Here is a 67,286-nt window from a genome sequence, read left to right on the forward strand (position 1 = left end):
TGTGGATAGATTGTGCCAGTGACTTTGAGCTGAGAGAGAAGTAGTTCAGTCATCCTCTCAGAGTGAAAACCCAGCCTATAACTGCTGACGTGTGTGTGTGTGTGTGTGTGTGTGTGTGTGTGTGTGTGTGTGTGTGTGTGTGTGTGTGTGTGTGTGTGTGTGTGTGTGTGTGTGTGTGTGTGTGTGTGTGTGTGTGTGTGTCTGCGTGTGGTGGGGAGGGGGGACTTGAGGATGGAGTAGGACTGTGGCTGCAGGCTGTACATCAATGTTGATGAGATGCTGCCTTTGTGCAATTTTCTGTTATGTGTAGCGTTACATGCCACGTATCAGCAGTCATCAGAATCACTTATCTTTCCTAGAATGTTCCAGCGCTGTTCTGTACCTCAGGAGACATGAATTATTTATCTCAGGGAGAGGGGGGAGAGAAAAAAATTGGATGAAAGGATAATCAGAATGGAGAGATGGGATAAAAAAAGGAAATCCACTAAAATCCCACTGCCTATCCAAATTGTTCAATCCCTCTCTATGTTTCAATCCATCCTATTCTCTCCTGTGATTTACCTCCCTCTGTGAAGCTCTGATGATGTGTGGCCAAGAGCAGGGCTCATTTTGTGAGTGATCAACAAACAACTGACGAACACACAAGTATACAGACCTGCAAAATAAAGCACATTTATCTTTGCTCAATATTCAATAACAACTCAGACATGTTCAGTCTAAGTAAGATTCCTATTGTTAGGTGTCTCATCCATTAAATATTTAATTAAAGCATTCTAACAGTCTATATTTAGACATGCTTCAGCTAAACCAATCAATTTATGGGAAGTCTAAGTTTGGCTGACAGTCATTTACATTTAGGGGTAGCGGGCAATGTGCCAGCAAATGTATTCCCATCAGTATGATAAAATAAAAATGTGAGTGGTGCTCAACCATGAAATGTTGCCACCACAATGCTTCTGTTGTGAGTGGTTGCCAGGGTATTCCATGTAGGTTGCTAAGGCGCTCTGTGTGGTTTTAGCTTATTGCTGTGTGGGTGATCTCATTAATGTTTCTAGAAATGTTTACATAATGTTTACACATATTTTTGTATGTTTGGATAGACACTGAAATGTACAATCTCAACATATTAATTGCTTCACTTTTAAATTAAGGTCTATTTCGTTTATCTGCTGAGTGACTTGAAAATAATGTCTCTTTGTCATCTGGGTATATTGTCGCACATACTGTATGTCGCACATTATACACTCAACATCAGAGGCGTTTCCAGCATTGAAGGACATCCGGGGCTTAGCCCAGACCATTTTATTTTCACACTAGCAACCACTTCCCTGTAGTCCAAAGCTGGTGAGAGGGTATTCTTTGAGTTTTGCTCTGGCTGGGCCTGTTTCTACGGTTCCTAAATCTTCCACTCTAGTACTATCCTCAACATCCTCTCTCCTCCCTGAATCATCTGTGATGCAAAAGAACAGATACAGCACATAACTTACTGCAAATCAGCTTCAAACAACTAATTCATCAAGTGCTACATATGTCAAATTGTGGACCAATACCATTGAAGAAAATGTATTGGGAAGAGCAGATCAGTGGGATTGCCCTAAGATCTATCATGATTCTTAAATTTTCATGTACATTAACATAAAGTAATCACAAAAGAGTTATATTATGGTGAGTAAAGTGAAGTAAAATTTTTTATATTTTTTGACATAAATAGTCAAAATGATGTATAAGATCCTAAGTTAAAGCAATACATGAATGACTTTAGTCTAAGTTCATTGACACACCATGGCATCGAACTGTATATAATTCTCCATCTTCATCTGTCAAAATCCTTTCATTAGGATCATGAGGATAAACAATGTTTCACTTTTAACTTTCTCTAAAGTAAAGTGACTGATTAATTGTTACCAGTTGCCATGCCTGATTCTGGCACATCTTTGCTACCCTCTGCAAAACCATTTAATCAAATCAAAGTGTATATTTTTTACAAACTAATATCACAAAACAAGTCACACATACATTATGTGCTAATGCTTATTGGTTATCCTTAGAGAAAACAACACCTGATAAACAAGAAAAGTATGCTTCAAACGGGATTCGAACAGCAGTCTCCAGTGTGAGAGGTGGATGCACCAACCACGAGGCTAGAGGCTACAACGTGTAATATTTGTCGGTAGTGGACGTCTTGAGGTTTAGCCTACTGTGGGTGAAAGTCAGGCAGATGATGATCTTTAGACTTTAAGGACAAAAACAAATGTGAATTCTTACCCACTGACTTCTTTTGGAAAAATCCCCAAAGCCTCATTTGCTTCATTTTTGCTGTCTTTCCTGCTAACTCGCCACTAAGTAACGTAAGTTGATGTCAGCTCCTCCCCTACCTGCTGCATATTCAACAGAGAGGAAGAAACGGAGTCGCCTATAGGCTAGATTATGCCTATGTCTATTTTTACAGGCTGTATGCAGTATGTGCAAAGCCAAAACACAATGAAATAAGGCAACTTATGATTTCGGGGGTTTACATAGGCTTTTGTCCGGTTTCATATTTGTCAGTCAACTTTTCAAAATTCATTCGGGGCTACACTCAAAACATTCGGGGCTGAAGCCCCGGCAAAATCGGCTGCCGCCACCTCTGCTCAACATCAAATGTTTCTCTCTTACAATGACTCATCAGGGGGTACACACCCTTCAGCTGTCACTGAAATGTATTTAGATATATTTATATAATTAATGTTTTAATGTATTCTTCAGAAATAAAGTACTTTTAAGTAATTAAAGTAATACTTCTCTCAAAAAAGATAATCATCTTATGTACTCAAACTTTTGCCTTCTCAAACCCGTATGACTTTCTTTCTTCACATGCGAAGATATTTTGATATGGATTAGGTGTGAAAAACGCACATCTGGCAGGTACCTCGCACGCAGAACTGAACACACGCACAAGACTTTCACACGCGTGAGTTTAGCTTTCACGCTCACATGCAACTTGTGTTCTACATGCTCACGATTCATTTGAGTTTTGACTGTTGGGGCAGGGATCAAAACTTTGTGTGAACAAATTATATGTTGGCCTTCTCTGGATCTCCTGTTTTGATTGGCTGCTGCCCATCTCTGGAACTCCTGTTTTGACTGGCTGCTGGCCTTCTCTGGAACTCCTGTTTTAATTGGCTGCTGGTCTTCTCTGGAACTCCTGTTTTAATTGGCTGCTGGTCTTCTCTGGATCTCCTGTTTTAATTGACTGCTGGCCTTCTCTGGAACTCCTGTTTTAATTGGCTGCTGGTCTTCTCTGGAACTCCTGTTTTAATTGGCTGCTGGTCTTCTCTGGAACTCCTGTTTTAATTGGCTGCTGGTCTTCTCTGGATCTCCTGTTTTAATTGGCTGCTGGTCTTCTCTGGAACTCCTGTTTTAATTGGCTGCTGGTCTTCTCTGGAACTCCTGTTTTAATTGGCTGCTGGCCATCTCTGGGAAGGAGACACCTCAGAGTTGAAGAGAAAGCAGGATGATGCAGAAACTGAAGAGGTAACTTTTGCGTAACTTTTTTTTTTATATATATATATATAATATAACCGAATTCCATCATATTTGGAATTTGTACAACTGCTGTAAGTTTCTTTATTCAATGGAGCACTACCTGTCAATTAATTCATGGCTTGTAACACAAACACTCACTTTAAATATCTAGATGTGCTAGCTATGTAGTAAGCACATTGGTGGCTTTTGTGTCCCTCATTAACATGTATAAAAATGACTTTATCGATGAATAGCTGATATCAGCTTTTACAACGTTTTCTTAAAGGCAGTTTTTCTTACAAATGAAAAAAAATTCAGTAACCTTATGAGTAAAGTTTTTTAATCGTCTTTATGAGGATGTCTTTCATTTTGATTGAAAAAACAAAAACATGGGAATAAAGGCTAGTATTTGTTTTCTTGATGCATGTTTAATATTTTAATGGAATAATATATGAGGATTAAACTAAATTAAACTGCGGCGTCATATGTATGAACGGAAGCGGGAATACAGTTTGGTGCTCTTCAAAAACGACTCATCCACCTTATCATGCATGTGAATCAAACATGTTAAATTACATAATATCTTTATTTACAACTGGCTTATGATGTACAGCTGTGGCCAAAAGTGTTGGCAGTTACATACATTTTGTGTTTTGTGAAGATTGCTGCTTCAGTATTTCTAGATTCTTTTTTCACATGTTTCCAAGGTATACTGGAAAACAATGATAAGCATTTCATAAATTTTAAAGGATTTTATTGGCAAAAACATTCAATATATGCAAAGAGTCAATATTTACAGTGTTGACCCTTGTTCTTCATAACCTCTGCAATTCACTCTGGCATGCTGGATATCAGCTTCTGGGCCAAATCCTGACTGATGACGATCCATTCTTGACATATTAGTGCTCGGAGTTGATCACAATTTGTGGGCTTCTGCTTGTCCACTCACCTTTTGAGGATTGACCACAGGTTCTCTATGGGATTAAGATCCGGGGAGTTGCCTGGCCACGGATCCAAAATTTCAATGTAATGATCTCTGAGCCACTTCGTTATCACTCTTCACTGTAAATACTAATAGTAGTCTCAAATGATAAAAAAAAGGTTTACTCAACTTAATCTTAAGTTTTTACTATTCTTACTAGTTTTAATTAAGTTACTGTTACTCTCTAAATCCTAAAGGTGTCATTAATAAAAACATTTAAGTAGTCCTAATTAAACATTACTTGAAATGTCACATTTTGGAATCATATCTCAAATACATAAGTTCTTTAAACTTTGGCTTTGAGTACTACTAACTCAAAATTGCAATACCCATAAACCCTTGCTCTTGAATAAATGATGTTTATTTGGTCAATACAAGGACACTTACTTAGTAAAATAATAGTTTTGTATTAAAAAATGTATTTATCTTTAATTCTATGACTATTGTTTTTGTTTTGTTGTAGCTGGTTGATAATTGAGATATCTGTGAAGTCACCATGAGGGTGATTAGTGTTACCTCTGGTGAACTTGGAGCCTGTTAAGTTTAAGCCATTTTTTTTATAATTTGTCCTTTACACTTGTGCAGATTTATGTACTGAGTAGAGTCCAGTGTGCCATATGGCTAACCTAGTGTCTCGTCATAATTTCTCTTATACGGTATAAGACATGTTATAACCCAATTTAAATAATTAAATCAAAACAATGATACTCGAACTCATCATAGATGAGTTAAGCTTACTTGTAACTAGTAAATGTTACTTAAAAAATTACATTCTGTTTACTTGAGCCAAATAAGTATGCTTACTTAGAAAAAGCATGCAAACTGATTGCCTTGAAAAATGTAAGTAAGGTCAACTAATTAGATTTTACAGTGTTGCCTTGTGACATGGTGCTCCATCATGCTGGAAAATGCATGGATCATCACCAAATTGCTCCTGGATCATTGGGAGAAGATGCTCTTGCAGGACGTTTTGATACCATTCTTTGTTTATAGCAGTGTTTTGGGCAGAATTGTGAGAGAGCCCACTCCCTTGGATGAAAAGCAACCCTACACATGGATGGTCTCAGGATGCTTCACTGTTGGCATGACACAGGACTCATGGTAGGGTTCACCGGACTATCAATTTTACAGATGTCCCAAACAGTCGGAAGGGGGCTTCATCAGAGAAAATAACTTTGCACCAGTCTTCTGCTGTCCAATCCTTGTAATTCCTGCAGAATTTCAGTCTGTCCTTGATGTTTTCTTTGGAGAGAAGTGGCTTCTTTGCTGCCCTTCTTGACACCAGGCCATTGTCCAAAAGTCTTCGCCTCACTGTGCAAGCAGATGCACTCACACCAACCTACTGCCAATATTGAGCAAGCTCTGCACTGGTGGTGACATGATTCCGTGGCTCAGGGGGTGACGGTCCTGGCACTTGCTGGACACTCTATGATGTCCTGAAGCCTTCTTCACTGTAGTTGAACCTCTCTCCTTGAACTTCTTGATGATCCGGTAAATGGTTCTTTCAGGTGCAATATTCTTTGCAGCTATTTCCTTGCATGTGAGGCCATTTTGATGCAAATTGATTATAGCTGCACGTCTTTCTTTAGAGGTAACCATTGCTATCAAGAACACAACGATTAGAAGCACTTTTTCCCTCCTTTTATAACAATCAGTCTGCTCTTATAATAATCCAATCAGAATAATAGAGTGATTTCACCTGACCAGTACCCGTTCACACTTTCCCAGGTGCTGCTGATATGATTAGTGAAATGAGTTAGCTGGTAATTTTGTGCAAGGGCCAAAAAACAGTAGAGTGAGTGACAGATAGGGAACGTCCTGGTTACTTTCATATCCTCTTTTCCCTCATGGAGGGAATGAGACATTGTGTCCCACCTGCCACAATGCTGAACTACCTGCTGAAATGGTCGGAAACGTATTCTCGGCTCCTCAGCACAAATAATAGTTCATCATTAAAACTATATTTTTATTGCAAAGCCGGTTCTCGCCTCCTCCTTTCCATTGAGCTATGTTACACATACAAATTGGCAGAGATATGGAAACATACTGTAACATAGATAGCACGGCCTTTTTCTTTTACATAGGTAGAATTTCTCATCTATTGGCTATGTCCTAGTAAATAGATGGTTGTGAAACAGATTCAGTAAAGCAATCAGCTGTTGAAAGTTTTTACTTTTTTTTACATCTTTGAACATTCTTCAGTACAGAATAACGGTACAAATGAAGCTCATTGCTGTGTAATTCGGCTTAGTTTATTGTTATGTTTTTTGCACTTGAATTTAACAGTTTTGAAAACTGTATATTAATGTGTGCAAAAATAGCTATAGATTCACAGAGATTTGCTAATGGTTGCATTAGAGTAACACTAGATTTCATGAATTTTTGATAGATCTTGACTGCATATTTTATCAAAGCAAAGACAAGATACACCATTTAGTCCACAGACACTGCTTTTGTGTTGACTAAACTACTTTAGTTTGGTCTGCAGGAACACTTCTCATATTCTATAATTCTACTTTAAAAATACGTGAATGGCATCTACACTAATATCATTCCATTGACTTCCTTGTCTCATCAGGTTAACAGAGCCTTATCCGATTCAGCTTTAGTCCCGTCTAATGCTCCACTCTCACTGCTACGTGTTACTGAGCGATGAATACTAACCACAGCTTGTGCTGACCAGACAATAAGGGGCACTTTTCTGGTCACTGAGTGCATCACTTCGGTCTACTACAATGTAAAAATTAACAACATAAAATGAACTGCTACTAACTACCAGCCAGATTACGAGGCACACCTCACTCACCATGGGCTGCTTCCATGGGCATCACTTTGTTTTAAAAAGTTTTGGGGATGCTGATTGTGACCTCACTAAACTAATGAATATTAATTAGGTTATGCACAGATAAATTTAAATAATCTTTTATTTTTTAATATATGGTCATTCTTGATGACCAAATAAAGTGCTCCAATAAATATTTTACACTATAAATTTGACAACTTTTATCCCTATATTTACCACTCTTGGTCCTGAGAATTTGTTATTCAGTCAATAGATTAATACATAGTCCAGCAGTCTGTCATTTGTGGAGGCTTTTTCACCACTGATACAAGGAGTTTGCGGTTCTAATCTGTCCCAATATATCTTTTTATTTTATTAAACCAAGATTGCATCTGTATGTCAGTGGACATACAATATATCATGCTTTAGGACACATTTATTTGTATTTTGCTTTGCGATGGAACTGGACAACAACACGACCTGCAGTGCACGTGCATGCACGATATAGATCAACTGTCAATGTCACTGATAACAGCCACGACAAGCACTCATCATAACATTCAAAATAACTAATTCCAGCGCCTGACGCCACTCATATTAAAACACAAACAAAATACAAATGCCTGCTCAAGAACTGGCAAAGTTTCTTCTGCATAAGACACTTACCTGACGATAGCTATTTCAAAATGTGGTAGGGACTAAACTTAATTGGCCTGGACAAAAGTTGTAGGTAGGCCTACATGTCCCACCTATAAATTAGGCCTATGACTGCATAATTTCGGCCTTAGTGTAGTAGTAGGGGATTTTCTTTTCCTTTTTTTGCATTTGTTACCCTTATATGGGAATGGGTGGATGAGGTAATTAGGGCCGGTGTATTTAAGTGTGTAAACAGGAAGCCCTAGAATGTAGGCTTTGTCATACCCGCCCCTCTTCTGGTTACCGGTGTCACTATAGTCGAGGTAAGTGACAGAGTTTATGCACGGCTTTGTGTGGTTTTAAAGTGTTTAGAGTATCTATTTTTATCTTTGAAGTGATTGCTGTAGCTGTCTAGGTAGCGTGCCCTGGGAGTTGCGTTAAGCGCTCGCGCTCATTGAAAGCTTTAAGGTATGTCGGCTATCGTGATGTGTTGTGGTGTGGTTTCTATGGTTTAAGTAGAGTTTAATGGGGGTTATTGTGTGTTTTAACAGAACATTCGCGAGTGCATCCTGACATCGTGACATGTGATTCTCGTGTGGTATGTATGATATAGTGAAGGTTTTATATCTCTCGACTGGAGTAAATCCTTGTCTGATTGTTATGTTTTGTTTTGCAGTCTCACGTACCACGTGATGGTTAACTCAGGTCGAGCTACTTTTTTTCGTGATTAGGTTATTTTCTTTGTCTTCTGTGCATATATATATATATTTTTTATATTTATATTTGTTCCCAGTTTTCCATAACTTTATTAGTTTCTGTGTTGTTGTTTTTTATTTGATGGTTTGGGTTATTTTGGTATTCTTGTTTGGAGTTGGTTTGACCAGGGTTATTTGGGCCATAGTGGTCGTGTGGTGTAATGATCTCGTAGTGAGTCTATCTAACCGTCACACTTTTTTGGTACGTTGGTGTCCTCAATGGCGACGAGGTAGGACGGGTCATCTGTGCACCACTGATTTGGGTCAATCATCATAATTGTCTGTGACTGTTGTGGCTATTTTGTATTTGTATCGCACCCACTAATTTCTCTTTGTTTCTTTTTGTTCGAGTCAAGGCTTAGTGCGCCGAGGGGGAGGCTAGTCACTTGGGTGAAACACATTTGCTGTGAGTTTGGAACACCAGGGTTTGAGCACCTCTTCCTATTTTGTTTGCCGTGCACACATAAGTGGTTGAGAGCACACTCTTGTACAGCTAGTTTGCCACCCCTAAGGTAAGCTTAGTCTTATAGTTTCTATTCTTTTAGTTATTATTTTTTTTGTTTTGTTTGGTGGGAACGGTATAGTATTTCTTTTTTGTGATATTTTGTTTGATGTGATTTCGTGTTTGCATCAGGTGTGTCTGGAGGAATGTTCTTTTAATATTGTGATATTCTTATTATTGTTATAATAAACGTGGCAGTGATTTATGCCATGATTAATTGATGCCAGAGAAATGTTTTCCAATTAAATAAAAGTATTAATTTGTTTATCGTATGAAGCGACTCTGTCTTTTCACTGCACCACTGAACCTGTGTTCCTTTCATATTTCCTTGGGTGTAATTCCCAATGTGGAGTAGTCAGTGCTATCGGACTTAAATGATATAAGAAGTACCAGGCCACGGTCACATTAGGATCATTTGGATGGACTAAACTGCTTTTGCTGGTGCAAAACAGCAAGTAACACTTTACTGACCACTGCTTCCTTCATTTCATTCACTTCAATTTCTTAAATTGGAAAACATACAGAATAAACTACTGCTAAGAAAAGCCTTAACCAGTTAAACAGCAAAAGACACTGCATCTATGTGCACTTCCACATTCAATTTGGGATGGACTTCAAAGACACTTAATCATTAATCTTACAGTTCAATCATTATCCTTTAGTTTTAAACACTGCCAAAAATCTACTCAGTTTACTCAATTGTATTACACATTGTTAACTGATATTGGCATTAGATTCATGCTGTATTGCCACAGGGGAACTGGTTCCTACAGCTGAGCCTGGTTTCTTCCAAGTTGTTTTCCTCCATTACCTAACATACGCAGTTTTTATTTCCTCCCACAGTTGATGTTTGGTTTTCTTACTGGCAGCCTAAAGACAAAAACATTAAGGCATGATGTTCAATTAAATTTTCAATGAAACTGTTCAATGAGGACTAAGATATTAATATGTATTAGTTAAGTAGTTGTAGTATAATTTTCTGTAAAGCTGCTTTGAAACTATGTGTATTTTGAAAAGCTCTGTACAAGTACAATTTTCATTTAACCTTGACTGACTGTATGAAGACATTTGAAAATGTTTCATTAGTATTAGGAAATGGAAAAATCTAAATCACAGAATATTTCACAATATAATGTATGTGCTATAACATTACCCTCAATGTTTGAGGGAATATATATTAATATAGTCTTGCACAAATGCCACTGTGTCCCCTATTTTCAGTTTATACACAAATGCTGTATAACTTGAGGTAAAATAATATATATATAAGAGAATTTTAATGGAACCATACACACAACAAATATGTTGCCTGATCAATATGCACAACATACTAACTACTGAAGCATGCCGTCTATGTCAACAAGCCGGGGGGCGGGTGGTTCGTGGGAATCTACCTGGCGAAACAGAGTCTGCTGAGCAGTGCTGTCGAAGCGCCCATGGGCAAAGCTGCACTGCCGTGCAGAGAAGGAGAAAGTCGCTGATATGCGCCGTAGATCCAACAGCAGACGCACTGCAGAGGTGAGTGGAAGAGTAAGTGATCTCAGCTCGCTGATAACACAACCGCTCAGCTCCGAAGAAGAAATCTGAATGAACAGAGGCATGATTCCCTTCCTTTATACCTGTATGTCCAGGGGAGGGGCATGCAAATTCTGTCTGCCAAATTCTCATTTGGCTTTTCTCAAGTTCAGAGGTAACCGAGGCCTTCAAGAAAGTCCACTAGTGTCGCTTTACTCGACACAACGTCAAAGTGAGCGACAGACGGGGAACTGAACAGACAATAAAGTCAACAAAGGTGTTTCTGTCTGTAGAACTGCCGCTCACTGGATGTTTTTTGTTTTTTGCACCATTCTGACTAGTGACTGTGGTGAGTGAAAATCCCAGGAGATCAGAAATTACAGAAAAACTCAAACCTGCCCATCTGGCACCAAAAATCATGCCACTATTGAAATCACTGAGATCAAAATTTTTTTCTCCATTGTGATGGTTGATGTGAACATTAACTGAAGCTCCTGACCTGTATCGGCAAGATTGTATGCGCTGCATTGATGCCACATGATTGTCTGATTAGATAATCACATGAATAGGTATACAGATTTTCCTAATAATGTGCTCAGTGAGTGTACATGACATAAAAATGGGATTAAAACAATCTGTATGGCTGAATTTAATTATCATCAAACCTGATCAAGAAGGAAATATTAGTGAAACACAGTTAATATTACAGTATTTAATTCATTTCCGTGTGTGTGTGTGTGTGTGTGCGTGTGTGCGCGTGTGCGCGCGTGTGCGCGTGTGCGTGTGTGTATTTATCACTTTGTGGGTACCAAATGTCTCCATAAGGATAGTAAAACCCGAAATTGTTGACCTTGTGGGGACATTTTGTCGATCCCCATGAGGAAAACAGCTTATAAATCATACTAAATTATGTTTTTTGAAAATGTAAAAATGCAGAATGTTTTCTGTGAGGGTTAGGTTTAGGGGTAGGGTTAGGTTTAGGGGATAGAATATAAAGTGTGTACAGTATAAAAACCATTATGTCTATGGAAAGTCCCCATAAAACATGGAAACATAACGTGTGTGTGTGTGTGTGTGTGTGTGTGTGTGTGTGTGTGTGTGTGTGTGTGTGTGTGTGTGTGTGGTCGAAATTGTTCTTTGAACCTCAAAGGATTCGTAAACATTTGTGTGTCTCGAAAGCTGTTCTTTTGAGACGAGTTCAGGGGGAGGGGTGTAATAATAGAGAGAGTGAAATATCCTATTTAAATGGAAGGGACTGGAGGATTGGAGATAGAAAATGTCAGTCGATGCTTTTACTTTGAATCCTAATGACTTAAAGAGGGCAGATGAGAATTCATGGCCCTAATAAATGAAGGGTCAAACAGAAGGATAGAAACAATGTAGTCAGGAGAAAGGGCATTATTAAAGTAAAATAGCAAGAGCAGCCTCTGGGGGCTGAGTCGTGAGTGCTTTTAGCCATCTCAAGAGCTATAACCCAAATTAAAGTGAGGCGGCTAATGATTATTTATTTAAATACTGTCTCTCTCAGTTTGCGGTTCACCTCACTTTCTCCCACAAACAAATCTAATATCACTGTATACATCACTGTAATCAGGCTTGGGGAGAAATGGAATACTTTTAACAGTATTACGTAATCAGGATACCAAAAAATGTGTTACTGTAATCTGTTACAGTAACATAAAAACCCAATGTATTCAGATTACAGTTACATTTGTTAAACATTGGGATTTATAAATAAAAAAATAGATCCTCCTGACATAAAATGATAAAGACCGCTGCTTGCTTTATAGTGGTACAGATATGATCAGATGCATGCTGGAGATCTCTTCTGGTTCTCTCTTGTGACTGACGTAGAGGTCTTCACAGGTCCAAGAACCCGACACATAATTTTAAAGAAGCATTTAAAGGTAAAACCCACACGAAAATCACGTTAGCTAGGATAGCTAAAATTAGTAATAAGTGTTCCCTAATTTCATCGTACGACCATCTGTCGATCGTTTTCACGTGCGATAAAGATGGCTTGACGTTGGACGTTCGATATTTACAAAATACCATCTTTATTTCAGTGAGCACGTATAGTGGAGAAACAACCACTGCCCCTGGTGAACGGCCCATATTACAGGACACAGGACCACCTACTGTCGAATCTAGTGTGACTTCTCATTTCCAACTTAACATTAATTGAATCTCATTGTTCTCTGAAATGCATTCATGTTGAAGTGACAACAGTAATTGGGACAGCATTTCTTTATTTCTTTGTTGAAAAAAATCCAGATTGAACACATGAATACCAAATGAATTGAAAATATTAAGTTCTTAGGGGAAAGTGCAATGGATATTTTATCTGATTTGGCCTACATATTATAAATGTATTGTTAAGAATAGCTCAAATGTATGGGTGAGGGAGAAATACTGGCAAATTAAACGTGACATTTTTAAACTCAGAAAGTAGGAATAAGTAAATCAAGACAAATTAAAAAGGTTTAAATATATTCCTTAAAATAAGATTAATATTTATATATATGTGTGTGTGTGTGTGTGTGTGTGTGTGTGTCGTTAAAATCCACCTTAAACATAGAATCACCCATAGACATTAGCTGGTGATGTTTGACTATGGATCATAAGCAAACAGAGGACAGACACTGGAGGCACTCCATTAATAATAATAATGGTGATGAAGAAGATAGCCTGTGATCTAAATGGTCAGTGCCAATTAGTCTACGTGCTACCTGTAATATAGTATGGTGGAATTCATCTTTGTAGTGTTTTTGAATCAGAGATATATCCTGTCCGATTTCTTTTAAAATTAACAAAGATATACAGTGTAATTCAGTGCATCTGATCTAACTGTATTTGCTTGATGAGAAAAAATATGATTTTCTGTAACAGATCGGCTGGTTTGGTTAAAAATGTGGAGTTGTTCTACGTTTGAACATATTCTGTTTTCCTCAAAACACGGTGCAATTTCTGACACTTGGGAGGTTGTGAGCACCTGCACACGTTACGAGTCAGTTTATCTGAAAATCATACAGGTGCAATCGTACACGACACGACTTAATGACCTTCTGTATTCCGGAGCAATCGCATTATATCTTATAATGATAAATATCATGAAAAATAAAGCCAGAGGAGTTACTTTAATTCCTTGTAGTTTGCAATTTAGAAATAAAAAAAGAAGACTGGCATGGCCAGGGGCTGCATTATCTGAAAACTCATCTGCAGATTTAATAAATAAATAATAAAATCACACCATGTACGCCCACCTTAATAAGGGGTTACTGTCCCGGTGTTTTTTTCTTATAAATAATAATAGCTACATCACTCATAACATAATTGAAACACGGTTTGTTTGCATTCAGAAGGCATGACTAAATGTCATTGAGAACATTTTGCTTTTCGCTTGATCAAATTTCGATCTTGAGGTAATCAAAAAGTAACTAAAAGTAATCTAATTTCATTACTTTCTTATCGAGGTAACTTAAGTTACAGATTACATTTTACTATGTAATTTGTATTTGTAACTGATTACATTTTAAAAGTAACCCTCCCAACCCTGACAAACTGACAGTGAATTGAATAAACCCACCAAGGCTAACTTTTTATTTTAAACTGTCAATAGAAAACATTTTCTATGTTAGAATAAGTATTTACAATAGTAATATAATGTATTAGTATACACATTAAATACACAGTAACTTAAACACTGCAAAATAAAACATGACCCCACCAAAATAAGATGCAATGAATGCTGTTTATAGATGCTGACATGATCGCAATACAACAGATGAGATTTTAATAAACATTGCTGATATACAGTAACATGCTTCAGGAGACAAAGCTGCTATTAGGTCAGCACTGCCAGTAATGATATTACTTGCTGTAGCTCTTTTGTTCTCTGTTCTCTCTCTCTGTGAGGGACATATTTTCACTTAGGACAGCAGTTTTTCTGACTTACCTTTTTTTTGATTACCCTCAGAGTGAACTAAAACATCACCTCATTGAGACCAAGGAGAGAAATAAAGCTTTAGAATGACTTACCACATAAGAACATACTGTAAATGATGTGACACCAGGACTCTCTTCCCATTGTTCATTTAGAGTCATGAAACACTAAACAACATTATCTGCCATGTTAACAGATATGTTTGTGCTGCATATGATAGAATACAATGTTAGCATCCATTTATTTTAATTTTGTAAGAGAAAAGTGGTTAATTTAGGTTTTTCTTCTTTTTTTTTGCAGTTTGCAGGTTTAAAGGCTTCAATGAGTCAATGTCACAGGATGTGGACATTTTCACACACAACAGTGCATCATCGTGTCATCAGTAGCTGTGTCCCAAATTATGCACTATATGCACTTACAAAATATACTATGCATTCAGCCATGTAGTGTATACATTTTAAAAGTGTAGTATTGTCCCAAATAGAACATTAAACTTTTTTTTTACTATACGGAAGCATTCACCATTTAACAGCTGACGCAAGAAACATTTAATACACATGCAAAGTTTTTCTGCTAGCTTTAGCGTGTTAGCCATCCTAAGATTAACCTTTGTATCTCAAACATCGTACATATTCACACAGCGTAGGGTGATGGTAAAGCATTCAAATTACATTTGTAAGGTGCAGTCTTGACTGAGGTTTTGCCAGCGGCTACATTCTCCATTATTTACAACTGTTTTGTCAGACCAGCAACGTAGCCAGATAACTCTGCGAAGTGTATGAAGTGTCCAATATTTCAGACTCTGTTTTCATGGTTGAAAAAGTGCATCATCCAGATACTTAAAGTACACTTGTTATTATTGCATTTTCAGTGTTAATTAGTGATGTCCAGTTCGTTCGTTCGTTTAAACCAGCTCGTTTTTGTGAACGATTTGAACCAGTTCACCAAATCAGACCGTTTGAAAACAGTTTGTGTCTCGAGTCACCACTGATCCACAAGTTACTCTATCTTAACCTGTCTCTCGGATGTGCCTGGCACTACGAATCGAAATTAGCCGATAGCAGAGAGTAATATGATCATAGAACTGGTGATATCTGCTTTTTCCAACTCTTCTTTGCAATGAACCACTCCAACTATTTCACAAATCAGACTGAACACTCCTGATCCAAGGACAGCAGCTCTCAAGTCAAAACTGTATATTGAGTCGCTCTCTGCAGTTCACATGTCAACAGTACATTGAGTTGATCACAGCATAGTACACTGAACTGAGAATCACCTCTTTCAGACATAATACTGATAACTGCTGATCAGTGAGCAGCTGATGAGCATGTGTGAATGGAGGACTTGAATGAGGGGGCGAAACATTTCAGTCAGGAGGTGTAAATGAATTTTACTATTGAGTATTGTGCATGCAGATTATATCTGAAATTGTGAAGAGCTGGATCATGGTTTCTGTAAAACAAGGGTGAGTAGATCACTTTATATTGTAACAGTGGCGGCCCCTATACTAAATTTAAATTAATCATTTTAAATCAAATTCGGGTGCCAGACAGGTTTGAGCTCATCAAAATTAATACCTTAATCCCAGACAGCTCTAAAAGCCACCAATTACCTGCATTAGGCCTATATGTATTTTAAGTAAATTCACAAAAGAGTGTTTCACTTTCCAAAGTACAAGTATATTATTAAAACAGCAAAAGATTCAAAGCAAGTAAGAAGCAAGGAGTCTAAGACTCACACATAAAGAACAGCATATCATCATTAGCACATAAATTACAACAGAATGAAACACACAACATAAATTACTAAAGTGTGGGTGTATGTAAATGTGTAAGAGAGTTCAGGCCATAGGAGAGTTTTGAAATGGTGCACGCTGGGTCCCGGAGAGTTTGCATGTATCTGTATGACGACTGTGGGCAAGGCTGCAGGACACAGAGTGAGAGTCCAACAAAAGGGAATAAAAGGTAGGTCAGACAAATCAAGGAATCACCTGGTGCTTCCACTTTAGAACTTTCATTTACCGTCACACCTTGACCATGGAGCTCTTCGGCACTTGAAGATCAAATTAACTCATGCCACTTCCCTTTCAAGAAGTGCAATCAATGGCTATGTAAAATCCAGGCCTCACTCTCTAGTGATAAGCACTGTCAAATGTGTCCCTTTGGTGTTCCTTCCTCTCTCCTCTGATCTTGTTCCTAATCCACATCACAGTACACAAAAACAAACTTTCTTTCTCCTTACACAGCTTGGCACATCTCAATTTCACCACACCCTAGTCTAATCTCTCTTCCTTCTGAGAATGACCTCTCACCTTCTTCTAATGATGTTTAATGGCTGTTAGCAAACCAACTTCTCCACCAACTGGACTGGAGTGTGGAGCACTAAAAGACATGATACATGACACGATAACAGTTCACAGGATTTTCGAATTGTGAAAAAACAAATGGCTGCGGTCCAATAAACGAGGTGCAGACGCTCCACTCGTTAGCGTTGAACGAAGCGAAAATGTCTATCTAGAATTGTATCAACTATTGGCCGCACACGGCTACCACCGGACCTACCAACAGTGTAGGGAAAAGTAAAAAAAAACTTGTGACTACAGTGACTACAGAACCATCAAGGAAAAGTGGAAGTGGTTCGACCAAATGGACGCTGTCTAGATCGGCGAGTAATAGGAAGGAGAGTACCTGGCTGGAGTCCACAATGGAGGATGGTACATTAACTCTATATTCTGCTTGAAATCTTCACTTTATTTAGTTGACCAGCTACTGGGAAGCTTGCTTCTAAAACAACCAGGCCAATTTAACTGGTACACTTGTGTAAAATCACCATGCAACAACTGCTTTATGAAGCACAATGAGCAAGTAGCTAACAGCTAGCGTGTTATTGTTTTGGTCAGTTTAGGGTTAGGTTTGTGTCATTTTTAAGATGACGTCACAGCACTAGAGGCGGCGCAACTATGACGACCAGCCTATAATCCCACCCACGTTGTGATGGCACTAAACTGCAGTGGAAATGCAAGATCGGAAATGTAAAGCGAGTAGAGTTGAGGTGAGTCGAACCGTAACGTGCAGTGGAAAATTGCCATTACTTCCTTAATGAGTTTTAACCATTCTTTTCCATATTTTTTGCATTTGGTTAAAACATGCTCTATTGTCTCTGCATGATCACAATAATTACATTGACATGTTTCATGTTTTCCTATATTAAACATAGAATGATTAAGTGTAGTATGCCCTATTCAGATGTGAGTAATAATTGAATCTACTTTCCTATTCCTAAAAACACTTCTTCCATTTCCTACTTGCTGCTGAATATTCTACATATGTCTGCCCTTGCTATCACATTTCCATAATTCTTGCCATTCCTTGTTTATGAATTCTTTAAATTTAACTTTCTTGCTAAGAGTCACTTGTATATCTATATATGTATGTTTTAGCTTCTTGCTTAGCTAGCTTATCAACCACTTCATTAGCCTCCACTCCCACATGGGCAGGAACCCACAAAAACGTTATTAAGCTTACGCTACTTATTCTTAACAAACTTCCATAATTCTTGCCTTTCCTTGTTTATGAATTCTTTAATTTTCCCTTTCTTGCTAAGAGTCACTTGTATATCGATATATGTATGTTTTAGCTTCTTGCTTAGCTAGCTTATCAACCACTTCATTAGCCTCCACTCCCACATGGGCAGGAACCCACAAAAACGATATTAAGCTTACGCTACTTATTCTTAACAAACTAGCAAGGATCTTGTATACAATGTCTTGCCTTGATGATTTTACTCCACTAGCAAGGCTTGAGATTGCTGCATGAGAGTCAAAACATATTACTACTAGTCTTGGTTTTACATCCTCTACCCACTGGAGTGCTACCATCATGGCAATTAATTATGTTGCATACACAGATACATGATCAATTATTCTTTTCTTAATACTGGTTTGAAACTTGGGGATATATACTGCAGCAGCTGTTCTTCCAGAGATAGGATCTTTAGAACCATCAGTAGCCTATATATATGTAACCATGATGAATAAGTCTGATCTAAATACTGCTGTACAATAATGTTCTTTGGGGTATATTTCTCATTCTTCATTTTTATTTGTATTTGAAAATCTACTATTGGCATTGGTAACATCCATGGTGGAATACTGGATAATATCACAGTTGGCCTTACATCACAGTCAGCAATACCAACTGCTTGTGCTTCCCTGTGAGCAATCCATCCAAAGCTTTTATTGTTTTTTTTTTCTCCATGTTTCCAGCATTCTTCTATCACCCCCTTTACTGGATGACTCTCTTTATGACCTTTTATATTAACCCAATAATTCATTTTTAGTTTATACCTACGAAGGTATATAGGAGCTTCCCCAACATCTACCTGCATGGCTGCAATGGGAGATGTTCTGAATGCACCACAGCATATTCTTAAAGCTTGATTCTGTATTGCTTCAATCTTTTTGAGAATGGATTCGGATGCAAATCCGAAAATTATACTTCAATAATCCAAACTTGATCTGATTAATGTACAATATATTCTTTTCAATGATAATCTACAAGTTTTATTCCTGTTTTACATTTACTGATTAGTTTTTAGCATGCATTTCAAACGTCAGTCAAGATTCCATCCATACACTGAGATATTTAACTACTGAGACTAGCTCCAGCTCTTGTTTGTATAACTTCATTTTAACCTCTGGTATATTTTTCATTTTTATAAAATATATAACTTGGGTTTTAGCCACTGATAATCTAAAACTCCAATTATTTGCCCATACCTCCACTTCATCTACTCCTTTTTGTAATCTTTGTTATGCACATGTAATAATATCACATCCTCTTTTCCATATTGCTCGTCATCTGCAAATAATGCCCTTCCTATGTCACTTTTAAAATTACTTAAATTATAATTTATCATAATATAAAAAAATAGTTGGCTGCATACACTTCCTTGAGGAGTTCCATTATCTATCTTGTATGTCAATTCCTACCCTAACTTGTATTGTTCTTTCAAGAAGGAAATCCATAATCCAGTTGTATAACTTTCCTCCGATTCCCATACATTTAAGTTTTATTAGAAGTCCCTCTTTCCAAAGCATATAATATGCTTTCTCAATATCGAATAAAATCTCTTCCAATACTTCTTTATTTGCTTGAGCTTTCCTGATATCGGCTTCTAGGCTTAAATCAGCATCCATTGTATTCCGACCCAATCCACTCTGGAATGGCGAAATAAGTCATTTTATTTCCAATATATAGTTTCGTCTATGTATAATCATTTTTTCCCTCAGTTTACATAAATTAGAAGTTAATGCAATTGGCCTATAATTAATCGGGATGGATTTGTTAAAGTGCACTATGTGCATTAAAGTCTCCACACTAAATATTTTTTTATGAATTACTGACCCAATAACCTTTTCTAATCCTTTACTTAGTCTACTACAAGGATTATAATAATGTATTACTCTGATATAAATAATAATAAATAAATTGATCAATTGTCACACATTATACATACATTTCTGCATATACATGGTGAAATTATTTATTTTTCACATATCCCAGCTAAGCTGGGGTCAGAGTGCAGGGTCAGCCATGATACGGCGCCCCTGGATATTTAGTTTTTCTGAGTATCTGTAACCACCAATTCAAATTCTTCAATCTCATTAATTACTCTGTATTCTAATTCTTCCTGTATAAAAGTGGCCACACCACCCCACCCCACCCCACCCCACCTCCTTCTATCTTTCCTTACAATGTTATATCCATGCAGATCAAAATTTAATTGAGGTTTTAACCATGTTTCTTGTATACAAATTATATTTGGTTTCTTATCCTGTTGATCTATAAACTTCTTGAATTCTGGTCCATTTGCAATAAGACTTCTGGCATTCCATTGCAGAATTGTTAAAATCATTGATATTACTATGAACTTCCACATGTTGTTTGAGTACTTGTTTGATTCTTTAGCATGTCATTTATTTTTTCCAGAGTTACTCCTGCTACATTCAAGAATCTTTTTGCCGCCCTTATTATGATTTTAATTCTCTCTGTTCTGCTTTCTGATTGTGCAGAACAATTTATCACTTCAGCCATAAATTAAACAAATTCGATTTTTCACCAATCTATCCTCGTTTATCTTTCTTTGAACCAATGCATTCCAAGTCCATTCCTGTGATTTTATCTCTCTCTAAGTCTGTTCATTTTGTTTTGGTTTTTGGGCTGCTTCAGCATATGTCAACCGTTCAGACATTCTCACATTTTGAACTTTTACAGCATGTTTGTGAGCAATGCCTCCCCCAAATCCAGCACTATGCTCACCACCACAATTGCAGTATTTTGCCTTCACTCCTTCATCACATTTACCACATACCTGTCAACATTTGGTTTTCAAAATCCGGAGATTTTTTTTGGGGGGTTGATATGAGCCTACCTCTTCATGCTGTAAGATGTAGGCTCATGCTGTTAAGTGTACTGCACGTGTTAAGTGTATTATTTACACTGCAATACCCATAAATGAAAACATAACTTAATTTATTAATATTTCTTAATTTTTTTATTTGTCATTTTATTACAACAAAACATCACTGTTTTTATCACTGGTACAAACACATAACACTGTGGTACAAACTAATTTAACACATTTATTTACAGTTCATTCCTTGAGCATCAATAACTGTCTCTCTTTTGTAAACATAAGTACAGTATGTTTTGTAAACATGAATATGTGCTCACTTTTTTTTTGAAGTGTTGTAATTGTATGTGGCAGATTTTGCTGCTCTCAGTGCCCTCTTGGACTGAGTGTATTTTGAAACCAAACCGGTGTGGTTTATTTTGCAGGATAGGAGAGAGCAAAGAGTGCTGTTATTCATGCTCATGCGATTTTCTGTAACTCTCTGTCTGTCCTTTCGTGATGAAGGATGAGATCGCCTGTGTGCCCTTACTTGCCTCTTCTGCGCGATGGTGCCGCTGTGTTTTAATGTGCTGGCTAATGTCATTTTTCCCGCCGTGGCCTACATTAAAATCAATCCGACATACCTTACAAAAAGCGTGGAGGTTGTCTATATGACTGGGTAAGATGCACGTAAATTGTTGCGTCCAACATTGTTGAAATTTACAATTGTACTTCAGTTTCTTTGCGGGGACACCGCCTTCACCTGCCATCATGTCTATCGGCTCGCTTTCGGGTTAAACTTTCCGCGACCAGTGTTGCCAACTATTTTCAATGGAAAATAGCTAAAAGTCTGCGCGAAAAGTAGCTAAATGTCGCCAGATGACGTCATGCGTCATTAGCATATTAATGACGTCATCGCGTCGTATTTGCATTCTGCCTAATTTGTCGGTACTGTAGCCTACTTCAGTTTATAATAACGGTTATCTCCCCTAAACCGTGCTCATACTGTTTTTATATAAGTATATAGCCGAAAACGGTCAAATTAAATGTTTTGAATTAAAACAAAGGAGAAGGCAGCTGATATGTGATCACTGATTGGTTCCTGCTAACACAGCGTGCACATGCGCAGCTCATTCATGTCTATGTCCGCTGGCGTGCAGTCAACGGAATGTGCTGCTCCTCTCAGCCGCTCACTGAACAGAGCAGACGCAGCGGGGAAGTAAGACCTCACGCTTGCAGTACTGGCGATATTTGGAAAGTTGCTAAGGTTTGTCCAATAAGTCGCTAGATTTGTCGCTAGTCGCTTTTTTGAAAAAATGTCGCTAAAGGGGTCTGAAAAGTCGCTAAAAATAGCGACAAAGTCGCTAAGTTGGCAACAATGTCCGCGACTGCGCAACTGGGTTATACTAGGTTGCCAGGTTGAGGTGACAAATGGGTTGAAATTGTAAATGGTGTGTGGATTGTGTGAATATAATGCATTTAATACAATCTGGCAACTGATCAACATTATACAAACATATTGGTCCGATTAATAATAATAATCGGCGATTATTCATAAAGGAGTTTGGGCCATGCAAATTACGGGAGTTTCCCGGGAGAAATAACAAACCGGGAGGGTCCCGGAGATAGGGCTAAAAAACGGGAGAAACCCGGGAAAAACGGGAGTGTTGACAGGTATGATTTACCATATTCATGGTCACCCCGACATCTTGCACAGCTTGTTTTCCTCTGCAAACCGCACAAACATGACCATACTTCTGACACTTGAAGCATCTTAGTGGAGGAGGTACGTACGGTCTTACTAGGTAACTTACAAAGCCTATTTTTACTCTCTCTGGCATTCTAACTTCATGAAAATGAGGCATAACCGATACGCTATCCAAGATACGCTATTTTAACATATTGAAGCTGTTTTGCTCCAATTACCGTCCCCCCTTCAATACAGCATTTAATTTTTTAAGCAGGTACATCTGTAGGAATTCCAGTTATTACACCTCTAACCCAAGGCTTCCTATTTATCAGTGTGCATGATACCGAGAATCCAAGCATCGAATTTATACTCAGTGCCTTCTTTTGTTGTTTTTCATCTTTACACATGATGATCAAATTCCCATCTCTCAGAGTTTTTGCACTATTTATTTCTCCTAATGCTTTTTTCAGAGCTTTGGTCAATTTAACTGGGTTAACTGTCATGCCCGGTTCTGCAAATTTCAACATTACTTTAAATTCTTCTGTGTTTTTCCTACTCACGAAAAGATTTCATCTTTTCCTATTAAATATTTTCCACCATTCATTCCCTCCAGCACTCCCGCTACACGATTCATCCTCCATTGCTAGAGCTACCGTCATTTCCTGCCATCAGTGCTCCAGTCACAGTCCAGTGCTGCCAACCGCCATCTCTCGCCAAGAACTGTGATCAACTGTAATAATGTGTTTGTGCGTGTATTCTATGACGCCTGCGTTTTAGCATTATGTATAGTGACGTCATTATGCAATGATGTAAATGAACTGGTGAATGTTTTTTTTTTCCTTCTAAAAGAATCAGTTCATGGAAAAGAATCAGACTTCCCATCACTAGAGCTAATATTACTTACAGGTACTCTACAAAATGATGAAGAATAGTGCAGAAGTGTGCAGTTTGGGATGCACCTGTGTCTCATAATTATTTAAGAGACTGCACTGCCTTATGCTATGAGAAGGCACTGTCTCATGATTATTCATGACACAATGTGACATTCTCATAAGACGAGCGGTTCAACCTCTCAAGCGCTTCATTGAGTGAGTTGATCCCAGGCCGGGAGTGTTCGAGAATCAACAGCTTCCTCAAGAGGGACAGGACCGGCTTTCAATCAATGCCGATACCTTCCAAATATTTGCACAACACACATTTAATACATGAGAGGTTCGAGATATGTGGTAATGTGGACTTGGGCTAGTTTTAGACAAGGTTTATTTAGATTGTCACACATGCAAACACTATCGACCCATCCATTCATCCTATGTGAATGTGCTAACCGATCTAAGCACTTATTTTTGTGAATCAATGTCTTGGAATAAGTATCAAAAATTATTACATATGTTACATTAAAAGCATTCACATACAGTATTTTCAATACAGAGTGGCATTATTTGTCCAATCAAATGCTCTCTAAAATTAAAATATCCCTCCTGCAACCAAACAGCAATTAGTAAACCATAGTTCATTGCCGTGACATAGCTTAAGCCTATAGCCTTTTTCTTTTTTTCAATATGTTGTATCTACATTTTCTGTTTAAATAGAAAATTTGTTAACACAAGACAGAAAACTGCTCCCGTCAAGCGATTTCATGGGGTCTTTAAAACTGTTATATTAGACACAATAGCTCTTGTCACTAACTGATGATCGGCTGTCTGATTTTATCCTTCCCTCCAATACATAGACACACAGAGTATTGCGTTTATCTTTTTTTCTCCCCTTTTCTCCTCAATTTGGAATCTCCAATTCCCAATGCACTCTAGGTCCTCGTGGTGCCGTAGTGCCTTAATCCAGGTGGCGGAGGATGAATCTCAGTTGCCTCCGCATCTGAGACCGTCAATCCGCACATCTTATCACATGGCTTGTTGAGTGCATTACCGCAGAGACATGGCACATGTGGAGGCTTCACGCTATTCTCCGTGGCATCCACGGAAAACTCACCACATGCCCCACCGAGAGCGAGAACCACATTATGGCAACCACGAGGAGGTTACCCCATCTGACTCTACCTTCTCTGGCAACCAGGCCCCCTTATTGTGTCTATCTGAATAATTTTCTACCATGCACACTCAGTTACACAAGCAGGGGAATTTGTAGGGTTTAGTGGGATTCCGATGACTGCGAAGAAGATAAGAAATAATTAATTAAATGCTGAAGTGGTCATTTAAGAGGATTAGACTCACAAAGGGAGCATCTTTCAGAAGAGAGTGAAAATTGTGTGTGTCTTAGTCCCTGTGGCAATTATAGTGATTCATATTTTGAACCAAGGAATGGAAGAGGATATTTGTTAATGGAGGCAGATTAAAAGTAATTGTCACAGAACCTGACACTTCAGAGGAGAAGGGGATAGAGAAAGGAAGGCAGACAGACAGACAGAAAGAAGAAAAAAGAAAGAAAAAGAAAGAGACATGGAGGGAAATTAATGGAGGGAGAGAAGGTGAAATCAAGGCAGTATGTAGATAGATAGAGACTTAATAAGAGAGTGATTAAAAGGTAAATGAGAAAAGTGCATATTTAATGATATCTCTCATACATTCTAACTCATCCTTCAGCAGGATCTCTATCCTGGCTTACTTTATGCCGGATAAGAGCGAATGAGATGTTTTCTCACTTTAAAACTGTAACGAGTTCAAACTCGGAGATGGAAGGGAGGCGAGAGCAGTGATGCGGTCAAGTAAGGCTCTTTATTTCTCTGCCTTCGACACTTTGCGTGCACTCTTCTTGGTGCTTTTCTCAGTTCAATCAGATCAGTGTAACACAAACTTTGTCAACATAAACTTCTCTTTGTCTTCAGCTTCACGATAAAATAAAATACTCAATAAGACACAGCAGTCACTGGACACTCATGTCGTTCGCTCTCTCCAGTCTTTTTCTTCTTCTTTTTGTTTTACGGTGGATCGCAGACATATAATTGCATTACCGCCACCTATAACCCCAATGGACCATTGACACTCTATTTACAATCTTCTAAGTTACCTTACTCCACCAATCTACATACAATCACCCTTAATTCTTAAACCTGCATAGAGATAGAGGCTGAGGTTGAGGCTGAGGCTGAGGCTGAGGCTTCATCCAGCGCTCTCTCCCATCTGGGGTGGCATGGCCATTTATATGCCGCTCTCCCCATGCTCACTGGAATTAAAGAAAGGTGTTAGACATAATTTAGCTCAGGTGAAAGCACACTTACTGCTTTCTCTCTCTCCGGATGAGCGCTCGACCATGCCCCACTGCCACAAATACATTTACCCATCAAGAGGTGCATGCAGGAATATGTGTTTATTTTTATTTATGTATTTATTTTTGTACTTTTTTGAGCTTGATCAATTATGAACTGTGGTATGAAAAAGACCAGCATAAAAATATTCTTAAAAATGTGTCCTTTTGTGTTGTCTTGAAAAATTACGAATTTGGAATGAGCGTGATTTTGGTGAGTAAATAACGACATGATTTTTATTTGGTGAAGATTTTTGAGAGACAGATGGCAACCCAGATATTACTGTCAATAGGCAAATGTGATTAGTGTAGGAGCAGGTGAGGAAGAGTAATAGATGGCAATGTGTCTCATGACACAGATATAAGAAAATGGAGATAATGAAAAGAAAATAGAGAGATAAATAGTGGAAGAGGAAATGGATGTGGGGGGTCGTTAGTGGCGTTCTCCTGCACTTGCTGCTGCTGCTGCTGCTTATATTCCTGTCATATTGAAACTCTGAATGATTTATTAAAGAACAGTTGTGAGAGAGGAATGGAGGGATGGAGAGGGCAGCGAGGCGAGGCCTAATTAACCGGAGGAGGGAGAGAAGACAAGTATCCCTCTATTATTCATTACTATAGGGAAACCGAGAGAGGGACAGGGGGGTATAAAGAGCAGGCCTGGTGAGAGAAAAAGAAAAAGGATTGGAGGAAGATATTTTTATTTGGCACACTGTGTCTATTTACCCTTTTCTGAGAGCATGCTGTGCATGAATGTGTGTGATAGAGCATAAGGAGAGAGGAGCAGGGTTTGTGGCATCAGCTTGAATGCAAACATGATTTGAAATGGTAGGAGAAGGGTGCAAATTAAGATCTGGGGGGACCTGGCTCTTCTAATTAAAGGCCAAATCACATATCAAACTACATATAAAGGATTGGAGAAACCGACACATTGATTGACATTATGGTCAACCACTAAACTGAATATTTGGGTAAAGTGTTTACAGTTATTGTAGTGGCATGTCTGCAGTGACATATTTACAGTTATTCACTTTCAACAGTAGACATTTCTACCTGAAGTGACTTACAAATTAGGGATGGATTTAACAGCATTAAATTATTTGAAAAACATGCTGTGTATTCACGCATTGACAGAGCATAGAAAATCTAGGCGAGAAACATTAACTTGAAGTTTGAGTTTCATAATGGAGTTATATCATGAATACATTTGACATACATGGTAGGCCTAATGATTAAGTTTACTTCAAATGTTGACTTGAATATAGGAAAAAATGTCTGTAAAACAAAAACAATATTTCTTGAAGCAGCTTGTTTTTTTTATTAATAACACTGAACATGAATAACGCTTACATTTATGCATTTGGCAGACACTTTTATCCAAAGCGACTTACAGTGCCCTTATTACAGGGACAATGCACCCAGAGCAACCTGGAGTTAAGTGTCTTGCTCAAGGACACAATGGTGGTGGGTGTGGAGATTGAACCGACAACCTTCTGCTTACCAGTTCAGTGCTTTAGCCCACATCGCCACCACCACAAACTGTATCCACAAAGTTAAGATTACAAGAGTCATTCAGAGTGCGTATTCTAACTTGGTTCTAAATGAACACTTGCGAGTCATGAACAGAAGGAGGAGCTTATTGGACAGAATATCAACAAGAAAAGAATTGTCCTGGTTTATTACTTAATTATAGATTTACACATCATCACACATGTGACTAAACATTAACACATTGTTTAAAAAGATTTTAAAGGGTGCATGACATGCTTTCTTTTTATTATTTTAATATGTTCCTTGAGGTTATTACACTTATTATTCACCTTGAGGGTGTTGCACAAAAGAGTTATATATTTGTAGAACATGATAATTTGTCACCCTCACTTTAACCCTCTGTCAGAAACACTCAGTTCTGGTGCTGCTTCTCCTTTAAGACTTTACAGTAAACACCCACTGTTATGATTGGCTCTCTGCTCTTGAATGACCTGCTTTCTCTTTGCCATCTCACTACTCACTGCTACTGGGCAGGGCTAGTGAAGTGTTAAGGTAAAGTAGACATTGATGTGTTGTCGTGGAGATGGTCAGATGGCAATTTCTACCACAGTGTGACATCACAATGTGGAATAAGTTTTGGCAGCTTGGTTTCAACCAATGTTCTTATCGCAGTGAGAAGGAAGTTGAGTTATGAAACTTACAGTATGTTTTTATAGTACACAGACATCTATTGATTCCTCATATCATGAAATCCTTTAAGACAGTTGCACTAAAGATGTGCATGAGACAAATATTAGAAGATAAATTCTAAAACGACACGATCAAAAATACACAAAAACAACTTTTGTAAATGTCTTAATTTTTTATCTATTTTTTCCCCCATATCTTATATGGATATAAACAAATTGATGTAATGGATTGTACATACAGCGTGTGAACACTGGAGTGTACAGTCCATTGTACACCACTGGAGTGGTGGTGGTGTAGTGGTCTAAGCACATCTGGTAATCAGAAGGACACTGGTTCGAGCCCCACAGCCACCACCATTGTGTCCTTGAGCAAGGCACTTAACTCCAGGTTGCTCCAGGGGGATTGTCCCTGTAATAAGGGCTCTGTAAGTTGCTTTGGATAAAAGTGTCTGCCAAATGCATAAATGCAAATGAACACCTTACATAGCAAAAACATGTGGCAACAGCATCTTTGCAGTCATTCTGGTTAGCAGATGTCATACTTACTCAGTGATGATGAGGCAAGATAACACACTTTCATCTAATAAATGTCTAAATGTGTGATCGTAAATCAGTTGTGTTTGTGTAAGTTTCTTGTGTCTCATACTAGGAGGAGCCCCATCCATGCATGTTTTTGCGCCACTTTGCACTGCATTTGTCTGTCTTGTGCCTAAAGCATTGAGTAATGTGATTGCTTACACAGCGATTTCCCAGGTGTTGATCTGATAAAGCCAATATCCTCTGCAGTAATTACTCAACACACAACCTTTAATATTTAAAAATAGACATTTCAACATGTGTGACCTTTGGGATCAGTGACAGCTAGGGAACTTGGGAGGGGGTCGTGCCTTTGGCATGGTTGCTTAGTGTGGCTGTGTCTCTTTTTGCAAAATATGTTTACTTTGTGGGCCTGTGTGTTGGTGCTTTGGTGCATTCTCATGCCCAGCCAAATCAGTCAGCACCTAGGCTAGTTTTTAAGGGTTCAATATTGGCAGGCCTGACTCACTTGGTGCCCTAGAGGCAAGACATGACCAAATTAATAAACAAACAAACAAAAAAACATAGTAGCAATTTTAATAAAAATGAAGTTGACTTAGTCTGATGGTAGTGTTTCTTTAGTGTGTGTGTGTGTGTGTGTGTGTGTGTGTATATATATATATATATGAATCAATATTTAAACAAAACTTGACAGCTAGTGATCACCATGCATTTTCGTTGTATGGATAAGAGCACCTTTGACAATTTCATAATAAAATATTTGGTGTTTCACAGGGGAAAAAAAGTGATTTGAGCTGCATCTAGTAAATGCTCTTGGACTGACCAATCAAGCCACAGAATTTTAGACATTTAACTTTTTTCTGTACAATGATAAAGCAACTTAATTAGGATGGATGAATGGATGGGAAGGCGGGCGGATGGACCTATATTAGACTCATTACAAAAATTCTGTTCGTCTTCTGCATAGGTCAGAAAATCAGACTTGATGATTTACTGTCATCTCTACCAATGATATTCCACCCTCAGTTTATTCATTTTAATCACCAAAATATGGATTATCCTCATATTCAGCTGACAGGTAGCCCATCCTCCATGTGGGTGGGAATGGAGGTTAAGAGATAAAAGAACATTTACAGCTTTTCATTTCTACCACGGCATTTTTCCACTCTAATCGGTTTTCAATTTATTTCTTTTTTTCTTCACAAGGTAGCCCATCTGTTGGAAGCTGATTACACATTTATTTGTTTTGGGGTGCACATACGCTGTCCTACCACATCCAGCAAGCCTGTCAGGAGCTGACGGGCCAAAATGCCATCTCTAATAATGGCCAACTCATCTCTGGGCTAACAGTATGTGTCTGAAAAAGGAAAGGAAGTAATGGTAGAAGAGAGACAGGCAGAAAGAAGAAAAAACAGAAGGAGCAAGACAGAAGAAAATCAAGAGGGAATTAAGCAGACGATGGCTGGCAGTGGAGTGGAACTCAACAAGGCAAAAAAATGCAGTATAGGAAATAAAGAGATGAGGTCAGGAAAGCGAGAGAGACTGGAAAAAAAGGCTGAAAATTATTCATGTGTGGCTATGATGTTCATTTCTGAGGGAGGGTGTGCTCGCTCTGTTTGAGGCCTCAACAGCACTCTATTTTAATTCTCCTCTATCATAATGGGGTTCCAATGAGGCATCAAATGAGTTCTACCTCCACACAATCACCACTGCTGACTTCTGCAAATAACAGTCCTACAGTCTGACAAGGAAGGGTAAACATTGGTTAGGCATGTATGTGAACGAACAAGCACACTTTAAGTAATCTATAGAATGCTCTTTGCAAACGTAACAGGAATATAACAAAGGCATATGAAGTGACCTGTATCTCACCATGCAACGTGCACTGAGGATATCTGGCTTTGTTATACAAGTACAGATATTTGCTCTCCTCTTAATACACAAGTACCCAGCTGTGAATAGATAAAAGACAAAGAAACAAAAAACCTATGTAATTGTACAAGCATAAAAATATTACAAGAAAAAATAGAACTATTAAAATTGCAGATTTGTATGTGTTGGACTTGTATTAAGGTTATGTCCAAAATTATATTAGCATGTATGAAATTATTCCTTTCCACATATAATTCTGGCATAAATCTTTTGCCATATTGTTGTGGAATGAACAAGCATGTGTTTTCTTTCATAGATTGCGGATCAAAATAATCCTCTGGAATTTAATTTAAAAGATTAATTACTAGCTTGATTTTTCCTTAATTAGACCCAAGTACACATATTTGTGCTGGATAATTGATTAAACAAATTTGCTTCAAAACACACCGCACCCAAATCAATATCATTAATCAAAATACAGAAAAAATTATATTGCATTTATACCTGACCAAGTAGGTCAAGAAAATTAGGTTTACATATCATTTGAAGTCCCCTCCCAAAAAATAAATAAAAAATCTTGTTGAGTGACCACTGTAGATATGATGGTGTTGCCCTCTGCTGGTGGCTTTGATACAGAAACATCATGGCACACACACATTCAGCATGTAATCTTGATTGCAGATTTTTATTAGGGATTACAATGTGTTCTTTCTTTTAACTTAAACCCCATTTCTTCGATCATGCTGTAAAGTATCAAAAACAACACATTAATGCAATTAATATGTATTTATTTATTTTGTGCAAGGGTATTACAGAGAGAAACATTTGTCATTGTAAAGTCACAGTCAAAGTATTTAACAAGAAACAAAACAAAATACACTTACACACACACACACACACACAAAAAATAGTAAAATGTTGGGTTTCCATGTTTTATGGGGACTTTCTATAGACATAATGTTTTTATACTGTACAAACTTTATATTCTATCCTCTAACCCTAAACCTCACAGAAAACTTTATGTATTTTTACATTTTCAAAAAACATAATTTAGTATGATTTCTAAACAGTTTTCCTCATGGGGACTGACAAATTGTCCCCACAACGTCAAAAATGTCAGGTTTTACTATCCTTGTATCCTTATCACAAAGTGATAAATACACGCTCACACACACACACACACACACACACACACACACACACACACACACACACCTCTAAAACTCACTTTCTAAAAAATATCCCTCACCAAAGCATCCCAATTATAATACACAACCCACATGTAGGGAACAGTATGTGTTATTTTGAGGAGAAATCTTAAACATATTTCATATCTAAAGTGAGAAATAGGTAGCAGATAAAACAATCATCATGTTTCATAAAAACAAAAACTTTTTTGGTGAAATACTGTAATCAGAAGCTGAGTTAGGGAACCAATCATTCAAATTCTTCTTTAACATATCTTTGTTCCGATGCATCTTTACTACTAACAACTGATAAACAACTCTGACAGTCTGTGAATTCCTTTCTTCCTTTCTCAATCCCACAGATCCAGACAGAGAATTAGCCTCTCCAAACATGAATTATGTCAGATTGCTGAATTACTGCAGTGTGAATGTATAGAATCCCATAACGACTGTCCCAATGTATAGTTTAGAATGAGGGGGAAAAAACATTGTGTGTTTTAAAAAAAAAAAAAAAGGGATCTCAGATTTGCCAGGCATGGATCAGAGTCTATTACCTAGATTCTGTGCTTTTGCACGGTGACTTGGGCCGCACTTTTGGAAATAGCTGCACGAGAGAGAGAGAGAGAGAGAGAGAGGGAGAGGCATGAGAATGAGGTTCCATGAAGACCTGCCAAACCTCATTGTCCACTGCATGCTAATAGTATGAATTTTTAAGCAGACATTGAGAATATGACCTTTAAATGCAGAGTAAAAATTAGGGGAATGTATGCATGGAAACATTTTCCTACACCTGACCAGTCTAACAGCATTTTAAACAACAGCATAAAAAATCCCTTAGTGAAAGTCACCACGAAAATATTTCATGTATTATTTTTGTGTATGAATGCACCCAACTCTGGATCTTCCATGCTGTAAAATCCAGGTCATACCAGCCCGAAGGGATGGATAAAACCAAAAATGTACATTTACTCACCCTCATGACTTTGAACACAAAAAGCGATATCAGGCAGAATGTTAAGTCTTAGTCACTATTCACTTAGTTGTATGGAAAAAAGATTAAATGAAAGTGACAGGTGACTAGGCTGTTCTACATAAGCAAGTAAGTCAGACAGGTTTAGAAAAATGTGAGGGTCACTAAATGATGAAGGTTAACCCCTAACCTAACCCATTATCAGAGGAAATATACTGTATCTTTAAAGGGTTATGAAACCCCAAAAAATGTTGTTGAGATGTTAAAAGATATGTACAGTTCCCACACTATTGAAAACAATGATAGCACACATTATGTTAATTGTTGAGGGGAAATTTTTTTTATTTATTTTTTCATTTTATTGAGCCATTTCGTTCTTCCGGTTTAAAAACAAAATTGAAGTGTAACCGGTCCTGCTCGACCCACTCCAAGTGGGATTCGAACCAGCGTCTCCGGCATGGGTGCGCTAACGTGGAGGCTAAAGGCTACAGCTCCTAGCGTTAGTCGCTAGTGCACCTCTTGAGGCCTAGGGAGTGAGGTTTATGCATGGCACAGCTACCTACCAGCTGTCTACCATTACAGAAGCAACGTCACAAAAATGAGGTATATGCGTAAACATGATTGGTAAGATATATATAAGCATACATGTATGTCAGTAGATAGTTTCTCCACAATATTCATAAGAACGAACGCTTCCATCCAATCAGTGTGAGCTCTTGCATGAGACGTAACAACTGTTCCGGGCAGGTGGGAAACTTCAACATTACTCATGGAACAGACATGAGAGCGGATTTTTACACTAAACACCGCAATGAGACCAAAAATCACTCGTAGGCTCTCTTTTTCATATCCTTTACATTGTGCGAAAGGTTCTGGGATTTATGCCTACATGGTTGATCTGGGTTATGTTTTCATGACAATGGAGTTGAAATACTGGATAACTTTACACAGACAAGGTTAGTAAGTGAATTTATCACACTAGAGTCAGGTTAACACACATTATTCATTAAGTATTGAGGCTATACTTTTTGAAGAACAGTGCATATTTAATATTTTGTGTATTGTATCTGAATGTTGTTTTTTTCTTTAGAAAAAGAGGGATGAGTCTAAATTATTTTCTGTGGTTAGAATTATGCCACAAATGCTGTCAATAGTTAAATTGTGTTAAACCCTAAACACTCCTTGTAAGAATAAATATCTATGACTTAATGTAAAGTCTCAAAGCAGTGCTATTTTGATGGTAATGAGTGCTGTTTTAATTCATTCTCAAATGTTTGAACAAAACATCCAAATATTTTTGCAGATTTGCAAACTGATCTATTGTCTTCACTCTTCACACCTTTGTCCCAAAATGTATATACAGTAAAGTTCCCCAAAACTCTTGTTTTCATCTCTAATCATAATGTGTTAGGTTAGGGTTAGTGTTTTGGAAGTAGCTCTTGACCATCATCCCAGAACCCTCCACAATTTTACATCAGTTCATGCCCAGTCATTTTTCAGTTTGAGGTGTGAAAGATTGGTGCTGAACTAGGGGGTTTCATGACACTTTAAGTTGGTTAGCCTGTTTGTTGCCGGTCCAAGGTAACTTACCAGGTTGATCTCGATGCCACTGACTGGTAGCCCAACTGATTAACGATCTAAACTGGCTTGGATCAGCTAATGACAATACATTACCAGCTTGGAGCAAATAGAAACTATGTACAATCAGCTATCATCAAAAATGGGTTTAGCTGGATTTTAGCAAGCTTACTGCATTTATATACAAAATACTGTTAGAAATGGAGAAACTAGGACATGTGTTTGGCTAACTAATGCATTAGCTGGTTATGTGTTTGTTTTTTTTGTTTTTTTGTAAACAGGCTCCTCTTACCCCAAAGTAGTTGTTTGGTACAAAGCCCTCTCTGCCACATAGTGAAGCCCACCACCAGTCCACCCCCTCAGGCTTCTGCAGGATGGTGACCATGTCTCCTTCTTTGAAGCTCAACTCGTCTGGAGCCTGGGAAGGATATTCCCATAGACTGTACACCACCCCACTGTTCTCCACGCCCATGGCTTCCTCCACGCCTAATCAAAATCACACTCCATGAAGCTGGACACTTGCTTTAAGTTGACATATCTTGCAGGGTGACACTTATATAAAACTTTTTAAGCAGCATTTTGCTCATTATTTTCTGCATCATATTACATTTATTGAATATTTTCAAATTATTTAATTATTATGCATGCCATTTTTATGACCTCATTAATTGAGAAACTACATGGAATATTAGTACTTTTAAAAATATTTTTTTCACAGGACCTACCTTAAAAGGTTAACCTAAAATCTTGATGATTTAGAAACATGGACTACCCGGGCGCATAAAATAATACACCACTTTGCTCAATTACTAGCTAAAATGTTTCACTGTTTGTCTGTTAATAAGGGTGTATTACATTTAACCTCCACCCAATCATTTCAGAATTAGCTCACTATTACTGACATCCTTTCCAAACCATATGGATGCATGATACTATTTGTTTAGGATATGTACAGCTCATTGTGACATGCTAAATATAATGATGGGAGTTAATGCACATGAGGCATTATGCCTGTGAAACCTCAAGTTTCATCACGTGGTTTACCTTTTTTAACCTGTACACGAGCAACGTAAACTTGCATAATTTTTCTCATGACATCATCCTTACCCTTCAAGAAGCTCTCACACTCCTCGAAGCCCGGAGCATACGGGTCACACTTCTGTGCTGCTGTGGCACCATCGCTGTCTGTTACTGCCATCACCGCTGCCCCGTTCCGCACCAGGAACTCGCACATTTTACGGTCATTACAGGATGCAGCACAGTGCAGAGGAGTCCTGCCAATAAGATGAGAGTGTACATACTGCACACACAAATGCAACAACCCGTCCACATACACACATACAACTCTTGTTAAATTGATATGCTCACCAGCCGTGGCTGTCTTGAGCGCTAACGTTAGCCCCTATCCGCACCAGAAATTCGACTACTGGGAATTGTAAAGCGCAGATGGCATTATGAAGGGCCGTGATGCCTTCATCATTAGCCTGACTTGGGTCACTCATCTGTAGGGGGACACATCGAGTCAAGACATTTTTATACAACACAAATAGTTTTGAAGTAACTTTACAGAAAATACTGCTAAAACAGAAAATGAAGCTGTAACGTCTGAAATGTTTGACAAAAACAAAATTAAGATAAATGAGGCACCATTCTTCTGGCATATTTTCATATAATTTTTACTAGAATTTGTCCGGTCACGCAATTAATGTGTTTTCATGATCGATGATTGCTGTAATTTTCGTGTACTCAGGTATATGTGCTCATCCTTAAAGCATTGTGACAAACCTCCTTTGCAGCCCTCTGTACAGTTTCTAATTCTCCTACTAAAGCCCCATCCAACATCAGCACCAGTGGGCTCAGGCGAGCTCTCCGGCTGAACGATTTGGCTTTTCTGGCTTTCCGCAAGATAGAGTGAAGGCTCTGTCAGAGCAGGTAAGAAAAAAATGTCAATATCTTCTTAATAGTCACTATTATCAACTGTTTTTGTGCAATATTGGATCTGTCTCCCCTTACCTTTTGTTCAGAGATGACCTGGATCTCTGTGATTGGAAACGGAGGTTCTGTTGTAGATTTGGGACTGTTGTAGACTTGGGACTCTCCATCTGAAGAGTTGCCCTTTTCAGTAACAAACTGTTCCTCCTTGATGTAGAGGGCCTTCCTGCGAAACATTTTATTCATCATCTGCTTGTAATAGTTGGGTTGGGAAACAGGCAAATCTGTCAGGGGCTGAGAAACATCAGCAGAGCCCCTTCTCTTAAGGGCCCTCGGGAACTCGGCCCGAATCCGCATCACATCCTCTAGGTCTCCAAATAGCTCCGCCTCAGGGGCAATCACAGGCTGCAGGCGAGTGGGGCTGAGTGGGCGAGGGAGCATCTCTGGATCTTCTTTACCCTCTTCTTCTGGTTTCTTGCTTTGGTCAGTCAAGCACACAGGGCCTTCTATTGTAGTGCTATCCTGTCTGTCAAGCTCAGCTTCAACATCTCCAGGGTGAAGAACTGCTTAATTATTTGCATTCAAAACAAACTTTTAGGGATAACTTAGCCAATAATGAAAATATGTCACTCATGATCTTCCAAACCCCCATGACTTTCTTCAATTAAACACAAGAGATGCAGAGTGTTAGTCTTAGTCATCATTCACTTTCATTGTATGGAAAAACTGCAGTGAAATTGCAAGTAACTGAGGCACGCTTTTCTGCCTACATCTCCTCTTGTGTTCCACAGAAGAAAGAAAGTCATGCAGGTTGAGAAACATGACGGCAAGTAAATGATGACCGAATACTAATAAAAATTTTAATTAACGATTTTTTGGTTAACAATTAACAAATTGCCATTATAGATTGAGTACATAATCAGTGTTCAAAGCAATGTCCTTTACTTACCCCTATATTTAGCCTATAAAAATTAATTGAATTAGAAATAGCAGTCTGGTCGGAATTGGCGAAAAATTGCTGGCTTATGTCATTCTTCTTTACGTTGTTACATCATGTCCGTAAACACAGAAAAGAAGTGAGGGCTGTTTTATGTTTTCAGTGTTATTGTGTGCATTACATAAACTTACTGTTTTAGTGTTACAGATCACTTCCATTATTGACTGAGGCTGTACAAAATAATATATTAAGTCTTCCCATTGAACTCGTATCAGCCATATCACAAGTTTCACCCCTTAAATTGATAAGTGTAGTTCAATACAAACATAGTAGATGAATAAACACTTGAATAATCATATTAAAATACACTGGTAATTGGCGGTGATTGAGGAGAGTTCTCTATGTTAAAGCACTTAGAGCGTAGTGTCAGAAAAAAAGTGTAAAATTAATTCACTGATAATATGTTAATAAGAGTGTTGTTTATCTTCGTGAAAGCAAGTCATATTTCAGGTTTAAATATGAAATCATATAACTTAGTAACAACATGAAAATAGCATGTTCTGACTCCGGCTCGGAATATCTCCCTGTGATGATCACACACAGGCGATGTCCAGGTAACCTCAAACCATGAGATTCATCCGTCAGAAGAGCATTTAAAGCTGAACAAGCAACTTAGTGCACTCTAGCGACATCTGTGGTTTCTAGACATCTGGAGACATCTGTTTCGGCACTGCTCTTCTGTGCAGATGGATCTCATGATTTGAGCTAACATGGACATCGCCTGTGTGTTATCATGAGCCAGAGTCATAATGTGCTATTTTCACATTGATATTATGTTATTCTATTAAACATTTAAAACTAAAATATGACTTTCTTTGACAAAGACAAATGAGTGAATTTGACACTTTAAGCACTTTTCTGACACTACACTCAAAGCGCTTTTACATTGATAATAAACCACCACCAGTTACCAGTTACCAGTTTTATTTTAATATTATTTAATTTTTAATATTATAATTAAAATGTTTTATCTACTATTAATGTTTGTATTACACTTAGCAATTTAAGAGATGAAACTCGTGATATGGTTAAGATAAGATCAATGGAAGACTTTATTATTTTATCTTATATCGTTCAGCCTCAGTTGATAATGCAAGTAAAACCGTATTACTACAATAGTCTATGCACTCAACACAATAATACTGAAATCCAAAAACATAAAACGAGGATTAAATAATGATGAGGATGAATTATGCTTTATTAAACATGACAATAATATTCAGTAATTAAAAAATTTATATATACATTACTGTGCTATGAAATCAGTACATTTTAAACAACTTGAGATGATTATACATTTCATGGGGAACTGCTTTGTGGTAACTTGTACTTATAGTAAGTGGCATCTCAGGATCATCATTTCTGGTGGGGCACAAACTTAACACGATTTTACCAAATTTTGAAACATTGATGTATAATTCCAAATGCTGTCTGCCGTTTTGACATATTTTAACCTAGTGCATCAGTTTTGATATAACTCTCTGTCTCTCTCATTCCCACTGTATGTATGTACCATTTATTTCCTGGTATTAAGATGCATTAAGATGTGTATTAACAGGCACCATCATCTTTTACACCTGGTATTGTGCGTCTCTTTAGTGTTTGGATTTTGAGTAGAGGCTTAGAGGGTTTCTGATTTAATGACTGCATACATCATGTGTAACTTCAGTGAGTTAATGCATGATAATAAAGTGTATAAATGCATAATAAAAAAATGAAAGCATGAAAAAAGCGGTGCATCATTTCAGCCAATTATACAGCAATCAGAGCAGAATTGTCAGTTATTGAAGTGCAGTGATTGCATTAACTGAGCTGCAGAGATGCACTTCTCATATAAGCACTTCATGTTCAAATCAGGGACAATGACAAAGTTCTGTAAACTTGTATGTATGCGCTTTAACCGGCAAAGTTTAAAAACTTTGTTTTAGTACAGCAGTTGATTGACAGGTAGAACGTTCACCCTAGAACACCTTGGTTTCACCACACTTAAAGGTGCACTCAGTAGTTCTAATCCAATACCCTTTGTCAAATTCTGCAAATATCTCCTCACAGTCTGCTATCTGTCTGTTCTATGGGTGGACAAAAAAAATCAAAAATTTGTACACAGCCCTAGCTCTGGTAAATGGGACAAAAACAAAGTGGATCAGACTGATCAACAAAACAATACTCCAGCCAATCAGCAACAGGGGGTGGTTCTTGCGCATGCACAGGATGGGGGGTATCCGAGCGAGAGGGAAATTCATAAGAAGAGTGGCGGCAATTCTGGTTGATGCGAACTTTCTAAACTCCAAGGAGGACAAATGGCTGAGAAACAGACCAAGAGAAAAAGGTAAAATTAATATAAACTTAAGATATATAAAGGATTATGAAAAGTCGAGGGCTAGGAGCCGCGACAGCATTTGCAAGGCTTTTCAGCGGTGGAGAGACCACCGAGAGGTAAAAGGCTTGAATACAGATGCAGATATTGCCCTTTTTATTCTCGATAGCTGGCTAACTCAAATTGTGCTATGTTGTTGTGATGTTAAATTTGATAGTAGGAGAGTTGTAAGTGTCTGGAGCTGGTATGCGTAAAACCGTCTCTTCTTCTCTACAAGTTATCTTAGCAGCAGCAACTGAATTTGGTGGGCGGAGCTTCCAATGGAGCATGGAAGGGAGGGGTGTGTTTTTTTTGGCAGTTGAGTTTGAATATCAACAATGTTTCTCAGGAATTGCTGAGTGTACTTTAAGGCATGTTGAGTCAAAACATCTATCATGTAAGCCTACTGTCATGAATATGTCAATATAATGGATGCTATGCACCTGAATGTGGCTCTACTACATATAAAATGAAAGCTAGTATGACAGATAAAAAGAGATCATGACAGAAATTTTACAGAGTGTGACCGATCAAGTTTTTTTTCTAGTGCACTCTCTTAACTGATGCTACACACAAACATTTAATAATATAATAATTTCATCTCGGCACAAAACATCACTAAAACCTACACATCCTTGTCAAAAATCTCAAGTGACAGTGAAAGAAAACCATAGATGGGCAAAACGTCAAAGGCTGTGTGTATTATCTCGCATGAACAACATTACAAAACTAATCAAAACGAACAGACTCTCAATATTTACAGTTATTGTAATCTACTGTAATATAAATGAATGCATCAACAACACAACTCCTCAAAGCAATAGCAAGCAATTCATTGAAATGATGAGTGCTCTTAAACTAATCCAACAAGCAGTTCATTATGCAGGTCTGCTCTCATGAGCGGTCATCTCTGAGGCTCATGTCAACAGTTTGACATACATATGATCAAAGCATGTGCAACGAGCCATCAATAAAGGCGTGTTGCACATGCGCATGACTTTCTCCAGATCTCTATTGAATAACATTGAGTACAATGGGCAAGCCCCATGCATAGCAAATTAAAACAATTAAAAGGCTTTCACTCAACAGACTTAATTATTTTAGAATTTCTAAAAAGAATTTCTACTTTTTTCTTGCATAATGAACATAAAAAAAGTTTAAGATGCAGAAAATATATTATTTCTTCAAATAAATGTATGATGATGCTGCCCATTTTGCACAACAGTGCCACCTCTGTCGGGGCTCAGCCCCACTTGCCCCTAATGCAGAGATGCCGCTGCTTATAGTGGTTTTTAAACAGACAGGCTATCTTCTAAAAGGATAATAAGTGGGCAAAAGAAAACATAGTGCTAGGAGCAAGATCTATATCTTTGGTCACTAGCCGCTACTGCTTACCATAGTGAATTGGGGTGGGGTAAGGTAAGGACATTGATTTGAACACTGTTTATGTACTCAATCAATAATGGCATTTTGTTTATTTTTAACCAAAAACTCTTCCATAGAGCCATTTTAAATATGCACAAACAGAAAGAATAGTTGCAGGGTACCTTCTTTGTAATAGGCAGGCTGTTTCTGAGGTTGAGGGATCTGACCTTGCTGCAAGTGCTCTCTGGGCAAGGGAAGATGTTGGCCTTGCTGTGGGTCTTTCACTGGACCAGGGGCATATCTGGAGGCATCTGCAGCATAGCAGGGGTTTTGTAGCCTCATTATAAAGGACAGTGGGATGGGCCTATGCTGCCGGACTCCAGAGGTTGCAGGTGGAATGGAGATACGGGAAATGATTGGCTGAGGGCCATAAGGAAAGCTGGTGGTTAAGGCGAGATCAGGGGACTCTGAGATATGGGTGTTCCGTGGGAGTGAGCTGAAAGAGGATGAGAGCTGGTGGGGCACGGTATCCTGATGAAAGAGAAAGATCAAGCATAAGAGAATGAAGGATATGAGAGAGAGTGCAAGATAAATAAGAATAACGTGTAATAAACTGTTGCCTGTTTGTCTACACATGTTTTTCTGGAAGGTGTTTAAACAAGATTATACTGTATATAAAAACAAACATTTTTTTTTTCATTGGGTCCCCAAGGAAATTAGGCATTCAAGAGACCTCAAAAAGTTACATCGTTTATTTTAAGGGAGAGAAAGAGAACAGGAGATCCTTAGAACAACTCTACGGTTATGTTCTTGCAAATATTTGGCACAGATCCATGTTTCAGTTGCTTCAGGTGATACAACAAGAACATACTTCTGTAATTGTGCCATGTGGATAATTACACAGGCATTTGGATTTACCACACAGTATTTCACACAGATGCACACGCACACCCTACAAGTTTGCAAACCTTCTTAGCGGAAGGAGGTGCATCCACATTAGATTCTTTCCAATTGCTGTTGGGTACAGATGGTCTTATCCATTCATTCTCTATGAGAAAAAAAAAAGAAAGCATTGACAGTGAGAGAGGACTGGGCCACTCTTGATTCATATGGGCTTCTAGTTATGGACTTACTGTCATAACTTTGGTGAGGCCTTCTATCAAATGGCACATCCAGGTCTGTCTCGTTCCACTTAGAGGGGCTCTTCTCTCTCTGAATTCCCTCTTCTAAAATAAGATTGCAGAAAGAACGAATGAGGAAACCAGCAAAGGAGCCTCATCCCAGTTATAATGCTCTTCTCCTTCATTTGATCATTATTTGATAAATGCTGTTGCCATGATTGATAGAAAATGTACAGTTAACCACCTGCTCTCCTCGGGCGGTAATAGTGCAATTTTTATTGAGCCGAGCAAATAATAGAGTTTTGTCAACAAAGCACAAGCTATAATGAGCCAAATGTACAAGGAAATTAGGAGTTTGTGCAGAAAGGAAAAACAATGACTTCATTTAAATACTCAAGACGCAGCACTATTTCAGTGCAGATTGCATCTGCTTCAACTAGATTGCGGGTGGTTAGTGAATAACACGCACGTTTTTCGACTGAAATACCATGCGCAAAATTATGCAGCGGTTTAGTGAATTCGCCCCATTATTTTTTTATCTGACGGTGTTAACGTGAACTTTTAAAATTCGATTTTGTAGGACTAAAACAATAATTTGTCTTTTTAAAATATAATATACATAACATACCAAGATAATGCAATTGTAGCTTGGCTTCGTCCAGCACGAATACATGTTAATCAGATCACAGATGGCCTTGGTGTTGTGCACTTTCTCTGAAAGAAAAAGGTGATGCGCGGTGTATCTTAACACTTCCTAAAGTGATGTCCTTCCTTCAAATATACGATTACGCATTGTGTCATGTATACTTGGACAGAGAGATGAAGACTACCTTGACTCAGCAAAAACCTGCTGTAGCTCAATTATAATTGCTCTTGTAAACGTACTGACAGTGTAATAGGAAGGACAAAAACATTTTTTAAGATGGAAGAAGTTCTGTAGGTGACTGCACCCAAACACAGGTGAATATCTGCAATACCTGAACATGTTCAAAAGATTCATCCAAAAACTTACTTTATTATTTCAGTTTTGCAGCCTATTTTGTCCCATCTCTCATGTAGCAGGGAGTCATAATTTGAATACACTTAAAAATGTTCCATGATCAGCACAGAAGAGAGAAAGTAACAATGTTCAATTACCCGAGGGTCTGAATGGCTGGAAATTGCGTGGTAGGGTACTGGCAGCTGGTTGATTGAAAGGTTGAGGGGAAGACGTTCTATCCAACCTCGAAGACCTGAGACTTGAAGAGTCATACATAGCCAAGGGACTAGCTGAGGACTGCAGCAAGCTGTGAGAGGTTTTGTTGTCACAGGTGGGACTGGAAATGGGTGGTTGCTCCCTATAGCTCAGTAATCCTCTAGGATTTTGAGGCCTCAGGGGCATTGGTTGTGCTCGTCTAATAGTACTCGGTGATGAAAATGGTGAGTGCTGCTGGGTTAAAGGGCTGGGAGATGAGTCCAGGTTTGGTGCAGGAGATGACGGCCCAAGCACGATGGCAGGAAGCACATCCAGGTTAGAGTCTTTCCTGTTGAGGGTGGAGTTCAGGGAGTGTTGGCTGGGAACTGTGGTCAGGCTGCTTGTGGAGCTCCCCTGGATGTTTTCACTGACATTTTTGTTTGCGCTGTACAAACTGCTGTTCCCAACACTACCATTCTGGGATTTGGGGCCAGAACTCTAAAATAAAAAGGCCATGATGTTGGTGTCAAAACACAGTAGAACAGGAATGTTTACAGTAGCTACATCTTCATCATCTAAAACTCACACAGAATGTAAGTGAAATTGTATTGGTCATCTTTTTTTATTTAGACAATGAATCTCATTCACTAATAATTGCTTACAAGTGTTTTTAAGTATTTAACGTTCAACAACGACAAACCATGGTTTAAAGGAAAACTCAGCTTCGTCATACCAAAGAGGATGAACAGGGATTACAGAACCAGGGATAAATCTTGTATTAAAATCTTATAATCAGGCCAAAAACACACAGACTAAGGAAATTATTGTGGCTTAAAGAAGCTACTCTAAGAAGCTGAAAACAAGTTTTCAGCTAAAAACCAGTGTGGAGAGGCCTGAAATACATAGTTAATTTAAAGACACCCACAGCACTGTAGGAAACCAACAATTGACTGACGACTTGAATGTGTTTTACTGTAGATTTGAAAAGACCAGTCTCACACTCCACACCTGCTCTGCCCTTCACTTCACACAAACACCAACACCTCCTGCAACCCCACCCCTTTCCTGCTACTCAACCTGCACTTAATATCTGTGAAGTTGTGCCGGGTCTTCCGGAAACAAAAGACAAGGAAAGCACAAGGCCCAGATGGTGTTTCACCCACTTGTCTAAAATGCTCCACTGTAATTCCTGTCCCAAAGAAACCCAAGATCAAAGGATTAATGACTATAGACCTGTCGCTCTGAGGTCTGTGATCATGAAGTCGTTTGAGAGACTGGTGTTCGCCCACCTGAAGGACATCACTGGACACTTTCTAGATCCCCTTCAATTTGCTTATAGAGCAAACAGGTCTGTGGATGATGCAGTCAATATGGGATTGCATCATATACTACAACACCTGGACAGGCCAGGGACATATGCAAGGATCCTTTTTGTGGACTTCAGTTTTCAACACCATCATCCTAGCTCTCCTATGGGATAAATTAACCCAGCTCTTTATTCCCACATCTATCTGTGGATCTCCAGTTATCTGATGGACAGGCAGCAGCTAGTGAGACAGGGAAAATTCACTTCAAGCACATGTATGATCAGCACTGGTGGCCCCAGGAATGTGTGCTCTCCCCACTACTCTTCTCCCTGTATACCAATGACTGCACCGCCAAGGACACCTCTGTCAAGGTCCTGAAGTTTGCAGACGTCACTACGGTCATCGGCCTCATCCAAGATGATGTTGAGTCTGCATACAGAAGGGAGTTTGAACAGCTGGCTCACTGGTGCAATCATAACAACCTGGAGCTCAACACGCTCAAAACAGTGGAGATGATTGTGAACTTTAGGAGGAGCATCCCAATATTGACCACGCTCACCATTCTAAACAGCACTGTGGCAGCAGTGGAGTCATTCAGGTTCCTCACAAGACCTGAAGTGGGAGACGCACAGTGACACATTGACTGAAAAAGGCCCAGCAGAGGTTTTACTTCCTTTGCCAGTTGAGGAAGTTCAACCTGCCACAGGCGCTGCTACTCCAGTTCTACTCAGCAGTCATTGAGTCTCCTGCAATTCAGTAACTGCCTGGTATCGTTCATCTACGTAATCAGACATCAGAAGACTGAGCAGTTTATTGGTTGCCCCTTGCCCTCCCTTCAAGAACTGCACACTTTCAGAGAGAGGAATAGGGCTGTTATAATCACTCAGGACCCCACTCACCCAGCCCACTACCTTTTTGAACTGTTGCCTTCTGGCCGAATCTACTGAGCACCAGAACCGTCAGGCACAAGAAATGTTTTTTCCCCAGGCTATCCATCTCATAAACAGTTAAAAACTATTCTGCAATACACAGACTAGTCAATTATATTATTTAACATTTCCTAACCCTTCTGCATTACATTGCCTTACACTGTATATAACTGATTTGTATTTGTACATACTATATATATATATATATATTATTTTATAAAATATAGTCTTATTGTGTATTTCTATATATACTTATATTTATATATACTTCTATTAGTTTTTTTTTTTATTCTATTTTATCTTTAATTTTCTCTGTTTTGTTGTTGTAATGTTTGTGCACTGGAACCTTCAGTCACCAAGAAATAATCCTTGTATGTGGAAGCACATTCTGTGTTAAAACGTTTACACACAGGTTTCACACACAAATACATGCATTAATCTTGGTTAGTAAATGAGACAGAATTCATTACATTACATTACAACCTAGAATCTCTGGTTTTGGTTCTCATAAGTTGGCGTTTTAGAGTCGTAATTAAGGAACAACAATGGCTTGACTGGAATAAGAATGGCTTAGTTTTGTGTTCTGTACCTGTTCAGTGGTGGTTTGCACAACAGGAGTGGATTCCTGTAGGAGCAAGCTGAACTCCCGTGAGAGTTCGTCAGCTGTGGTCAAAGATGCACTTAGTTCATCATTGATGGAATCAACTACAACACAAAAACAAAACCTTGAGTAAAGACTCAACAAGAGACTGAGAAGATTTTAGCAAGTGTGAACATGTAAGATGCCTACATTAAAGTTAAACAGGAATTAAACAGCAATATGTTTTAATTGTATTGTAATACTCACACATAAAGTTGCACCCAAAGCTGCTATGGGAATTCATGATGTCTGTGTTTGCTGTTGGTGTGACCTCCAATTCATTCAATAAACTGCCTGAGTGAACAGAGAGAGAGCAGATTGGTCACACTTAATGTTCAGTCTTGTTTGGTTGTTCAGTCATGTCATTGTTTGGAAGTCCATGTACTGTTACATCATCTTCAACAGCGAAGAACTTAGGTGTTATATTTGATACAAATCTGTCCTTTGAAAATCAAATTACCAATGTTTGTAGAACAGCATTCTTCCACCTAAGAAATATTGCTAATTAAGGCATATGCTCTCTGTTGCTGATGCTGAAAAACTAATTCATGCGTTCATGACCTCAAGACTAGATTATTGTAATGCATTACTGGGAGGATGTCCAGCAAGATCAATAAATAAACTTCAATTGGTTCCAAATGCAGCAGTCAGAGTGCTAACAAGAACCAAGAAATATGATCATATTAGCCCCATTTTATCATCGTTACATTGGCTACCTGTTAAATTCCGTATTAATTTAAAAATTCTGTTAACTACGTATAAAGCTACGTATAGCTCCGCAGTACTTAAGTGACCTTCTACCACGCTATATTCCAACATGTTCATTATGATCGCAAAATTCTGGCCTGTTAATAGTTCCTAGAATATCAAAATCCACAAAAGGAGGTAGATCCTTTTCATATTTGGCTCCTAAACTATGGAATAGTCTCCCTAACACTGTTCCAGATGCAGACACTCTCTCAGTTTAAGTCTAGACTAAAGACTCATCTATTTAGCCAGGCATACACCTAATGTGTCCTCCAACCCACAATTAGGCTGCTTTAGTTGGGTCTGCGTGAACCAGAAACCAGAAACATTGATCATGATTTATAACTCTGCAATAAATTGAATGGCATCTATGCTTATATTATTTTATTTGTTTCCTTGTCTCAACCTCGGGACTCCTATCCTGAGGTCACCAGAACTGGCTAGATCCAGCACCCTTCCTGCTTCGTGTTGGACTCCACTGCTAAGTGTCGCTGAATGATGATGACTAAATGCAGCCAAACATCACTTCAGTCTATTATGATAGACTTCAGAGGATGAACTGATGCCAACTCCAACTATAAGACATGGGATACTTCATATGCCATTGTCTGAACCTTGGATTTAGGATGGACCACACCGAACCTCACCGAAATTACCAGCCAGGTTAAACTGCGTTTCACATCCCTGATCTCTTCCTGCATCACCTCAGTCTATTGATAGACTAAGATCTTGAAATGGAATGCATAGACTAACAATTGCCAACAAAAGCCTTCATCAGCCAATTAACAAGGACAATTGCACCTATGTGAACTTCTGCAGTTAATCCAGGATGGACTTCAAAGACATTGGTCATTAATCTTACAGTTCAAACAAAATCGATGTTTAACACTGACCCTTAACACTTACTTAGTTTAATAATTTTAAACCATGACATTAACTATACATAAGTAATATTTACATTATATTCATGCTGTTAGCCAGAGGGGAACTGGCCCTCACAGTGAGTCTGGTTTCTCCCAAGGTTATTTTTCTCCATTAACAATATCTTATGGAGTTTTGTGTTCCTTGCCACAGTCACTTTCAGCTTGCTCAGTGGGGTTATTAATACAATTGTTATTGAATTACTTATTTTTAAACACGATTAACAATAGTATTTTATCTAATTACACAATGATGACTCACAGACATGATAGACATTACAGTTTTATCATCCGTTAATGCCTGAACTTCTGTAAAGCTGCTTTGAAACGATGTGTGTTGTGAAAGGCACTATACAAATAAAATTGACTTGACATGTCTTGACATGTGGTTCTTGTCTCAACAAAAGAAATTCCAACAAATTACTCTATATTCTAGGTTACTTGCAGTACTATGCTGTGTTTATTTGCTGCAGAGGCCCTTTATTTTATGCAGAATAAAACAAGTGCTTCTTAACTCTTACAAAACCATTCTAACTGCTTTACACCAGTGGTTATTCTATAAATTATAGCAATAGACTAACAGCAGCAAAATTTGGTTGTCACTCCTTTTCTGAGTGCTTAATCCCATTCTGTATACACAGAAATCATTTATTTAGGCTTATTGGAGAGACAAGTGAATTTTAAAACCAAATAGACTCCAACGTAATGTGTATGGAACGGAACAAAAAAACTAGTCGTTAATGTAGTATGTCTAGTGACGCCACTCTCTTTTGAGAGTGTTTCATCAGAAGTGCATTGTTTCTCTCCACAATTTTTCCTTAGCGGCATTTTATAAATTACAGTCTAGAGAGAGCAAAGTTGAAGGTATTTTTTTCTAAATACTTGACAGACAGAAATATGTCTCTGCTTGCGAATATTACTTTGGTAAACAACAGCTAACAGACCGAACAGGTTAAACTGTTGGCATCCTTGTTTCTTTTTACAGCCTCAAGAAGCCAAAATGTTCCTATGATTTTCACTGTCAACTGACCATCGCAATTTCAGGAGTGACTTCTGCATTCCTTAAACAACTGGACTGATAATTTAGGGGATTCACACATGCATTTAAATGTGGTCCTCACTCCCAAAACTTTGTAGTGTGTACATGGCCCAAGATCTTAGGCAACAGTGAACCGACAAAACATGCTTTGCTTACTGAAATGTCAGCTCAAAAAGAAATACATATAGGTTAGCAAGTCTTTCTAATGCAGTCCAATTTCTCATTGCCTTGAGATCAAATACTGCCTATAATATTTTTAAAGCAGGGAAACTCCATCTTTGTGATTTATAAAGTGATCTGCTGTCCACAGGCATGTTGCTGCTACTCCTGCTTTGTATAATTAACTGTTTTCTGAAGGCATTTGAATGAAGAGCTATGACCCACAGATGAGTGACAAAATGAACTTCATCACTTGTGACTTTTGCATGCAGATTAGGCCCATGTGTCTATATATGCTTTACCCAACATGTCTGTAAATGTATAGACATATGGGCTATGTACTGTATATAGACACATAGATGCTTAAGTTATGTATCACATAAGACACTTCCCATTAGACCTTTACCCTCTGTTATCAGAATTAAATTCAGCAGTAACAATGCATTTTGATACCTCTGTTCTTTAATATGGTACTTGATGTCCTTTATGGTAGCACAGGGAGAGACTAGAGTTTATTAGTTATTATGGCTGTTCTCTGTGTAGTTTCAATAAGCCAGTCAATTCTTCTAACTTATTCAATACTGAGTCATCCTGTAATGGGTTTGATAGAAGATTTACATATCATTCATGTTACAAATGTAAAATATGTTACAAAATGTCAGTTTTGGCCTTTAAAGGGGTCATGACATGGTTTTTTTATTGTATTATTATGTTCCCTTAGGTGCAATTATAGTATTAATATATTTTTTTTTGAGAAAAACTTTTAAAATCTAGTGATTTATGACCTTTTCCCACCCTGTTTCTCATCCTCTGATTCAAACAGTCTGTTTTGGGGGCGTTTTCCATTTAAGACTTCAGTGTTAACGCCCACTGTTATGATTGGCTAACGTCAGTGCCTATGTATCAATTATTGACGCCCCCAGCCAGAACAATATGCAAGTAAACTAAGTAAAAACACTGTGATTATTCATAATGAATGAAATTGCGCTTTAAAAAGTAGTTTAAAGTTTAAAATAGATTACTTACAGTTTGCGTCGTCGTTGTTCCCAGAATAGTCAGCACGGACTTATCTTTGAGCAACAGTTTTCTGGCAAAGCCAGCATCATATTGAGATTTGTTCTCAAAACAGTCATCCTTAAAATGTACAGAACAAACGCTTAAGTTAACACTGCCATGACTGGGACGTCCGCAAAAAATAAACTGCATCCATTTTTCCCTGACGTCTGGATCTTTCGGCAGCTTATTCAGAGGTTTTGTTTGACCACAGCCAGGAACAGCACATCTGTGTGGCATCGTAATTTTCCTGTGCACAAGTAGTCTCTGTCAGAGCTCGCTGTCCATCGACTGAACACTTGTGAGGCGCACGGCGATACGAAATGAGCGTAGTTGTCTTGCGCTGGAGGCGGTCATATGCAAACGCTGGTACGTCACTTCTAACCGTCACGTCACTTCTAACCATGAATCCAGAACGAGCTGTATTTTGAGTTTGATTAAATAAATGATTCGTTTAGAATGGGGAGGACGTCTTAAAATATTAAACTTGCAGGACGTTTTAATGATACAAAGATCTCTTATATACCAAAAGATCAAGGCAAATTTGGTTTCTCATGTCATGACCCCTTTAAATGATTTAATTATTTATAACATTCACCAGCCACTTGATGCACACAATGATAAAAATTTTAATCTAAATTGTGGTTCACTTCTAAATAATGTGGTTACATTAAACTTAAAAATATGATCTAAAATCATGAATCAACTTGAATACATTGGGTCACAATGTAGATAGATCAGGTAGAAAAAGCTCCATAAGGCAGATTGAAGTAACAACTGCAGGTTAATACATTTTACAGTGTAGTTTTGCCAAATATTAGATAGATAGATAGATAGATAGATAGATAGATAGATAGATAGATAGATAGATAGATAGATAGATAGATAGATAGATAGATAGATAGATAGATAGATAGATAGATAGATAGAGAGAGAGAGAGAGAGAGAGTTGGGCTGTTCAAAAAGTCTGAGTTCACATTGAAAATCTCATTTACACATGGAAATATTTAGATAGATCAGGGGCCGGTTGCATAAACATAGCATTAACTTAAGACTGCATCTAACAATTAGTTTGACTAGCTAAAGACGCCATAGAAAGCCTGTTGCATAAAACAAGCTCAAAGTTGTCTTTAGTAAGATGGTCTAATTTGCATTGCATTGTGGGAAAAATAAGACACTGAACAGCTTAAATAAAATAGCCGACAGTGGACGCTCAATAAAAAAAATTATTCGCTGAGAATATTTGCTTATTAGAGGACTACAATGCTTCAAAATTTATTTTAACCCTTGTGCATCCTTGTGGACATTTTTGTTTTTTTCAGTTTTGTTTTTTTGATAACTTTGTCTGTGTTAATGCTAACTGCATAAAATTTTCCTCAGGTGTGAATTTTTATTGGAATTTTAATATTTCACCCTATTTTCTTTAAAAATATATTTTTTGCACTAGTTACACAAAATACTCCCTCTTAGCGTCGTTTTGGACAAAAATGGCACATTGAAACCCATTAAAACTGCGATTTTTAATCCCAGTGCCATTTAACTATAAAATTATGCAATCTTGTTTAACATGCTTTCATTATGTTGGCAAGGCTTCAAAATTTACATTTTAAATATTTTTTACCAGATCGTGCCATTTTTTCAGGTTTGGCATATCATCGCTTTTGTTGTTGTTTTCTGCTGTTTTTGGCTTATGCATAATATAGAGCCAATTAGATACATTATGAATATATAATTGTGTGAGTGTGTTGGTATGGATTTCAGAGTGTGGTTTGTATGTGTCTGAGGCTCTAATAATAAAAATAAAAAAAATTCTGTTTAGCATTTATTAAATTGAAAATAATTATAATTATTATATTTTTTTATAAAAAACAACAGTGTTAAAATTCTTAAAATAAATGAATGTTTGGTAATTATGATTAGAACTGATGCTGGTTAAAATATAAGTCAGTGAAAGTAGAAAAAAATATTATTCTATAATATTTTTATGACACTTTTTTGACATGGCCATTTTTGTCCATTATGGACCTGAGTGGTAGCTTTTTTTAAAATCTGATACTGCATAAAAAATATGAAAGCATCAAAATGAATGTTGTTGTTAATCACTGACATATCCGAGGCTCTAATAATCAAAGAAAAAAAATTCTGCTTAGCATCTATTAAATTGAAAATAATTACTCATTTTTTCCTAAAAAAATAACAGTGGCATTATGTAAACAAACCAGCGTTTAAAGGGTTAAAATTCTAAAAATGAATGAATGTTTGGTCATTATGATTAGAGCTAATGCTGGTTAAAAAAATTATGTCAGTGAAAGTGGAAAAAAATATAAATCTATAATATTTTTATGACAGTTTTTGGACATGGACATTTTTGTCCACAATGAACCTATGTGTAACTTTTTTTAATTGATGCACAAGGGTTAATGAACACATTTAGTGATTTAACCCAAATAATTAAAAACACAACATCAAGTCTCAACTCAAGCCCCTTTCAGCCCCCACTGGCTCAGCTGGCAGTTATTTTCATTGGCAAAATGGAATGCAAACAAAAGTTAGCCTGAGGTGTGCTGTCTTACATTTTGGTCTTTAATTAGACTGAGTTTTTATGCAACTGACTGAAAAAATTAAGACCAACATTTTAGACGACTAACTAGTAAGACTAGTCTAAAACAGTTTTATGCAACCGGCCCCAGAATTTTGAAAAATGCAAAACAAATAAATGTTATGATTTAGTGAATGAGAGCCATTTAATTACTTAATATTTTCTGCACTATTTTTAGGTCACTAATCAATTGTAAGAAAATCTGAAGAACTCCTATACAAAAGGTCAATTTTCCTTTGGAACATTCTCAAATCATGCTGGGATAACATGGATCAAGTTTTGCATAAACCTGTGGAATCCATGCAAGCTTATGTGCATGCTGTCATTAAAGCAAAAGGGTGGCATAATTATAAATAGGAAATTCATGTAAATTTCTCAATTGTCTTTTTTAAATTAGACTTAGACATTAAAGTGTGTTTGTGCTAATTTTCCATCCAGCCACTCAGTTTTGTTTGTTTTGTCAAGAAAATCAGTCTACTAACTCTCACTGAGTAATTGATTCACCTCTAGGTCACCTCGTAGAACTCACTTTAAGACACCTTACTCAAGCACACTGCTGAAATTGTCACCCCCTGGTGTGTCCTGATATTTGTTCTATCTGTCCTCTCACGTTCTTTATGACTCAGACCTTAATCCCTGATTTCCACTCCTCATTCACAACTCAATAATCACTGGCCGATTGAAGCGTGACTGAAAATGTAGCACTTTTGCTGAAGTGCCGTTGCAGTAGGGCCTGGCATATTGAGCCAAGAATGCAGTGGATTTGAGAGTGATGCTTTAGATAATAATAACTTTCGGGAACAGTGATAACAAGACCTAGCCCGCACTGAGCCTGAGGCAGAAAACAGAATGATTAAAGAGTTAACAAGGCAATGCTCTTTACCAACAGATTGAGGTGTGGTTACAGAAACCATTTGTTCACATTCACTCTCTCATTTCTCAATCAGTTGCTATGCCTGATTTGAAAATGACTTTCTAAGGAATATGTCATTTATTTGTCATCCTTTTTTTCCTTTTTACATTAATCAGAATGTAATGATGAAATACATTTTGGGCAATTGTCAACAGGTGGCATCATGAATGCAGCCCAACCCAAACAGCAAGTTAGGATGAATTTGAACCCTTACTCAAAACTATACTTGCCAATAAAGTCTAACCCCTTACCCACACCCAAAACCTAACCATGATTTTACTTGGAAAATCACTGTTGACTACCACGGAAGAAAGAGAAACATCTGAGTTTTGAACAAGCGTTCTTATGATTTTGTTTTCTTTTTTTTCTTCAAAATTTAGCCTCACTCCAAACTAAAATCCCAAACCTAAACATTATTTTAACAGGAAAATAACTTTTGTTTCCCAATGAGGCAAGAAAACACTGGGTTTGGAACAAGCATTTTAAAATTAATTGACATACCTCAGTCATTCTTATTGCATTAAATTGAACGAGTAACCAGATTTGTTCATTGACATTTCCTTAAGAGTTGTGTAAGATGAAGGCTAGCTAAAATATTTTGTCTTTAATGTATTGATCTGGAACTCTGTTGATTGTTTGATCTCTATGAGAATAAAAAGTTATCCCTTTTTGTACAAACCAAGTCGTACGATTTTGCCATCTTATACGAATTATTAGGAGTTGTCTGAGACTATGTTGTAATAGTATGTGAATGTGAGCATTCATGATGCATCTAAGACTGTACACTACCTCGTGGCATCAAGACCATCCAACCATTATTTGAGAGGGTGAAAGGGTGTGTCAAAGTCTAGCTGATAAGATCAAACCAACAAGGACATAAATCCAAACAGCGAGTAACAGGTTTGGAATTCATGTAAAACCTTGCCAAGGTGGTAAAATGACTTTTATTATCAGCAAAGACGGAGCAGGAAGGGCATTCATCGGACGAAAAATAAAAATCAATAACACAAATATGCAAAGCCTGAACAGTGACCAAACTAAGAAAATAAATTAACACATTGTACACTACTATTCATGCTATCTACTGCTAATATTGATTTCAAGCATCTTTAGATTACAAGCCTCTCAATAGTGAAAATGATGGGCTAACTTTAGGTCTAACTTTTCTGCATAGTTGGAATAATGGAACATGATTTGTAAAACACTGACTCAAAAGATACTATTTAAGGGGGAGCTATCTGCTTCTGATCTCACCACCCTCTAACACGACATGGACTAAAGAGTGAATAAATGATTTGGATCTTACGACCCTCACCCCGCTGTAGCACTGATTCACTTCTAAAAAAGTAGGTGGGACGTTCCTGTGGCCAAGTTTGCAGTTCTGTTGGTTCTGACAGCATCAAGCTTGCATGCTGGAATTGTGTCCAGTCCTATCTGCATAGAAATTACATGAAGGTACTCATTACTAACCTGCTTTAGAAAAGAGTACAAAGCACCACAATGTTGACCCAAAGATATATGGTGCATGTGTAAAAGGTCAATCCTTATATCATGGTTTCAGCCTCATACATTCAAACAAGAATCAAAGTAGGTAACACATTGTGATCTGCTATCAGGCTTCTCTCCCAAAAAAAACATATACGTTTATATGAAAAATAATTGGCTTTCATGTTGACAGGTCTTTATGTGCTTTTATGTTGCTATTACCATTCTAAACAACACCTTACATTACAAAACGACATTATTACTAAATATATAAGAGCACAAATAGGCTCTGGAGGATTCAAAGACTTCATCTTGTTTAACAGACAGTTACATTATTTCATGCCTGAGCTTTGAAGACATATGATTTCCATTAACTTCCAGGAGTGCCTCTGACTCCTCGTACATCTCGAAACAAAAAGGATCCTTAAACCCTATCGTACACAGTACAGATTTTTACACTGAAATGTTTCAAATCTACAAAGGCTTGATGACTAGCATAGAAATAACCTGACATAATGAAAATGGACTCGACCGAGTCTATTGAGCAGCCCAACATCGCCTAAAAGATCAAGTAAAACTGCGAGCTGAACTCTGAAGCACAAGAAGATTCAAAAAAATACATTATTGTACCTTGAACAGCTGTAATAGCATTGAAGTAAACCGCTAGAGCTTAGTTCCACTGACTGAGCTCGGATGTGCTACATGACTTCTCGGCAAACATTTCAACGGTGTTTAACTCTTGACTGTGAAGTTTTAATATATCTTTCACAGTCCAGCCCACTTCCCACTTCTACCCAGGTGTTTCAGTCGCACAGCTGGCGCATGTAAACAATGCGCTGCAATGCCGACCAGAAACTATTTCATTTGTTGCTTTTTTTGTATTATGTTAATACAAAACATAATAAAGCATTTGTTTTTAAGCTTTTTAAAAAATACTTTTTTAAAAAGCATTTGTTTTTAAGCTTTTTAGAATAACTTTTTGTAGAAAATATATCAACATTGTGGACGAACAAAATAAAACATATTATAAAATAAAAAATGTTATAGAGTATTTTGGATGACGCGTGTACGTCTGGTTAATATTAATATTGCGTCATTAATATTAAATATATGCATCGTGACGACGCTCTTATCCTCATCCCGCCTCCTCAGATGACGCATTTCCGCCAAGATGGTTGTCGGTGCCTTTCCAATCGCAAAGCTGCTCTATCTGGGCGTACGACAATTGAGCAAACCATTGGCCAACCGAATAAAAGCAGGCGCACGGAGAAGTGAATTCTTTAAGAATTATATCTGCCATCCCCCGGCCCAAGGTAAGCTGATATTTGGCTGTTCGTGTTTAAAGATATGACATCAGTCCATGCTAAGGGTGCCTCTAAGCGGAAATATCGAAGCAACAAACAGCCAATAGACATTGCCCTGCACTGAGGTTTAGCCAATCATTAGATTTTTCTAACAACAGATTTACCTGTAGACCAATGAGATACTGAAGTATTTTTCCGGACAGACCAATGATATTCTGCATGTGTGAAGGGGGCGGAAGTGTTCTGTCATTGAGCACACAGTGACACCTGAAAGTGCCTTTTGCTGCTTGTTGCTAAATTTGCTTCCTTTAAGATTTTAAATGCTTAAAGTGCTTGTTGCTACAGTACATAATTTTATCTTTGCTGTAACTCTAGTTATGAAACAAAAATGTTATTACTACTTTGAAAATGTGTTGGTCCCATTAAACTTTTGTATTAAAAAAAGTTATGGTAGGTTTACCATAAAGCTTAAACTATTCAGCATATTAAAGAATTACAACTATTACTAATGATCTGTCTATCTAATTTGTGTGTGTGTGTGTGTGTGTGTGTGTGTGTGTGTGTGTGTGTGTGTGTGTGTGTGTATATATATATATATTTTATATTTATACACACACACCCACAGAGCGGTTATCGGAGTTACCGTAAACTTTCTCAGTTCGAACCAGTCTGGTCATTCTCTGCTGACCTCTCATCATGGGGTGGGCTGGTTTGAGTATCTGTAACCACTGATCTCCTGGGATTTTCACACACACAATGGTCTCTAGAATTTACTCAAAATGGTGCCAAAACATCCAGTGAGCAGCAGTTCTGCGGATGGAAACGTCTTGTTGATGAGGTCAACAGAGAATGACCAGACTGCTTTGAACTGATAAAGTCTATCGGAACTCAGGTAACCACATTGTACAGTTGTGGTGAGAAGAATATCATCTCAAAATGCTATTCTGAGATGCAGGTTGGTGCTGTTTTGGCAGCACGAGGGGACCTACACAATATTAGGCAGATAATATCACCCATATATATATTATTTTTGCAATTCTAGTCTGCTAGTGTAGCAGAAATTACACACTTTAGCTTTAAAATGTTGTTCCGTTGTTATTGTATAGTTTCCATATACAGGTACTAGTCTCTATTACCTGGGTCTGTGTCAATTACCTGAGCTGCATTTCCCAAAAGCATCGCAAACTTAAGTTGATCGTAGAGATCATTGGCGCCAATGGCTTCTTCGATCTACTTAGGCTTTCGATGCTTTTGGGAAACGCAGCCCTGGTTGATTATCTGATTACCTCTATTACCTCAATTGCAAGACCTAACAATATTACCAAAGTGTTTCTTGCCTCCAAAGTGATTTGTTCCTTTTTTTTGTTTTTTGTTTTTTTTTCCTTCGTGAACTGTTCAAATTAATTTGTAAAATGATTCACTGTGATCTCATGCTCTCTCCAAAGCATACCACTGGATCGAGATGAGAACAAAGATGAGGATCATGGGGTTCCGTGGATCCTCTATCAAGCCTCTGAATGAGGAGGCAGCTGCAGAGCTTGGAGCCGAGTTGCTTGGTGAGGCTATCATTTTCATCATTGGCGGGGGCTGCATGGTGCTTGAGTACAGCCGGCAGGCCGCCAACTCCAGACGCAAGGAAGAGGAGCTGGCACAAACCATTAACGATCTTCAGACGCAACTAGGAGAGATTGCACTAGCCACAGAGACCCTAGATGCCCAAATCCGAGAGGTTAACAGACTTCTGTTGTCCTACCCAACTGCCCCAAGTCACAAATAACAATATGCACCACTAAAGTAACAGCCTGACTAAGAAGGGTAAAGACACTGGTTTATGGGGACATCTGATTGTGCAGCACTGCCATATATACATGTAATAAGTCTTGTTCAGGCCTTGCCATAAACACAGAGTAAGCTCTGATTGTAGTCTGAGTATCAGCTCAGTGGCAATGTATGATGATTTAGCTCAACACTCTTTGCTGACATCTTGACAACCAGGCTATGAAAAATTAGGAAGGAACATAGATCTCTGTGTTAGTGTGTGTGACAAGTGGCTGGCCACCAGCAAAACATAAAGCTTTCACATGAAAGCTTTAGTTATTTGAAGAAACTGTCATACCATTGTTAAGAAAGGGTTAGTTCACCCCAAAAATATTCTGTCATCTGTCACTCATCTTCATATTATTCCAATCCCATTTCTATCTTCTGTGGAACACAAAAAAAGATGTTAGGCAGAAAGCCTCAGTCAGCATTCACTTTAATACATGTTTGTTAATATACAAAAGTGAATGGGAACATTCAGCCTTCATTTGTTTTACACAGAAGAAATAAAGTCATATGGGAAAAATATGAGAGTCAATAATGACAGAATTGTAATTTTTGGGTGAACTTTCCCTTTATTTTGACCACTTATTTCACTGCACATCAGGAATATTGCTCAGACATATTATGCCATAACATTTCAATAACTCTTTTCATTTTTGGGTGAAATGGGCAAAAATGTAAGTAACAAAAAAAAGTTTTGATCAATACAATACACTTCAAGTTTATTATGCTTTTGGGGTTTGGCATTGATTTCCTTTTGTAGTGAGTGGTAAACCCCAAAAGTGATCTGAAAATGCTCTTGAATTGTGAAAACTTGAAAGACAAATCACATTTTGTCCCCCAATATAGGAAACAGAGACCCCATCTCTGTGTGTGCTGTGAAAAAAATTCCCCGTTGCATAAAAAGACCGCTGTGTTTTATATGGCTTGTGAATATGGGTGTATATTTATCATTGTGTAATAAAGTGAAATATTCTAGAATTGTTGTTTTTTTTTTTTGTATCTTGTATTAAAATTGTGAGAAAATGTTGTGCTCGAGTGCCATTCTCAGTTCATCACATTAGAAAACAAGCCATTTTTATTTAATTTGCAGCCTTTAATCCTGTATTCAAAAACTAAAGCTTTAGTAAGTTTGAAATAATATATATCCATCCATCCATCGTCAAACGCTTATCCTGTGTACAGGGTAATAATATATATTATTATTTTTTTTTTTAAGGAACATTTGGTCGGTATAAGACAGTTATGGGAATAGTACACCCGATAATGAAAATTCTCATAATTTACTCCCCTTCATGCCATCACAGATGTTTTTTACTTCTGCAGAACACAAAATAAAATATTTTAAGTGAATGAATCGTTCTCGTGGTGAACGTCTTCCTGTTATTTTTAAGGAGTCGGTTCAATGATTAAATGACACAGAGTCACAACGTAGAAGACTCACTTGTCGTGTAAACATGCAATCTACAGAAATGTTCGCTAAATTGTTTTATTTCATGGAAAATCGAGTATAATCATCAGTACATATTCATTAGGATGGATAAATTGCAGCAATACACTCTCTGTCTGTAATACTGTTGTTACAATCAAAAACGTGTAAAAAAAAAAAAAGAATTACACTTAAAAGTACACCTGTAAAATCTATTTTCTTTTCTCTTTACATAATTATAACTGTCCTAAAATGTACCTCATGCATTCCCTTCCAGAGAGACATTGTTCCCTTCTCACTCAAAGCGCTCGCGCTTGTTAAAGAGTGGCATGCTGTCATAGCAACCATCTAAAGTTCCGTTTGTGCTACGAATAAGGTCTCGTTTAAACGAGGCTTGTTTAAAGGAGGACGCACTCGGTATACTGCAGTCTTCAAAGGACGCGTCGTACCTAGCACGCAGCCTAGAAAATCGAGACAGCCGTATACTTGTTTACAATCTTTAAACACTGCTTCTCTTCAACAAAACACAGGTGTTCTGCCGTGGTGAGTTTCTGAAGCTTTCTGTACTGACATTTAAAGAGTTTAGATGATCTGCTCATTGTCAATCTTAAGCAGTTTCGGCCTTTGCCTCTGAATTTAGGTGCCACTATAATGCCAAAAAGCTGTTCAACTTAGAGTATATGTGGGAATAGTTTGCATGCTCTGTGAAACACATTCCTGTTTTGACACAAATCTTTTCTTGCTTCTATGCCAGAAAGAATGGAAATTGCAGTAGTCAAGTCAAAGTGTATTTGTTGAGCACATTAAAAAACAACCAAAGTTGACCAAAGTTCTGTACAATATAATATACAGGGCAATAAAATCAAACAAATAATGGACAAGTAAAAAAAAAAACAAAGGAAAACACACAAGCCAAGGTATCAATGTAAGTTAAAAGCCCATGAAAAGAGGTGGGTTTTTACCAATATTTAAAAACAGGTAGATGGGAGCTATTCTGATATAAGTTGGTAGACTCTGCCGCGGCTCTAGGTGTTAGGAAAGACGTGAACCTACAGGCCTTGTACGGGAGCTTCGGGCACCCGCGCTAGGTGGCAGGTGCACCGCAAGCACCTTATCCACTGGGGGCATCGTGAGTAACCCCTGGCCACTCCGCCATCGGGAGAGATTGGGACCGGGCAGAGAAAGGTGCCTCCCACGAACTCGTCAGCTCCTCGTGCACTTCCGGGAAGAAAGGCACTGGGGCAGGGTGTGTCTGTGAGTGGCGCTGCGAGCCTAGATACCAATCATCAAGCCGCGATGGTTCAGGGGAGAGTGACGGGTTGCAATCTTGTCTGTGCTTGCGGCAGACCGGGAAAGCATGTCCGTCATTTCAGCGTCCGTCTGTGACTGGGCGACCACACCCGAGGGGGGAAGCCCAGCAGAGGTTTCCGCATCAGACAGGATGAGCCCGCTCTCCGATGCTGTGCTCGAGCACAGCATCGCCTTCACGGGCACCGAATGATAGGTCGAACTCACCCTGGGATGAGCCAGCGCACTCATCCGAATGCCTAACCGGAGCAAACGAGCATGCCGGGGAATGGGAGGTCTGCAGGGATTTAACCCTTTGTGGTCCCCAAATCGCCCCCAGTGCCTGCTGCGCTGGCCTCATACCCGTAGATAGAAGAACCGAGGCAGAGAGATGCTGGCTTTCTTACATAAGCGAGCCGCGACCGCAAAGTTGCCATGGTCATGGCCTCATAATGAGGACACGACGCATCCTCAAAAGATGTCTCAGGCGCCCACGCACGAAAGACAGCGATCATGGCGGTCAGAAGGCGAGAGCTATCGACCGCAACCAGGAATAACATACAATCGGAAAGACGCATCTTGAAAAAGACGTTCCGATGTGTGCCGCTCTTTTAGAAAATACTCTTTTTGTGAGGGAAAATACTCTTTTAGAATATACTCTTAAGATCTGCTGAAGCACCCAGGGGCGATCTCTGCATTGCACCCATGCAGAGAGGGGAGAAAGCCGCTGTAATGTGCCGTAATGATCCAGCAGAGGTGAGGGATGGAAATCGCTTGTCTCAGCTTGAACCATCGACCGTTCGGCTCCGAAGAGAAAATCTAATGAGAGGTATGCACGTCCCCTCGTTTTATACCCGTATGTCCGGAGGAGGGGCATGCAAATACCACTTGCCATTTCCCATTGGCCTTTTATCAAGAGCGACCCCTAGTGTCACTACATAGACACATCGTCAAGTGAGTGACAGATAGGGAACCAGCAGAGATAAAAAATCAGGACGAAGTGGATGTGGGGCATCAAGAACTGAAGCAATGTAAACCAGTCAGTGAATGGAAGAACTGGAGAGCCAGCAGACTGCAAATTGTAAGTCTGATCAGGACAATCATGCACATCATGGCCGCATGAGGTGCTATGATGAATGACATGTTTATTGCTATTATGAACACTGAGAAGACAAGAGGTGAATTTACAGAAGATCTGTGCAAAGCCTTTTGTTAAAGACATAAATCATCAATAAGATTTTGATGTAATGAAATAAGCTTTATGCTCCATTAAATGTTTTTGATTATAAGGCTCATTCAGCACAAACACCTGGTGAAGAGGAAGAGTAAGAGCAATATTTTGATGGCTCACTGGTGGCCATTAACACTTGTACGTGAGGGTTTGTTTTTTCATTGTGAAATTAAATGTAATCATATCTCTGACATGGTCATAATAGTGGAATATTCTCTATAAATCTCAACAGATAATAATCACTTGTGTTTTAAAGTCCCTCAAGATGGTAATACGGAATGACATAAGGGAGAGTAAATTATTGGAGGTAGACCAATATATACGTTTTACAGATTAATCTGTGCCGAAATTTGCTTTTTGAACTATCGGTTAGCAGCTAAATCTATGCTGATAGTTGCAGATAGCTTTTTTATTATTATTATTCCTCTATGTTATTCTGTGGCCTGGAGGATTCTGTAGTTCAAACAACTTGGTTCTACAGTATAGGCTAACAGCGGCCTCTAGAGGGGAAATAAAAACAATCACTGACTGAAAATATTCATCCATATTTTTACATCACATAAATCGTCTCTCCAACTTCACATCTTGGGAATAGTAACAAAATAATGATCTGGTAAAATGTGTGTGTATATATATAATCACACACAAAATCTTTAATCTGGTGAATATATAGGCTAGAAAAAGCTTTTTATTTTTTTAATTTTTTGTATATATATACATATAGAGCAGGGGTTGGCAACCTCTTTGACTTGGAGTGCTATTTTTTATTTTGGCTATTTTTATTTTTATATAATGGCTGCCTGTGCAAGCCATTCACACATCACAAGCTGATCAACTATTTAGCCCTTTTCGGTGAATGTCACCTGTAAAATCTTAAGAAGGCAAGAAGGCTTTAGATTCATCCATCCACACATTTACATGTTATGTGCTACAGCAAAATGTACCACACTGTAAAATTACAGAGAATTTACATTTTGTAAAATGCTAATAAAAATTACCAAAGAGGCTCTTGAAAATGGGCACCTTACAATTCATACACATTATTTATATTCTGAAAGCAAACCAGCATAATCATCTGAATTACAGCATGTCTGAATGTGTAAAATCGCAAATGCATACAATTGCCAGGAAGTCACCCTCCAGTGGTCGCGATATAATGCTTCGATGGCTGAGCAAGTGTTCATTCATTCGAGTAGCTGTGTATGTGTGAATCCGTGGGCACTAACACTATCATGCAGGGAAAAAAAGGAAAGATCATCATGGTTCATAGTGTTTTATGATAAAACATGCTGTCAAATTCTTTGGGTTTGGTGACCTGATTCACCATATCAAATATGTTTTCCTCTTCCATTTTTCTTTTATTCTCCCAATTTTCTCGATTTAATAAGTTAATCATTCTAAGGTTGATTTCCTCCAAAAGTATAAACACTACCTCTGGGATTTGTTTTTTAAACATTGATATGTTTGTTTGAGAGGATCGGCCATTGACGAGTTTGGGGTGGAACTGTTTGGTCAACCAATGGCAGATGGAAGATGTATTTGGAAATCTGTTGGAAAACCGTTTGTACTTTTGCAATTCCATTTGGCGATTCTAGTGTTGCAGAAATTACACAAACTTTAGACTAACTCGTTTGGAAGTTAGACAGCAACATTGCTTAATTTTATGTCACATATGGATCTGCAAAAACTACAAAAATAATGTTAATTAATAAAACAATAGAGGCCAAACAACTAGTGAATGTCTTAGTTTGGTATTTAGACTAACCAGACACAACATGATCAAGCAACACACTATAAAAGGTAGCTTTCCCATGTTATTCAGAATTTTTGTCGTACCATGCGCAACAGGACATTTTGTTGATTGCTTGATTTCTGTTTTTGCTGTCGTGCCAGGTGCCCCTTTCCACTTTAAACTCTTCCTCATAACTATACTTCAAACATGTTTTGACTTGCTGTGATTGTGCCACGTTGCGCTGCCTTCTCCCATTCAGTGTGAACATACAAATTGCTTGTCACTGGAATTTTATTACGCTGTGTTTGGTTAGGACAAGTTATCAGAGTGCAGGACTCTGTGTTTCTAAAGTCATCATCTGTCTGACCATCCCAGTACCAACCGTGATATGCATACTTGAACATTTCTATGGATATTTACCAGAAGCAAGTAATTCAAGTCTGTTATGACCTGATCTTACTTTCACCACATATTAATCAGGGCTCTGGATGCAGAAGGCCTGACATGAAGGATTTCTTTGTCAACTAAAAAAAACTTCACTCTGAATTAAGTTGACTCAGAATGTGCACATGAGCTGTGCTTCGTTTTCAGTTTAAACAGTAAATCCATCTTTTTCCTCTGAGGAAATCTAATATTGGAATACAGAATCTGGAGTTAAAGTTTCATTGCAAGTGCACCTATGGGAGGATCTGTACACAGGAAGTACAAGATTCAGTGGTTCTCCAGGAATATATTTATACTTCACACCTGCATTTATTTATCCTTTATGAAATGCAGTGCATACTCTGAAAGAATGAAAATTCAGACCCAGCTACAGTGTTCATCACAGCTGGCTTTAGGACTACAGCTCCACTCTCTGATAAAAGTGGTGGTAAAATCTTAAAGCAACACTATGTAACTTTTGCCCCTGTGGTTACAAAAATAAAACTGCATTTGTCTCGCTGAAGAACATTGTTTTGGTAATGATGTAAGTTGTGCTTCAGCTCTGCTCCTCTGCACGGATGAATGTGGTTTGAGGTACCGGTGTACACATAGATAGATAGATAGATTAGATTAGAAACATTACATAGATACAAGACATCTTATCAGAGCGAATGGATAAATAAATAATGGAAGAAAAGACGGATATCTGAAATGACATGTCATCTGAGCAGATAAGTGCCATATGCTGTTGTTTTCATTTATTAGAAACATTGATGTTTTGAAATAATTGACATTACAAAAGTTAGGTAGTGTTCGATAACATTAGACATAACGATTGCTAGTCTGATCAGGTCAAACGTTGTAAAGTTGCAAGATATTCTGCAGGATGTTCTGGCCAAATAGAGCATGGTAGTAACTCATTTATAGGATGTCATTCTTACTTACCAGTGGTCAACATAATTTCAAGACTCACATGTCCTTGGCAAGCCTTGGACTAAAGGATTTATTTATATAAATTATTGCCATTATTAAGAAAAATACACACGTGTGCTAGTGAAAAGTTCTGCACCAATTACAGTATAATTATTGTATTTCACTAGACACACACAGATGTGTCTGTGTGATTACACAACTATACATAAACCATATAAATAAAATATCTTGCCTGTTGAAAAAGAAAAAAGACATCTCTGGGTCAATTTTAAATCCTTTTAGATCTCGGAGTTGGTGCCACCTCTGAAAAGCCAAGCTGATGTCGATTTGGGTTTTATTACGGACTCTGTCTCTTTCCCTTTTTGCTTGTAGACTGATATATCTTAAAATGACAGGGGTGGGAATTGCCACAGACCTCACAATTCGATATAACAGCAACAATATTTAGTTGCAGACTTCATAAGTATTGTGATTTTGTAAGTATTGCAATTTGATGTTTTGATATATCTAGCAGTGTTCATTTTTCTTGGAAACAAATGTTTATTAAAGAAGAGTTGTCTCTGACATGATATTTATTTATTTCACTCTCCTGCATAGAATTTACAGGGAAAAGTTCTGTATGTGCAAAACTGCATATTTTTATAAGTGACTAGTCAGTGATTTGTCTGAGCTAGTCTGTGTTAAGGAACCCATGGATAATTAGGCAGCATTATGTCCATGTGATCCCGATCATATGCATTTCATAGGGATTTATGGATGATAAGCATGGCTCATTAAGAAGGTAATTTAAGGACTTTCAACAAATAAATAGACAAATGAATTATAATCTCTTGTAGGACAAAACAAACAGGTTAGAAAAGTAAGAAATAAGAAAGGCTCTAATACAGACAGAGCAGTGCAAAACCATTTATGCACTTCCTTGTTCCGTAGTTGGAATACATAGCTGATTCTTAATTTGACATCTTAAGAATTTTACACTTACTAAAAATAAAAAACAGGGCTTGCACTATTTAGAAAACAATTTACAGGATTCTCGTGGTCATAGAAAACTTCTAATTAATTAAATATCATTTAAAATTTGTGATTTCCAGGACTGGAAAAATAATGGAATTTAAAATCTTACAAATCAAGAAGAAGTCCTAACAATGTCTATATTGAATGAATATAGAATTTATTCTAGTTATCTAGTCTAAAATGTAATCGGCTGTATACTGTTCTTTGTGAGTGCTTGTGAACAATAAAATGTGCTCACATGTAAGCCAGCATGATAACATTCCTTGAGGATAACATTTATTGAAGGTAACTGCGTGTGTGACTCATTGGGAAGCAAATGTCATAAGGCAATAACTTTCTTTTGGGATAAAAATGTGTCTATATTAAGGGGGGAGAAAGAATTGTCCAATCCAGTCTCATAATTTTTTTATTTTTCTGAATGGAGACATTTATCACACAGAAAGAATAATTGTGTAAACCTATTAATTCCATGGATTGTTGTCATACAAATCGAAATGTCAATTGAAAGTCTGGAACCCTGAATATTACATGTATTAGTTGTAGGTTTATTAGCATGTTTTTGTGGTTTCTCTGGCATTTTACAGAATGTTTTTAAAATAGTCAATCTTGGTCTTGAAGATAACGTTTTAGCAAAGTTACAATGGTTTCTAATAACATTTTTATTTTTAATGGTGTATTTTAATAACATCACAGACAGCTGTTTAAGGTAAGTGTGAGGTGCTGTAAGAGTCCATCAGCAGGGACAGCGAAAGAAAAATCATCACTTCATTACTGGGTTCCTGATTTCCTCCAGGAAAGACAGGAGGAACTTTTTTCCAAGATGGCTGCCACTACCATGAGTACAGCTAGTTTCATGTCTGTGTGTGACTGTTATTAACTTTGTTTCACAGTCTTTGCAGTGCTTTTGGTGATCTCAGATTTGCTTTTGGACTTTTTAATGGATTTTTAGATGTTTCATTGAAGACAAGATAATATACAAGGAACATACAAAGACTGAGCAGCAATGGCTTCTTTGCAACCTTTCCAGATACTCATCTCTAGCTGAGGAAACTGAAGAAACCCCAACGCTGGGGACAGTTGCAAAACGATCAG

At 37.9% G+C, this 67,286-nt stretch overlaps 2 protein-coding genes across 4 annotated transcripts; one reads left to right on the forward strand and one right to left on the reverse strand.

The window, feature by feature from the left end:
* Nucleotides 1-32,231: 32,231 nt before the first annotated feature.
* LOC127622933 (relA-associated inhibitor-like) lies at nt 32,232-55,795 on the reverse strand. 3 transcript variants are annotated; one of them, XM_052097118.1, is made up of 14 exons: nt 55,651-55,795; nt 54,851-54,969; nt 46,313-46,399; nt 46,055-46,170; nt 43,193-43,727; nt 42,068-42,160; nt 41,903-41,982; nt 41,117-41,465; nt 36,298-36,779; nt 36,070-36,204; nt 35,653-35,786; nt 35,392-35,558; nt 34,577-34,770; nt 32,232-32,340 (listed from the first exon to the last, which is right to left on the reverse strand). In XM_052097118.1, the coding sequence occupies exons 2-14, from the start codon at nt 54,933-54,935 to the stop codon at nt 32,287-32,289; spliced, it is 2,511 nt and encodes an 836-aa protein (XP_051953078.1). In that variant the 5' UTR covers nt 54,936-54,969; nt 55,651-55,795; the 3' UTR covers nt 32,232-32,286. The 3 variants fall into 3 exon arrangements, with proteins under 3 accessions (XP_051953078.1, XP_051953077.1, XP_051953079.1); XM_052097117.1 differs by having other exon boundaries at nt 36,298-36,782; XM_052097119.1 differs by lacking the exon at nt 54,851-54,969 and having other exon boundaries at nt 36,298-36,782; nt 55,651-55,778.
* A 390-nt stretch (nt 55,796-56,185) lies between these two features.
* LOC127622947 (optic atrophy 3 protein homolog) lies at nt 56,186-59,126 on the forward strand. The gene is made up of 2 exons (XM_052097140.1): nt 56,186-56,333; nt 57,770-59,126. The coding sequence occupies exons 1-2, from the start codon at nt 56,192-56,194 to the stop codon at nt 58,099-58,101; spliced, it is 474 nt and encodes a 157-aa protein (XP_051953100.1). The 5' UTR covers nt 56,186-56,191; the 3' UTR covers nt 58,102-59,126.
* Nucleotides 59,127-67,286: the final 8,160 nt, after the last annotated feature.

This window comes from Xyrauchen texanus, chromosome 29, assembly GCF_025860055.1.
Source record: "Xyrauchen texanus isolate HMW12.3.18 chromosome 29, RBS_HiC_50CHRs, whole genome shotgun sequence".
Taxonomy (NCBI): domain Eukaryota; kingdom Metazoa; phylum Chordata; class Actinopteri; order Cypriniformes; family Catostomidae; genus Xyrauchen; species Xyrauchen texanus.

Bases quoted from the DNA above. Each gene is read 5' to 3' on its own strand.
- LOC127622933 (XM_052097117.1), bottom strand. From the start codon at position 54,935: ATGCTGTCAGAACCAACAGAACTGCAAACTTGGCCACAGGAACGTCCC. The intron at 46,400-54,850 runs GTGAGGGTCGTA...CTGTTCACTCAG, and splicing joins TGAATCAGTGCTACAGCGGG to GCAGTTTATTGAATGAATTG. The intron at 35,787-36,069 runs GTTTGTCACAAT...GTCCCCCTACAG, and splicing joins TACAGAGGGCTGCAAAGGAG to ATGAGTGACCCAAGTCAGGC.
- LOC127622947 (XM_052097140.1), top strand. From the start codon at position 56,192: ATGGTTGTCGGTGCCTTTCCAATCGCAAAGCTGCTCTATCTGGGCGTA. The intron at 56,334-57,769 runs GTAAGCTGATAT...CTCTCTCCAAAG, and splicing joins CTGCCATCCCCCGGCCCAAG to CATACCACTGGATCGAGATG.